General features: G+C 37.3%; 1 long non-coding RNA gene across 5 annotated transcripts; it reads right to left on the reverse strand.

Moving 5' to 3' along the window:
* Positions 1–21,269: 21,269 nt before the first annotated feature.
* On the reverse strand, positions 21,270–58,594 carry LOC134484364 (uncharacterized). 5 transcript variants are annotated; one of them, XR_010061778.1, is made up of 3 exons: positions 58,415–58,594; positions 24,138–24,195; positions 21,270–21,694 (listed from the first exon to the last, which is right to left on the reverse strand). It is a non-coding gene; the product is annotated as an uncharacterized LOC134484364 (long non-coding RNA). The 5 variants fall into 5 exon arrangements; XR_010061780.1 differs by lacking the exon at positions 58,415–58,594 and adding an exon at positions 56,162–57,040; XR_010061782.1 differs by lacking the exons at positions 24,138–24,195; positions 58,415–58,594 and adding an exon at positions 22,212–22,363.
* Positions 58,595–72,089: the final 13,495 nt, after the last annotated feature.

The following is a 72,089-nucleotide window of genomic DNA, read 5'->3' on the forward strand; positions in this document are numbered from 1 at the left end:
ATATATATATTCCTGAATGTGTATTCAAAAATTCTGTTTTGCAATTCCAGTGTTTGCAATGAATTAGCAACAAAGCGTGCCCTGCTATAGAATGAATATAAAAGTGTAAATATTGTGACCTAATTCAAATGATAAACTCCCAAATCCTTAATTTATCCAAAATTTATGAGACATCAATAAAGCAAAGAACATCATGGAGTATAGAATGCGGATCTCTAGTCGTATTAGATATCAGTTCTATAATATTTACCTTCTGGTGTTCCCAAGGCCATATTTAAGGGTTTTGTAGGTTTTACCATGATTCTTTCTTCTGGCCAAACACAAGAATCAGGAGGATGGGCAGGAAGAGGACTGGGTTGATGTACAGAGAGACTTAAACTTCAATAGATTCACAATAACGGGAGCGAGTCTGATTGGCATTTGCCTTTGGTGATTTTACATTTTTGACCTAGTTGCACAGAATCCATCCTAAAATTCCACATAACCACATAGCTGTAAATAGCCACTAAATATATACATATACATATATAGATATGCATATACATATACATATGCATATATAGATATAGATATACATATAGATATACATATAGATATAGACATAGGTAGATAGACATAGAGGTAGAAATAGATAGATAGATAGATAGATAGATAGATAGATAGATAGATAGATAGATAGATAGATAGATAGATAGATCTGCCACAAAACTACATAAGATTGATGATGCTAAGAAGTGCATGCTGCCAGGAAACGGATATGGATCTTTCCTGAGCGAACCAGGTAGAGCATGCCGATTACAGAAGTGAGATGTTTTTGGCAAACCACTGGAATGCAAACGAACCTCAGGTTAGTAAATTTGGAGAAAGGATTACCAGGATTGAATGGGCTTTCAAGCCCATAAGAACCACAATGCAAATGACCTATAGCTTTCTGGTACTAAACCAATATTCAAAGACTGTACATGGACACAACTATGGCTCCAACTGCATATGTAGCAGAGAATGGCCTTGTTGGACCTCAATGGGAGGAGATGCTCTTAGGCCTAGCAAAGGTGGAACCCCCAGTGTAGGGGAATGTCAAGGGGTTCTGGGAAAGGGAGTGGTTAGTGAGGGGGAATACCTATATAGAAGAACTGTTGGGGGAAGGGATAGGTGTCTTATGACTGGAAAGCTGGGAAAGGGAGTGGTTAGTGAGGGGGAATACCTATATAGAAGAACTGTTGGGGGAAGGGATAGGTGTCTTATGACTGGAAAGCTGGGAAAGTGAATAATATTTGAAATGTAAACAAAAATATCCAATTTTTATAAAAGGAAAATTAAAAGTTTAATAAGGTGATGTGCCAAAGTGAAGAACCTCAATTCCACTTGAGATCGAGAAGAAATGAACGACAGAAGTGAAAAGTGAGGGACCTGGGTAAGAAAGGAGACAGGAAGTGAAAGAGGGGAACATGGTCAGGTATTGGTGAGGAGTAGGACTGTAGCCCTGAGGGCCAGTAGAATGAATGGAAACAGGCAACCTCAGGAGCTAAAATGTTGGAGGTAGGGACTGGCTCTAGAATATTCCAGAGAACTGAGAGGTAAGAGACTATCAGGACATAGTGAAATGTCCAGGAGTGGGTAGACGGAACTTGTAGAGACTATCTCCATGAGGAAGAGAGAGCACCAAGTGAGGGATAAGGTTGCCATCCACAAATCAAAACTCTGAGCCATATTTGCTGCTGTCTATAAGAACTTCAGGGACAAGACAGGGGAAGAACCTGAGTAAAAGAAATTCCAGTGAGCCGCCATATCTGGGAACCTGATTAAGTAGAGGCCCCCAAGGTCTGACACTATTATTCATGCTTTGTCATGTTCACAAAATGGACCTGACATGACTGCCTTCTGAAAGACCCAACACCCAGCTTAAAGAGTCAGATGCAGACAATTACACTCAGGCAATGAACAGAAGCTTCTAAGCCCTGTGGTCGAACTAGGGGAAAGTGGAAGAAGTTGAGGAGGGGAGAAACCCTGCAGGAGGACCAGCAGTGTTAACTGAACAAGACGCCAGTGTTTTTTTAAGACACTAAGATATCAATGCGGCATCATGCACAAGCTAGTATGAGGCCTCTAAGCCTGGAGTGTTGGTTCTAGACACAACAAGAGAAAATGCACTTAACCATCAAGAGACTTGAGTCCCCAGAGAGTGGAGAGGTCTGGTAGACTAGGGGTGCAGTGGGAGACAGCTTCATTCAGATGGGCATGAGGGGAGTAGCTAAGGGATGTAGAACAGTAAGAGTATGGGCTTGGAGAGGGATGAAATCTGGATTGTAAAATTCTATTAAATAAAATTTAAAAAAAGAAAATATAAACTAAAATAAACACTTTCTTCCCCAACTTTCCTGTTTTCCCTTTTGGTCCTGGTATTTCACAACAGTAATAGAAACTCTGGCTATGACATGGTATTATGAACAAATGTGTGCAAATGATAATTAGAGAAGGAAAACATCTCTGTGGACTCAAGTTGCTTGATCTGATTCAAAATTCCTTATTCATAAGTAGCAACAAATAGGGAATTTCTAAGACTAAATTTATTATCATGACATAGTGAACACTTTTTAATCCAACCCTTATGGGATCTGTGATATCCAGAAACAAATCAAGAGACTGGGAATATTAAAAGGGAAGAATCTTGTTTAAACATTCATGGAAGAAATGAAATTCATATCTATATATCCATATTCTCTTTTATTCCTTCCAAAGTAATAATAGATTAATTAATAAGACTCTATATCTAGAGAGAAAGTTTGAATTTAATGTGAACTTAACTCCAAAGATATTACTATTTGTATAGGAGTATTTTGTTTACTACATTTATTATAAAAAGTATTTGTGTAAGAGTGTCAATTGGAATTGCTTGGAAAAGTTTCTATAGCTTGCAGATGTGGTTTATATCATTGTTTCTTCTACATCTACTGATCGAAATGACAATACTTAGATTAATTTTGAAACACATGGTTAAAATTCCAATAACCAAAGGAAACGATTATTGAAGAACCGCAACAATTATCTTTCTCACTACCTATGCATTTTGTACATTGGTATTGGCATTTGGAAAAAGAAGGAAAATTCATTTTTGAATATCACAAATTAACATAAGTACTTTAGGAAAAAGTCATTCTACTCTTTTTTTCTCTCATTTTTTATCCCCCTCCCCCCTCCCCTAAATAAGGGTGTTCCGGTCCCAATCCTCCCCCCATTTCTGCCCTCCCACCAACAATCATGTTCACTGGGGGTTTAGTCTGAGCAGGACCCGGGGCTTCCCCTTCCACTGGTGCTCTTACTAGGATATTCATTTTTACCTATGAGGTCAGAGTCCAGGGTCTTTAGGTAGTGGATTAGTCCCTGGAAGCTCTGGTTGCTTGGCATTGTTGTACATATGGGGTCTCGAGCCCCTTCAAGCTCTTCCAGTTCTTTCTCTAGTTCCTTCAACGGGGGTCCTATTCTCATTTCAGTGATTTGCTGCTGGCATTCACATCTGTATTTGATGTATTCTGGCTGTATCTCTCAGGAGAGATCTACATCCGGCTCCTGTCAGCCTGCACTTCTTTGCTTCATCCATCTTGTCTAATTGGATGGCTGAATATGTATGGCCACATGTGGGGCAGATTCTAAATGGGTGTTCCTTCAGTCTCTGTTTTAATCTTTGCCTCTCTATTTCCTGAAAAGTGTATTCTTGTTCCACTTTTAAAGAAGAAGTGAAGCATTCACATTTTGATCATCCGTCTTCTGTTTCATTTGTCTAGGCATCTAGGGTAATTCAAGTATTTGGGCTAATAGCCACTTATCAATCAGTGCATACTATGTGTGTTTTTTTGTGATTAGGTTACCTCACTCAGGATGATATTTTCTAATTCCAACCATTTGATTCGAATTTCATAAAGAAATTGTTTTTCATAGCGGAGTAATATTTCATTGTGTAGATGTACCATATTTTCTGTATCCTTTCCTCTGTTGAAGGGTATCAGGGTTCTTTCCACCTTCTGGCTATTATAAATAAGGCTGTGATGAACATAGTGGAGCACGTGTCTTTTTTATATGTTGGGGCATCTTTTAGGCATATGCCCAAGAGAGGTATAGGTGGATCCTCAGGCAGTCCAATTTCCTGAGGAACCCCCAGACGGATTTTCAGAATGGTTGTACCAGTCTGCAATCCCACCAACAATGAAGGAGTTTTCCTCTTTCTCCGCATCCTTGCCAGCATCTGCTGTCACCTGTGTTTTTGATCTTAGCCTTTCTCACTGGTCTGAGGTGAAATATCAGTTGTTTTGATTTGCATTTCCCTTATGACTTAAGATGTTGAACATTTCTTTAGGTGTTTCTCACCCATTCGGCATTCCTCAGCTGTGAATTATTTGTTTAGCTCTGAACCCATTTTTTAATAGGGTTATTTGTCTCCCTGAAGTCTAACTTCTTGAGTTCTTTGTATATTTTGGATATAAGACCTCTTTCTGTTGTAGGAATGGTAAAGATCTTTTCCCAATCAGTTGGTTGCCATTTTGTCATAACCACAGTGTCCTTTCCCTTACAGAAGCTTTGCAGTTTTATGATATCCCATTTGTCGATTCTTGATCTTAGAGCATAAGCCACTGGTGTTTTGTTCAGGAATTTTGTTCCAGTGCCCATGTGTTCCAGATGCTTCCCTAGTTTTTTTCTTTTAGTTTGAGTGTATCTGGTTTGAAGTGGAGGTCCTTGATCCGCTTGGACTTATCCTTTGTACAGGGTGATAAACATGGATAGATATGCATTCTTCTACATGTTGACCTTCAGGTGAACCAGCACCATTTGCTGAAAATGCTATCTTTTTTGCATTTGATGGTTTTGTCTCCTTTTTCAAAAATCAAGTGCCCAGAGGTGTGTAGGTTCATTTCTGGGTCATCAATTCTGTTCCATTGGTCTATTTTTCTGTCTCTGTACCAATACCATGCAGTTTTTATCACTATTACTCTGTAATACTGCTTGAGTTCAGGGATCGTGATTCCCCCTGAAGTCCTTTTATTGTTGAGAATAGTTTTAGCTATCCTGGGTTTTTTGTTATTCCAGATGAATTTGCAAATTGTTCTGTCTAACTCTTTGAAGAATTGGATTGGAATTTTGATGGGGATTGCATTGAATCTGTAGATTGCTTTTGGTAGAATGGCCATTTTTACTATATTAATCCTGCCAATCCATGAGCATGGAAGATCTTTCCATCTTCTGAGGTCTTCTTCAATTTCTTTCTTCAGAGTCTTGAAGTTCTTATTGTACAAATCTTTTACTTGCTTGGTTAAAGTCACACCGAGGTACCTTATATTATTTGGGTCTATTATGAAGGGTGTCGTTTCCCTAATTTCTTTCTCAGCTTTTTTCTCTTTTGTGTAGAGGAAGGCTACTGATTTATTTGAGTAAATTTCATACCCAGCCACTTTGCTGAAGTTGTCTATCAGCTTTAGTAGTTCTCTGGTGAAATTTTGGGATCACTTAAATATACTATCATATCTTCTGCAAATAGTTATATTTTGACTTCTTTTTTCCAAACTGTATCCCCTTGACCTCCTTTTGTTGTCTGATTGCTCTGGCTAGAACTTCGAGAACTATATTGAATAAGTAGGGAGAGAGTGGGCAGCCTTGTCTAGTCCCTGATTTTAGTGGGATTGCTTCAAGTTTCTCTCCATTTAGTTTAATTTTAGCAACTGGTTTGCTGTATATGACTTTTACCATGTTTAGGTATGGGCCTTGAATTCCTATTCTTTCCAGGACTTTTATCATGAAGGGGTGTTGAATTGTGTCAAATGCGTTCTCAGCACCTAATGAAATGATCATGTGGTTTTGTTCTGTCAGTTTCTTTATATAATGGTCACGTCGATGGTTTTCCGTATATTAAACCATCCCTGCATGCCTGGGATGAAACCTACTTGATCATGGTGGATGATTGTTTTTATGTGCTCTTGGATTCGGTTTGCCAGAATTTTATTGAGTATTTTTGCGTCGATATTCATAAGGGAATTTGGTCTGAAGTTCTCTTTCTTTGTTGGGTCCTTGTGTGGTTTAGGTATAAGAGTAATTGTGGCTTCATAGAAGGAATTCGGTAGTGCTCCATCTTTTTCAATTTTGTGGAATAGTTTGGATAATATTGGTATGAGGTCTTCTATGAAGGTTTGATAGAATTCTGCACTAAACCTCTCTGGACCTGGAATCTTTTTGGTTGGAAGACGTTTAATGACTGCTTCTATTTCCTTAGGAGTTATGGGGTTGTTTAACTAGTTTATCTGTTCCTGATCTACCTTCGTTACCTGATATCTGTCTAGTAAATTGTCCATTTCCTGCAGATTTTCAAGTTTTGTTGAGTATAGACTTTTATAGAAAGATCTTATGATTTTTTGAATTTCCTCTGAATCTGTAGTTATGTCTCCCTTTTCATTTCTGATTTTGTTAATTTGGACACACACTCTGTGTCCTCTCATTCGTCTGGCTAATGGTTTATCTATGTTATTGATTTTCTCAAAGAATCAACTTTTGGTTCTTTTGATTCTTTCTATGGTCCTTTTTGTTTCTATTTGGTTGATTTCAGCTCTGACTTTTATTATTTCCTGCCTTCTACTCCTCCTGGTTGTATTTGGTTCTTTTTGTTCTAGAGTTTTAAGTGTGTTGTCAAGCAGGTGACATATGCTCTTTCCTCTTTCGTTCTGCAGGCACTTAGCGCTATGAGTCATTCTACTCTTACTGAAGGATGTATTTATTAAATACAAAATTAGTTTTAACAGAACTTAAAAGGACAGTTTTGTTTTATTTTTTTAACTGTCCTATAAGAAATAAACTGTAGTTTGGTCATTTTGCTTATTAATGTACCAAGGAGTAATAATGTAAGGATATAATTCTGTGACATAGAAATTTTGCATACACAATAGCCATCCCATCAAATCATTCTTGTTATATTTGATTTTGCATTCCATTGCAATTCAAAATAAGTATCTTATATTTTCTGGCACTTTAGCAATAGGGTATTCTCATTTCTCAAATAACATGCTTTTACATTTTTATCTCAAAATATTTAGAAACAAATTAGGAAAAATAAATGTACTACAGAGTTTCCTTTATGCCTGTACTTAATATCAAAATATATCCTGTAAATTTTAGCTATTTTTGCAATTCCATTCACCATGATACATTAGATTTATTCTGGCTCTACATGTTTGACAGATTCAGCCGCACAAAAATGGTTGTCGTTATCACAGAACAGACAAAAATGTTGGCAACTAAGAAGGTTGCAATAAAAAACAGTCAATTAGAATTAAAGGGGTAAATAATGAAGAAGATTAATGCATGCTGGCTGGAAAACAGTACCGACCAACAAAACTGCACACGTATGAGCTTTAAATTTTAAGTAAAATATATTGTATGGAAATATGAACCCGTTCTAAAATGATAATCCTTATATCCTATTAGAATATCTAAAATATTTATATTATTCTTTTGAATGTATAAGGTTATTTTAAGTTTTATAGTGAGTCTTTTCTTAGAGGCACTTGTCTCTTTACATTCTTGTTTGCTTTACGATTAGAGAGTGGAGAGCCTGGATTCCATCCCTCCACTATACCACAGCACTTTTAACAATTTTTAAATGAATTCATTTCCTAATTTTATACTAAGTGTGAAAGTCATACACACAGATAGTACTGCTTCATATAAAGAATTATATTCATAGTATTGCATTCAATCAATTAATAACTTTATATTTTCACAGTTTAAAAGGATGTTTGTATGTGTCTGAAAATACATGGAAGATACCTGTATCCCAACACTGACCCAATACTCTCTATTGCTGTCTTATCCCATAAAAACCTTTTTGAGAGTATATCAAGCTATGTTGAAAAATATGCCAATGATTCTTCAACCAATAAATCTAATAAAAACAGCTGTCTATTTTTCTTTCCAATGATTCTGTGTGTTCATATAAGAAAATGGAACTATTATTTCAATTGCATTTCTCTAAAAACATGAAATACTACAGTCTGCTGACCCTTGCCTTTCATATATAACCAAGATTCTTGAATCTTTTAAGTTAAACCAGCATCTAGAAGCTCTCTCATTTCTTTGAGGTAAGTCTCCTGCTCCTTTCTCACTCATTTCCTTCTTTTCTTATTGGATATTGTCTGTATTTACATTTCAAATGTTATACCCTTTCCTGTTTCCCCTCTCTCCCATCGACCCTTTCCATGTTTCTGTGAGTTTTCTACGATTACTGCCTGCCCACTCACACCTCAACACTCTGGCATTCCCTACACTAGAGAAACCAGACTTCATAGGACCAAGTCCTTTCATCCTATTCATTCCAGAAAATGCCATGCTCTTCTATATATGAGGCTGAAGCCATGGATACCTCCATGTGTACTCCTTGATTGGTATTTAATCCCTCACTTCCTTCTTCATTCACTGGACAAAAGCTTATTATGATTCACTGCTGTCAGTGCTGTCCTTGCAGTAGGGAAAACAATGGTCAGTGATCCTGGACCTCAGTAAGCTGAAAGTTCAGACAAATGCATGAACACATGTAACCAGAGCTTGGTTCCCACTAAAAAAAAGCATGCAAATATTTTCCAAATGTTGTGTAATGAACACTTGCCGTGGGGTTCAATGCTGTTTCAAAATACTATTGCCAGTATTACTTGGTGGCCATCTCCATGAGTGAGTGGGTCATCATTTATTTGAGATTATTTATTTAGTGTTGACTATTGAGAGCCTCAGACAAATTTCTTCCAGCAGATCTTTACACACACGCATGGTTCCTTATTTGTTTTTTGTTTTCTTTGGTTTGGTTTTGTATCAATATATATAGAGCACAAAACTTAGCACTCTATCATTTTTGTACAGTACTCAGCATCTCTGGTGTGTGCCTGTCACACCCTCTCTGACCCAGATCTTTTTGAATTTATGGAGCTGAGATGCCATGCATTTTACACATAGTAACCATCTTCCTTCTCTCTCCTCCCAGACCCCAAATCTCCTGCTTCTTACCACTGTTGATAAATACTTTATATACACTGATATATGCAGGACCAGAAAATACCTGTCTTTTTTGCTATTAACTTGGCATCCTCAGGCTCCTTCCATGCAGCATATGTCAAATGCCTGAGTGATATTACACCCCAAGGAGAGCCTAAAGCTGATAACTCTACAAACTAAAACTTTATTTTTTTTCCAAATATCACTATTTGTTGATGACTCTTAAAATCTTTAACCTCCCTGTAGCCCTCCAGGCACCAGCGTAAAAGAAAGGATGGGGGCATTGTGGAGTGGGGGTGGTGTCCCTCTTTAGAAAGGTTCATTGGAGCAACTCCCATCTGTGTTCTCTGGAAACCAGAATTTCAGTTCTCAAGTTGGAATAGGCAGCTTGTTCCATTAGCAAACATTTCATGAATACACTAGTAGTTCTGGTCTGTAGACTTGTCATAACAAACAGGAAAGAGCAGCAGTGGCACAATCTAGTATAACAGCCAGGCTTCTGTCAGTAACCTGGACAGAGAGACATTCTATGTTGTGGTTCTCTCAGGGAATTGAAGATCAACAGAGACTCAAGATGCAAAAACATTGTTCCTGCTGCTTTATTTGTTTGTCATAGTCTGTATTGCCAGATTTCCCTTGGAAATATATAAGGTGTTTGAAACGTTTGCTGCTACAAATATATTACTGTTGCTGAATAATCCTGTACATCATTTTCTCCTCAGAGGGATAGAGACTATTCCAATCCTTTATAGCTATTGCCACTAATGGTGAAATGGGTAATCCAATATGTGATCAGAGGAGATGCTTTGACCATGTTTCCAAAATAAGAAGTTTAAAAACCTGTGAGCTTTAATGGTACTGCAAACTCTTAAAACCACCTCAATAGCAGTTACTTATTCTTACTCTTGTATGTAATAAAATAAAGTTAGTTAAAAAAAGGTGAAAACAAGGTGTTTTTGAAAGTGTAAGCCTGATGGTGCCTTTGATCAAAATGATAATTATCAAAACTCTGATTTCAAGCAAGTTTATAAACTAATGTTTGCAAGATGTGAAGCGCCTATTTTATTATTCCTATTATGTTTGGCTAAAGGCACATGGCATCTAGTTGTAGGGATAAGGAATCACTTATTTTTGGAGAAAGTGTATGAGTGAGTTAGAGAAGTAAAGGACATCATTTCAATCCCCAAGTACATAGAAGTCGGATTGGTAGAACCATCATCATGTTAAACAAGCAGAAATGAGTACTAAGACAGAGCCATTTAGCAATAACATCATTTTTCTCTTATTTGGCTAAACCATATACATCATGCCTAGGGAAATTCTTTTAAAGCAAGGATTTTGCTTTTTAAAAGCATGTATGTATGTATGTATGTATGTATGTATGTATGTATGTATGTATGTGTATGTCTATATGTGTATGAGTACATAAGGACATATGTTTATATCTTGTACATATATTTATATTTGTATATGTATATATGTATATATTTGTATATATGTGTATGTGGCCATATGTATATATGTGTGTGTGTGTCTGTGTGTATGTATATATATATGTTTATATATGTGTGTACATATATATATGTGTCTGTACGTGTATATATGTAACATACAAATGCACTCTATTTTCTAATTTTATGAAACAATTCTGATGTATACATTAGTACTCAAGAATTTTAAAAGCTGCTTTATAAATTTTGATTCAGGTTAAATTTCAGTTCAGAAAACAGATTCAATAAAGATAATTAATTTTTATGCTATCAAATTTCTCAACTATTTCATAAAAACACAAATATTTACTTTAGTTATGTGACTGTATACGTTTTAGCATGAAACATAACTAATTAGCTTTTCCAGCATGTGATATAATTAGAGGATAATACTAGACCTATGTGAGGGAGAAAATATATCAAAGTACTGCAATATGTGATAGATCAGAGTGATAGATAGATAGATACATACATACATAAATACATTCATACATACATTCATACATACATACATACATGCATATTTACACTGATTAAAGATCACAGATGATATTGTCTACTTTCCTGTCCATCTCCGCTAACCTCTACCCCTCACCTTTTATAGTGATTGTCCCCTCCACATTGATATCCCCTTACTTAATGTCCCAGACAAATAAATATCCAAACTTTTAAAATTGGTTAGAGTGCTAAACCAAGAATTCTCAACTGAGGTACCTCAATAGCTGAGAAAAACATCAAGAAATGTTCAACATCCATACTTATCTGAAAAAGGCAAATCAAAATGAACCAGAGATTCTACATTACACCAATCTCAATGACTAAGATAAAAAACTGATGCAGTAGCAGAGTAAGCTAGGATGTAGACAAATGGAACACTCCCTCACTGCTGGTGTTATTAGTACCTGTAGAGCCACTTTGGATATCAATATGGACGTTCAGAGAAAATTGCAAATAGCTTTACCTGAAGACACAGCTTTACCACTCACTTCAACACATATACTCAACCTTGATCCACATACAAAAAGGACATGAGGTTGAACAGGTTCACAACAGCCTTACTTACAATAGTCGAATGCTGGGCGCAAGCGTGATTTACCTCAACTCCACTGAGGAATAAATAGAGAAAGTGTGCTATATTTAAACAAAGGAACACTACTAAGGTATTAAAAATGAGGACACCAAGAACTTTGTAGGCAAAGGGATGGTGCTGGAAATTAGTGAAGTAACAGAGATCAAAAAGGACATAACATGGGATGAACTTAGTGACAAATGGATGTTAGCCTTAAAGCTCAGAACTCCCATTATTGAGAGCATTTATCACATGAAAGGTAACATGTTACGAGGCCAGATTGCGAATCCTTGCAAACAACTTAGAATGGAGAACAAAATAATCATGGAAGGCAGAGGGACGGAGGGACTTATTTAGAGGTAGAGAATGATGGACAAAGTGGGGGGAGTTGCAACAATGAAAAGAGACAGGAGAGAATTCCAGAGGAAAAGTGTAATAAATGACAACAAACATCAGTGGTTGGTGGTGAACTTGGGTTTCCCCAGGAAAGTCCCAGGTGCCAGGGATGCAAGAGGTTCTGATAAACCTAATGGGATGATGGTAGTTGAAATACCAAGCAGCAAAGAGATAGAACCATTAGAGACTGCCTCCTGTAGCTAGACATGCCCACCAGTGAAGGAATGGTGCTTCCCACACAATTCAAAATCTTTATCCTATATACATCCAAGGTCTAAAAAAAGACAAATACAAAAACAGAGCAAAAACTGAAGGAAAGGCCCTTCAGAGACACACCACCATAAGAAACATTTCTTCCACAGACTCTAAATCCTTGCCCTATTCCTGATTTCAAATGTGCTTACAGATAAGACCCTAATATGTTTGCCCTCTGAGGGGCTCTGCCATCACCTGACTGTGACAGATGCAGAAACACCTAAGCATTTGACAGCACCTGACAGCCACAAAAGAAGAGTTAGGGGAATGCCTTAAGTATCTGGAGGGGATTGCAACCCAATTTGAAGAATAACAGTATCAACTAAATATAACCTTCAGACCCTCAGGAAATTTTCCACATCCTAGAGTATGCTTTGCCCAGTCGAAGACTTCTGCTACACAAATAGCAGAGTACATGGTGAAGACAACTGCCTCATCTGCCATATGTGTGAAGGGAGGCAATTGGTCCTGTGGAGACTTCATATCCCAGAGAAGGGGATGTTAGAGGACTAAAGCGGAAGTGCGCATGTAGATGGGGAGCACCATATTAGAAAAATGAGGAACAGAATAGCTTAGGGGATTCAAGAAAGAAAGACCAGTTTGGGAAATGACATTTGAAATGTAAGCAAATAAATAGATTATTTTACATATATAATTTATATAATTAATATTTTTTAACAGCAGAGATATTCCCATCTGTCTCCTTAAGGACTGTATATTTCACTATCTGTACTATAGCTTTATTGAAAGTTGAAATCCATAAGTACTGTGAGTTTCTTATTATTAAATTTCACATAGAAACACCCAATCAATGTTTTATCTTCTGTCCTTATAGCTTTAAATCTTTAGTTTGACAAAAAACATAATTAAATAAAAAAATAGTTTTTATTTCTGTTGCATATGGTTTTCATTCAATGCCTCAAACGTCTCCCAATTTAACTGTACATCTCTACATTCCATCCATTGTCATACTCTTCCCACTCTCTTCACATTTGACATTCCTGTTCCTGACAGTGTTCCTCTGCAATCCATAAGTACATTTGTACATCACAAAGTGAGGATAGTCTGGACCACATCCCTTGATTTTTACACTAAACTAATCAAACTGATACAGTGTGGAGAATTAATATTCAGATTAAAGTGAAAATGTATCCCATTTTTCTCTTAGGTCCAGATTATCTCATCTATGATGACTTTCACATGATCCATTCATTATCCTGAAAATTACATGCTTTCCTTTTCCAATCTGTAAAAGCACCACATTTTCTTTATGCATTCATTTGTTAAAAAACAACGTGAATATTTCTAAATATTCAAGAGTCTCTATACTAGCATGAATCAACATTTGGATATATTTTCCTCGCGTTATATCTTTAGGTGCATACATTTCCATGTTTCTGAAGAAACATCATACTGATTTCCAAAGTTGCTGTTGAAGTTTGCATTCCCACCAGAAGAATATCAATGTTCCCCTCTCCCCATAACACAGCAAACATAAGTTGACTCATGTGTTATAAAACTAAAATTTCTGAAAGGGAGGAAAAAAATCTCAGAATAATTTTGATTTGCATTTCTGTATTGTATAAGGATGATAAATATTTCACTTTCGATTCTTAGTCACTTGAGTTTCTTCACTTTTGAATATTTTGCTTAGACATGTAGCCAAATTTAATTATGTTTTCTTGATATATAGTGTTTTAGTTTTTTCTATTATTATTATTTATAGAAGCCTGCTTTTGAACATGTACATGGAAATAATGCTTACTATTTTTCAAAATAGCCACTTTAAACTTATTAAGATCAAATTACATAATGCACATATTCAACTCACAGAATTGGCAGATCTGTTTTAACCAAGCGAAATCATAAGGTCGCTTCATGAAGTATCCCTATATAATAAAATATTTTCTATGTACATAACATTGAGGAATAGAGTTCATATATTTTATTCTTTGAGATTTTCCGCCAATGAATTTTGATGATAATCTTTCCATTTATTTTACCCACTCACTCTATTTCTTTGAATCCTAAATTTGTATATCTTCTACATTAAAGTACTGTTTAATAACTCTATTATAAACCCTTACAAATAATTTTTCAACCCTCCAACTGAAGATACTTACTGTCCATAGTATGTCAGTTATGTACAGCAGTTTTTAGGCCTTTTCACTGCATTCTTGACTGTTGACTGGCTTGAAGCTTTGCAGGAAACCACAGCTGCTATGTGACATGAGGGCAGCACCTCTTGTATCAAGAAGACGCTTTATGTCTGATCCCATCCACAATTTTGGGGACCTATAGTCTCTTTGCATCTTGTTTCAGGATGGCTTTTTAGCCTTGGGGAAGGGGTATAGCATGTATATCCAACTCATCATGGCTGAAATCAATAAAATGTAGACAAATGTAGACAATATAATGAATGAAAGGAAGGGGTCACTCTTGGAAAGTATTAACAGGATCGTCATAACCTCTGGCCATGTTAGGTAATGAAAGGTTTGAATTAATAAAATGAAAGAGAAAATCGGAAACATGGAGAAAACACAGATTATTTATATTTACAGTCCAAAATCTAGAATTTTTTTAAAGCATTCGGATTTACTGTGGGGAGCGGGTATAGCGGCAATCCCAAAATGGAGCCCGGGACTGCTGCCGCGTCTCATTAATAGAACCTGAAATTAAGCCATTCCCCATCGTGAGAGCTGCGCAGGCACACCATGACGATATATCAGGCCATGTGACGTGGACCTAGGAATGGAGGTCACGCAGACTGGACGGTTGAAGTGGTTGAGGGAGGATATAAGGGAGTGGGCTCGGGGGCTGGATGGAGGCATTGTTCCTGCTTGCAGACAAAAGGGTTCCTGAAAAAACTGCTTTGAGAAGAATGTGTGGTGTCTCTCCTTTCCTGCTGGTCGGGATTGGAAGTGACAGTAAATACTAGATGTATTTATATACCAATATTAAATCAGCTCATTTTGCATAATTTAAAAAGCTCTATACTAAACAATTACAAAGAATCAGGTTTTTAATTTCTCCCACCTGAAATATCATAGGACCACATGTATTCAGTTGAAAAGAAATGAATATACATTTAAATAGCATTTAAAGTGTCTAAGACTATTCAATAAAGTAGACAAAAGGATTGAATACATTAAAATTGTATTTTGAATCTGGTATTATCTAACAATGACAGACAAAATAAGGAGAGAGAATGAGACATGGGGACAATGAGGCAAAAGGGAAGGTAATGAGAGATGGAGAAAGAGTTACAAACGACTGACACAAAGAGAGGAAGAGAGAGAATTACACACTAATTTACACATATACACACATATTCTCAATAAAATACTTGTGAACAGATTCAAGTCAACATTAAAAATAATCTTCTACCAGATAAGCTTTCTTCAAATCCCAACATAAAAGTTTGATTCGTCCTGGGGAAGCTGTAGATATGGAGGATATAGTTCAACATAATAAAGGCAAGGTACAAGAAGCCCAGCACAAGCATCGTGCTAAAGAGAGAAAAATTCAAAGCAGTTCCACTACAAGCAGGAAGAAGACAAGAATATACACTGGTTTCACAACTATGTATTACAGTATGTGTAATTTTAGCTAGAGCAATATGACAACCGAAGAAGATCCAGGGAATACAAATGAAAAATGAAGAAATGAAAATGTTCTCATTTGCAGATGTCATGATACCATTTTAAAAACTCTAAAAATGTGTCAGTCTCTTAAGACTGAAAAATACGGTCATAAAAGCAGAAAATCATACGAACACACAACATTCCTTAGCCTCCTTTATGCCAATCCAAACCATACTGTGAGGAAATATGGGTGAAATTCCCCTCACAATACTCTGAAAATATAAAACAAAATATTGTGGATGAAAGTATTTAAAATGCAAAGACCACTATGAATTAGCTAGACGTGATCCTGAATAGAGACAATTTTTCTTTAAAAGATTAAGTTTCTTAAAGCTGAAAATGCATTCATGAAATAGTAGAATTCAAAGTGAACACTCAAAACACGTTATCTTTTTGTTTTCCAATTTCAAACTATGGGCGAGTCATCAGGGAAATATTCCACTTAAACACTCTTAAAATATATATCAAATACCATGAATTCGCATTGTTAGAAAGAACACTGTGAGTTAGAAGACATATGAAGTAACCATGATACATCCAGATTATACATAAGAACGTTCTAGCTGATGTTCTGAAGGACCTTAAAGCCTTGAATGAACCAAATCTTTTATAGTTTTAAGGATAACTAGATAGTATAATAATGTCAATTTTTGATTCATTAATAAAGTTAATGAAATAAATATTGATTAGAATATTTTACTACAACAAATCACCCACTTTTATGAAAATCAAAAATTTGACTATACTATTTCTATGGGACATAAGATAACTTAAAAGGACAAAGTGCTAACATGTTTAGGGAGATAATTTTAAAGAGAAAAAATGTGGGAGGAAAAATATGAGATTAAAAGTAAGTTACATACACAGTGTGATTTTGTTGGCAGAGTGAATATGTCAAAAGTTTGGAGTGACTTGGATTTATTTATTAATTTAAAAGGGTAGGTTACATGCCAGCAGGAGGATGGACTATCGGATCAGATCTCAAGAAAATGCCAAATGTTCCAGTTAGTACGACAATGTTATAGTAAACATAAAAATGCCAGTGTGGGAAATTGAAGGTTTAATTCACCCCACAAGTTCCAGTTCATAATCAATGGAATCCAAGAAAAGAACACAAGGCAGCAGCATGAAAATAAAGAGGAACTCTGCTTACTAATCTGCTCAGCTACCTTTTCTCTGTAACCTCCTCAGCTTACTAGTGCTGTTACCATCCACAGTGGGCTAAGTCACCTTACATAAACTAACCATCAAGAAAATGCAAAATACTGATGCCCGCAAGCCATTCTTATGGAGTCAGTTGCTCAATAATGCATCATTTAGACAGTCACAATAAGCAATCACAGCAAGCCATAAAAGCAAAATAGAAAACTTAGCCAATGAAAGATAAGAGTACCCCCTCATGAATGGAATTTGAGGTCAAAAGTGAAGTTCTATGTGAGGAAGAACTTAGAAGGAATTATGCCAGAAATCACACTTTATTTAAAATAAAAAGTGAAAAAAAGACAAAGCCACAATTAAAATATTGTTATGTTTGACACTTTGAAACCTCTTCTGGATTGCAGGGTAGAGTCAGGACTTGGTTTTTGGCTGGCAGCACAATTGATAGTCCAGTATTTTGGTGGAGGATTTTCCATCAGAGGCCTTAGCTTTACCACAGAGGCTAGATCCAAGTTAAAAATCATAGTCAGTCAACAGTTTGCCAGATCTTGTGCTCCAAAGAAAGGAGCAGTTCATTTAGTGATGATTTGGTGATGACTCTAATTCATTTCAGAGTCATAGATATTGCCAGCATATAGAAAACCACAAGACCCATTGTCAAACACCAATATTCTCTGCATTGCCCACAGTCACCATAGTAATATCAGTGTTGAGCTCTACAGTATGATTTTTTTTTCTCTTTCCTGTTGTTGCAGCTTATAAACCTTGTTTCTTTGACCCACAGAGAAGTTTCAAATAAAATAATGACAAACTTTTGCATTGAAAGCTATTGGTGACTTGTAGTTGTAGTTAAAAATGAGGACCTCAAGCAATCTTCACTCGGTCCTCTTCTTTTAGGATTGGGTTGATTAGCTATTTCTTTTGCTTTTGGTTTCATTTTGGTGATTTTTTGTTTTATTTTGTTTTCTTTTTCTTTTTGTTCTTTTCTACATGCAGAGATCAAGAGTGGTTAGAAGAATTTCAAGTACAAATTCAGATGGCTGGAAAGAGACCAGTCTTTCTAACAGGTCCACATTGTTTGCTGTACTAGGGATTTTTCTCTTGCCTTTAATGTTGCCCATTTCCACTTTTTGGATCCTTTTATCCTGGCATAATTAATACTACATATATATTATAATTATTTAAATTTCAACTCTGAATCAAAGTGCTCTATCTCCCTCCCAAAACCAGAGACATGGATTGAGTCTTGTTTGCTATCATTTTGATTCTTAGATCGGGAATCATCCTGCGAACACTGAAGGTCCTGTTCCCAAATTGATTCTGTATAGTTCAATAAAGATGCTCTTGGCCAATCAGTTGTGTGGATTTCTACCAACAGGCTAGTATACACAAGGGTGGAGAAAGGATTTAGGGTGGAGCAAGAGTTACCAGTCATGTGAGATCTAGTATGGAGTGGCCATTGGTGTAGCAGGCAGGATGTTAGAAACACAGTAAGATGAGTGCATATTTGGGGTGCTGAGCTATGACTAATGTCAATTGACAAATTGAGTTAGGGCAGATTTAGAGGTGTTGAGAAGGGGGTAAAAAGTACAGCTTGCTATTTGGTAGAGGCTTAAAAATACCTGACAATAGAGCTAAAGCACATCAAAAGTTCCTAAGCATATGTGGCTTTCAAGTGCATTGTAAGGGAACTTGAACAGCTCTGGTAGCTTGGAATTCCTGGAGCTTAAAGTGAGGCAGTAGGAACAACCTTCTGCAGAGTATTATGAGAGCAATCCATGACCATAAGGAGCATGTGCAAAGTCATCTTGACCATGAGAGTTAGACTGTCCCACATGTATCTTTTGATTATAACCATTTCTTCTTTGTGATCTTTTAGTGTTCCATTTGCTTAAAACTATTACTGAAAAGGGTAAAATGATTCTAAAGGCTACTCTTCATTGTCAACTATTCATTGGAGATTAATTAAACCCCAACGATAGAGGGAATATGTGAAGAATTTCTGCATAACATAAGGTCAATGTCAAATGAACTTCTTATATGTATCTTTGTGGTAGGATGTTTCAACTTTAACCTAGATCTTTATCAAGAAATATTCTTTCTATTATTTTTTCAGGCATCTGCAGATACATCCTTTTGAGGAATGAATTCTTCTTACTGGAGACTATAGAGGGGACCTGCATTTCAGTGATAATTAAACGTCACTTCAAGACATCAAAGCAAAATATCAAAGTGAGAATGGAATAAATTTATTAAGACAGTGTTTTGCAAACAACTTCTTTCACAAACATCTTTGGCAGGAGAATTCTGAAATTTTGCATTTCCTATTTGACTTTGCTGGTACTCTGACAGAATCAACTCTCAATTGTTTGGGACTTTACGGGGAATTAAACACTACAAACAGAGATGAATGCATCATATGCTCTGCCGTCTGTGTTAATATGGCTTCAGTGAAGAACAACTATGCTACAGCTATTCTTCTGTTTTTTCAAATATTATCCTCATACAAAGTGTGGAATCTAAGGGTTGCTGGATGGATAGGTCGAGAACACTGGCTGAGAGCTACAAATGCAGAAGTGGGATGGTACATGCTTGGGGCGTAAAAAGCCTGTGTGTAGATCATAAACAACTTCAAAATATTCATTGCTTTAATAATTACTTGGAAGTGGACTTCTGTAAAATGACTTCAGCAGACCAGCATGGTAGAGAAACAGTAACTGATTCCCTGGAGATTTAAATGCACTGGATTGTGAAACATGGACTTAGAGGTAGAGACAAGTCAGTGAATGAAGACTGGATTATCAAACCTCTGTTGTCTCTTAAGTTTCCCTGCCCCATGGTTTGAGGCCTACAGCAACAGATTTTTTGGAATGAGGAACAGAATGAAAGCCAATTTGTTGAAAATCCCAGTCATAAGAAAATACTGACATCATCTGTGACAAACATCAAGTCTCAGCATGGCTTCAGCATGTCTGAATGTCTGCTGTCAGCATGGGCTTTTACTGCCATCCCTTTAATAAATGCAGAGCTCCAATCTGCTTCAGCCACATCATCATCTCTTCATTCTGTTGCAGGTAGATTAGATCACTGTGTCTGCCTATGCAGTCTTTCTCTACATATAAGGACCCAAGGAACAATTCTCACTCCAGGGAGCTGTTGAAAGTAATCTTGAATTGCATTGGTGTTGTTAGTAGATGTAATGTCTTCAAATCCCAGAAGACCATGTTTGCAAAGGAGTTGATTGAGGAAGTCTTGGGTATTTCAGTATTAGGGGCAGGTTGGATCGATGAACAGGACCGCCTTCCCAGACTAGATCTTGCAGTTCACATACACGTGAGCCATGCTGACAGGGTGCAGCTTCCAAGAAAAGAATGTTCAGTTGAAGATATTGGTCTGTTTGAGAATGGCAATGTATTTTCCAATATATTCTAAACCATGCATTCTATTTGAATCCCCGTAGAAAACATGGAAGAAAGAAGCCTTTACTTTTTCATTTTTGCACTCACAGTGATACCAAATCCTCATAGACATTAGAACCTGCATACTGAATATTTATCCATATGTCAATGACCAGATAAGACATCTTGCCTTTTGGACTAATAAACTAATGGATTCTAGGACTTTAAAAATAGTCAGTCATTGTTAAATTATGTGTTCCATAGTCTGTGATCATTGTGACTAGTCCAATTTCTCTGTACAGAGAGATTCATCCTTTACTGTCTGTTGGGGAACACCAACTACTACACCAGATATCTAGAGAAGACCTTTTATGGCATTTTGTCTCTAGTAAGAGTTTCAGGTCAGTTACAAATTTCCAATGGCCACATTACCTTAGTCGGATTTTCATATGATGCTTTGATACAGTCCTTCTTTTTTTCTATAGTTCTTGGCAACATAATTAAAATAGCAATTCTAACCTATTAAAGAAATGCACAGTAATCAATTTGCATGAATGCAGCAGAGAGGATTATAGGATAAACAAGAATTGGAAAGCAAGATATCCTTCCTTCCTAGGACCAAGACCAGGAAATCTTAACTACATAAAAATCTGAGACAAGTTGTCTGAAGTTTGTTCTTTTCTTCAATCATGGGGATCCTAGTGAAGGAGCTCAAGTCTGAAGAGTTGGCAAAAATTACCCTCATTGCTGATCCAGGTCAACTGCTGAATACCTCATTCATGGACCTGAAGAAACTCTGTATCCATCCTTCTATAATGTGTATATATCAATGTATCATTCATAGAATGGACACTTTACTGTTGGTTTGAAAGCAACAATTTGTCCCTGGAGAGACACAGATTTCTTCTTTCGCACATTATTTGACAGGCTGATGGTGGGTCTCATAAGTTCATTCCGGGATTTGCTTTACAATAATCATTCAGTTATCTGGAAGAAACACTTTTTAATGTAGTGAGATCTACTAGAACAATATCAACCATCATCTTCCATTCCCAGTTTAATGCTGAATCATTCTCCACTAATTGTCTGTGGTCTCTGATGACAGCAGCATCTCCACAGACTAGTCTGAATATTGCTCTTAGCACTGCATTTAGGATACATCAATGTGATTTCCTTACCACTTTCATTCCCAGGAGAGTTTTTCAATTCATTTCATCTGATGCGTCTAATCTACATTGTCAGCCAGGATGAGTTTTGAGAGTTTTTCTAAAAAAATAAAGAAAAAATGGAAGAAATGAAAGAAAGGAATCCGGCAAGTATATCTCACCAATTGACTCAGAAATCTAAAGTGTTAGTCAGTGGAAATACTAGTGGAAAGTCTGAGATCATGAAGTCTCAACTAGAAGCACTTCTCTCTCCAAGATATTAGTGTAAGAGAGAAACTGCACTATTGGTATCCAAAGCATGGAGAAGTTTACTCTGAGCAGAGGACACAATACTTGCCTTTTATTTCTTACTTAGGACCTTTTTATAATTGACAAAAAGAATAAATGCAATGAGCTCTCAGTAAAACATCTGTTACCTTCAAAATTCTTGGCATTTGGAATAAAGAAATGAATGATATAAAAACTCTGACTTCCAGGAGCCATAAGAACTGCGAAGTCCAGATGTTTCTGAGAGGCTCGCAGCTCTAGATTCCCATATGCAGAAGGCTCAGAACAAGTCTATCTCTTCAGTGATCCAACTCAACTCCTACAAGGACTCACTGAGCTTTCCGAAGTACCATGTATTTCATCCTTTTTTTATAACAAGACAGAAGACCACCTTCCTTCTTCCCATCTCTGATCTCATCATCCTCTTCCTTCTCACTCCACAATGACTGTTTACTCTCGATTAGAGTTAAATTAGTAAACACTAGAGATACTGAAGGGATATCTGAAGGGAGTTGCAGTCACGACAACACTTGTGACATCACAGAAGAAGCTAGTCCTCTCCAGGTTTCAATAGATGTTTCAGGGAGGGCCTACTGTTTATGTCATTGTGATGTGCCATGGCTTACCTGTTAAACATCTTTCCTTACATTGACCAGATTCAAGGGTGCCCATTCCACGTATGTCTCATGTGACACAGTAGAAACCTTTATGTACTCCATCTCTCTAAAGCTAGAGACTTCTCCTTGCTTTATTAGCAGTTACAAACATGGGATGGAGAAAGGTAGTCAGTGGCTTGGCATGGGTAGAAAAGATTTTGGAACATCTAGTGTAGAAGATTCTTCTAGATAATATTATTTTTCTCAGGTTCATTCCTGAGATATAGAGTTCAATTTTCTTGGTTATCTATGTATCACAAAGGCCAGTATTTTCCCTACAGACCTTTAATTAAATGAATATTGTATATCACTTTCTTATTGTACTTTCATTGACAGGGGACTTCATAAATATTCCTGAATGTGTACTGAAAAATTCTTTTTTCCTATTCCATTATCTGCAACAAAGTGATTTTGGCAACAAAGTGTGCCCAGCTATAGAGTGAGCATAACAGTGTGAGTACTGTGTACTCACTTCAATTAATAAACTCCTAAAAGCTTCTTTTATGTAAAAATTACCAGGCATCAGAAAAGCAAAGGGCAACATGGACTACAGAATTCGGTTCTCTAGTCCCATTTGATATCAAACCTGCACTACCTATCTTCCTGTGTTCCCATGGCCAGAATTAAGGGTTTTGGATGTTTTATCATTATTCATCCTTAAGTAGCAACCTTAGATACAGGAGGATAGGCTGGGAGAAGAATGACATGTTTATCAGTCAAACCTCAAACTCAATATGTTCATAATACAGGAGGGAGTCTATTTGACATTGTCATTTCTGAATTCTACATTCTTGACCTAGTTTGGCAGATTCTATGTTAATATTCCACTGAACCACCTAGCTGTAGGAGCCACCAAAAGTGTGTATATATATATACACACAAACACACACATCTGGCACCAAAATGATATAAAATTGATGAACCTAAGAACTGCAATCGGCCAGGAATCATATATAGACATTTCCTGAGAGACACTGCTAGAGTATGTGAAATACAGAGGTAAATGATAGTGGCAAACCCATGAACTGAAAATGGACTTCTTGTTGGTAAATGTTGAGAAAGGATTACAAGATCTGAATGGGGCTTTAATCCCCACAAGGACAATGCCAATACACGAAACCATTCTGGTACTAAATCAATATTCAAAGACTGCTCATGGGCAGACCAATGTCTCCAACTGCAAATGTAGCAGAAGATGGCCTTCGTGACACCAATGAAAAAAGAGGCCCTTGGTCCTCCCTAGATTTGATTCCCAGTTCAATGGACTGTCAAGAGGCAGTAAGGGGGGTTATTGAAAAAGGGGAGGGGGGCAGGTTAGGGCTCTTATGGACAGGAAACTGAGAAAGGAAATTACATTTGAAATGTAAATATAGAAGTATCCAATTAGAAACGCAATAAAAATTCCTAAAGAAATGATAGAGTTAAAAGAAAAGAAAACTGTCAATGAATCACACATATTGACACAGAAATCTAAAGGGTAACTGTCAGGGAATGGTAATCAGAGAAATACTAGTGGAAAGACTGAGATGATGATGTCTGAACTAGATGCACATCTCTGTCCCAGATATCTGTGTCAGAAACAAAGTGCACTATAGGAATCCAAATCAAGGAGGAGTTTACCTTGAGATGACATGACGATACAATACTTGTTGTCCCTCCTTCCTCAGGACTATTTTTCCTGGGGAAAAAGAATGAAAGCCATTAGCTCTCAGAAAAACAACTGTAAACTTCCGAATACCTGACTTTTGGAATAAAGAAATTAATGATAAACAACCTCTGACTTCCAGGAACCATAACAAGCAATGAAATCCAGATGCTACCGAGAGGCTCCCACCTCCTGATTCCCATATGGGGAAGGCTCAGATAAAGGCTATGTGTTCAGTGAACCCTCACAACCCCTACACAGCACTCCTTGTGCTTTCCCATGTACCACATATTTCTTTCTTTTTTAAACTAAAACTTCATAGGCCAACTTCCTTCTCCCCATCTCTGATATCTACATCTTCTTTGATCTTCCTCACAAATAGCTGTTTACACTGAAATAAAGGCCAATTAATAAACCCTAGAGGTACTGAATGAATGTCTGAGAGGCAGTTGCAGTCTGGAAAACACTGTGACATCACAGGAGAAGCTAGGGATCTCCAGTATACAAGAGATTTTTCAGAGCCAGCCTAATGATGATGTCACTGAGAACTGCCATGGCCTACCTGCTAAAGAGCTTTCTTTATATTGACCAGATTCTAAGGTGACCTTTCCAGGTGTGTCTCCTTTGACACAGTGGACACATTTATGTAGAACATCACTCTAAAGCTAGACAGTTCTCTTTGCTTTATTAGTGGTTACATGCTCTAAATGGAGAAAGTTATTACGGGTTTCGCATATGTAGAAAAGATCTAGGAACATGGGATGTAGGACAATCTTCTGGATTATAATTTTATTCCCAGTTCCATTCCTGTGACAAACAGTTCAATTTCCTAAGTTCTATCTGTTTCCCAAAGGCCATTGTTTCCCTACAGATATTTAATTGAGTGGATTTTGTATTTCATTTTCTAATTGTTCATTCCTTGATAGGGCACATTATAGATATTCCTGAATATGTACTCAAAAATTCTGTTTTGCAATTCTAGTTTTTTGCAATGATTTTCGCAACAAAGCTGCTCAAGCTAAAGAGTGAATGTAATAGTGTAAATATTGTGTTCCTACTTCAAGTGATAAACTCCCAAATTTTTATTTTATGCAAAAATTACCTGACATCAGTAAATCAAAGGACAGCATGGACTCTAGCATGCGGTTCTGTAGTCCCATTAGGTATCATTTCTGGAATATCTACCTTCCTGTGTTCCAAGGGTGAGACTTCAGGCTTCTGGATATTTTACCATGATTCTTTATTCAGGCCATACAAAAGATACAGGATGATGGGAAGGGAGAGGAATGCCTTGAGGCCCAGTAAAAGCTCAACTTCGATAGGCGCATAAGAACAGGAGGGAGTATATTTGGTATTGGCATTTGTGGATTCTCCATTCTTGACCTAGGACCTCAGAATCCATGTTAAAATTTCAACTAACTTCATAGATGTATAAGCCATCAAATATATGTACATATATATAAAAATAGATATAGATAAATAGATATAGATATATGGAGATAGAGAAGAGATAGAGCTAGAGACAGAGGCAGAGATAGATAGATAAATATATGCATAGATAGATAGATAGATAGATAGATAGATAGATAGATAGATAGATAGATAGATGGATAGATGGATAGATAGATAAATAGATCAGACACCAAAACTAGATACGATTCAGATTAATAAAGCTAAGAAGTGCATGCTGCCAGTAACAGGTTATAGATCTTCCCTGAGAGACACAATTAGAGCATGTCAGTTACCGAATTGAATGCTAGTGGCAAACCAGAGAATTGTAAAGGGACCTCTTGTTGATAAATTTTCAGAAAAGATTACAAGAGCTGAAGAGGCTATCAACCCCATCAGAACAATGAACAAGAACTTTTGGTACTATACAGATAATCAAAGACTGTACATGGACAGACCTATTGCTCCAACTGCATATGTAGCAGAGGATGGCATTGGTGGACACCAAAGGAAGGAGAGGACCTTGGTCCTCCCTAGGTTTGACTCCCAGTTCAAGGATATGTCAAGGGAGAGTAAGGGTGGTTTAAATGTCAAGGAATGGAAACATTTAGGTCTCTTATGGAGAGGAAACTGGGAAAGGAAATAACATTTAAATGTAGATATAGAAATATCCAAAAAATATTAAAATTAGCTTAAATTAAAAAAAATTATGAAAGAGATAAAAGTAAATAAAACTGCAAGGTAATCAGACATATTGATTCAGAAATCTAGAGGGACACTGTTAGGGAATGGTAGTCAGCATAACAGTAGTGGAAAGACTGATATGATTAAGTCTGAACTAGAAGCATTTCTCCCTCCCAGATATCAGTGTCAGACACAAACTACAGTGTAGAAATCATGTACACGAAGGAGTTTACTCTGAGCTGAGGATACAATACTTGTCTTTCCCTTCCTCCTCAGGACTTTTTCCTTCTGGAAGAAAAAATAGAAGCCATGTGCTCTCAAAAAAAAAAAAAAAAAAAAAAAAAAAGCTGTGCCCATCCCAACACCTGACTTTTGGAATAATGAAATTGATGATAAAAAAAAACCTCTGACTTTCAGGAACCATAACAAGCAAGGAAATCCAGTTGCTACTAAGAGGCTCCCACTTCCTGAATCCCATATGTGGAAGGCTCATGTGTTCAGTGAACCCTCAAAAACCCTACACGGCACTCACTGCACTTTCCCATGTACCACATATTTTTTTCATTTTTTTCAAACTAAAACAGAGAGCCAACTTTCTTCTACTCATTTTTGTTATATACATCCTCTTTGTTCTCTTTCCCAAATGGCTGTTTGCACTGAAATAGAGGCCACTTAGTAATCCCTAGAGGTACTGCAGGAATATATGTGATGCAGTTTTTTGTGACAATACAAAATTAGGGCTCTCCAGGGTACAAGAAATTTTTCAGGGAGGGTCAAATGATGATGTCAGTGAGAACTGCCATGGCCTACCTCCTAAATAGCTTTCCTTACATTGACCAGATTCGAGTTTGCCTTTTCCAGGAATGTCTACTGTGACACATTGGTAACATTTATGTACTACATCTCTCTACAGCTGGAAACTTCTCTTTGCTTCATCAATGGTTACAGGCTCTACATGGAGAAACTCAGTTAGGGGCTTGTATTGAGTAGAAAAGATCTAGGAACATGGGATGTAGGAGATTCTTTTGGATAATAATTCTATTCCCAGTTCCATTCCTCTGACAAACAGATCAATTTCCTATTTTTTCCCTGTTTCCCACAGGCCATTTTTTCTTTACAGATGTTTAATTGAGTGAATATTGTATTTCATTTTCTAATTGTTCATTCCTTGAAAGGGGTCTTTATAGATATTCCTGAATGTGTACTCAAGTATTCTGTTTTCAAATTCCAGTTTTTTGGCAATGATTTTGTCAACAAACGTGGCTAAGCTATGAAGTGAATTTAACAGTGTAAATATTGTGTACCTACTTAAAATGATAAACTCCCAAATTTTTATTTTATGCAAAGAAATAACTGCCTGAGTAAATCAAAGGACAGCGTGGACTATGTAGTCCCATTAGATATGATCTCTGTAATATCAACCTTGTCGTGTTCCAAGGGTGAGATTTCAGGGTTTTGGATGTTTTAAAATGATTCTTTCTTCACGCCAAAGATAAGATACAGGAGGATTGACAGGGAGGGAAGAACTAGAGGTCCAATGAAACCTCAACTTCATTAGGGTCATAAGAATAGGAGTGAGTCTATTTGGCATTGCCGTTTGTGGATTCTACCTTCTTGACATACCTGCTCAGAATCCATGTTAAAATTGCACGTAATCTCATAGTTGTAGGAACCACCGATATATATATATATATATATATATATATATATATATATATATATATATATATATATATAATCAGCCACCAAAAATAGATAACTAGATAAGATTGATGAACCTAAGAAGCACATTCTGTCAGGAACCAGATATAGATCTTCCCTAAGTGACACAAAAAGAGCATGTCAAATACAGAAGTGAATGTGTTGTTGCAAAAATATAAAAATAAAAAAGTTGTCTTATATCCCGCTATCTCTGGCACTGTAGTTTCCCAAGTCTCTGCTAGATATCTTGGTTGAATACATCACCACTCCTCAGCTGCCCAGTGTCTCTTATTGCCACACATGTTTTTACACTCAAAACCTCACATGAAAGAACACACAACACAATAATCTTTGACCCAATTGATAAGATATAGTAGCCCACATAAGCATACAAAGCCTGGTACGATCCATACCTTAGGGACAATAATAACAACCAGTAAATACACAGAGCAGTATCTTAAATTCACCTGCCATGGCTTCTCACCCTCTCCTCTTCCTGTCTCTCCTTTTTCCTCTAGTCTCTTCTACTTCCTTCAAACTTCATTCCTGCCCATACTTCCTTCTCTTCCAATGATAGGCCTGCTTCTATCCTGTACCTGCCCCTCACCTGTACTTCACAAATTTAATGTGAAAGCTGTTCTGTAGAATTCACCTGAGTTCTGAGTACAGGACAAGGCAGCTGTCCTTGGAGCAGTGGATTAGCATCAAAATACAGATAACTTTAGTGTAAACAACGTTTCCCCCTTTTTGTCCAGTTAAACAGACTTTTCATTTATATATATCAATTGAGTAAGATTATTACTATTCTACAATTTATAAAGCATTTGATATACTCAAAACCCAGTATGTCACTATATCAGTTAGAAAGAGCATTTAGTTCTTCATTCCAGCTTCAGAAAGGCTTAAAATCTATATTATGTCTTGGCTAGCTTGTATACTATCTGATAACTATCCAGTAAAATATGTATATTCAGAGTTATACAGCCTGATAAGCAATGAGGCTATAGTCAGTCTCCTACCCCGTCAGAAATCTGAGAGTGACCAAATATCTATACACATAGGATGTCTTAGAGGGCTTCTAGAACTGAGAGGTTGTAGAGACAAATCTCCAATAGCACAATCCCCTGTTAGCAACATGTGAGCTTAAGTCTTCAGCCTTCTGACACAAGATCAACTGACAGCCTATTGAAAGGCAGACTTGGAAGGGCTGATTACCCTGTATTGGCAGGGTTTATCCCTCAAATCCTCTGCATAATTTGTCCTTTTCTGGATAGTATTAATCTGCATATGAAACAGGCATTTTTTTCCAGTGACTGCCTAGCCACAAAGTATTGCCTCATTTGGAGGTAGAGATGTTCAAATTCTTCATTAAATATGCCAAAGGGGAACAGTTAGGAGAAGATAGGACTCAACAAAAGATACATAATAACTTTAAATCTCAAATTTTGTGGATTTCTTACATTTTTGAAAAGCATCTATCTATCTAAGACAATCTGGACTGTTGTCTTTATATCTTAATTTTTTCTTGATAGTACTCTTACAAAGTCAGATGCATGACTTTAATATTTCAATCTTAACTCACAGGTTTAATCAACTCAGAAGTGTGTAATGACAAAAATAATAGAACTGGCTCTTGTAATTTTAATTTTTTTTCCAATTATTTCTATACCCAAACAAAGATAAGATTAAGCTTAGTTACCAAATACGATTATGACTGTATAACTAAATCTAGCTTATTCCTCCCTGCTAAATTTCAACCAATTTTCAATTCTTTATAAAAACATCTTTAGAATAACCACTTCCAGCCCCACCCCACAAATTCCAGGTAATTGAGACAACGGATCCACCAGAACTTCTTCAAGTTGTACATGGGCGTTGAGATATCCTTAGGTGTAGGGGGTAGGAAAAATGAAACAAATGCGATAGCCGATATGTCCTGACTGGACCCAGCTGAAATTCACTGAAACCAGGATTCCAAGTAGGTACACTCTACAAAATACAACTCTCAGGAAAAAGGTTAAGAATCGATATATCTTTTGTTTGATTCTCCTGAATATATATTTGATAGCCGTCTACTGATATCAAACCTGATCAGTATGACTCTGTGAGGTTTCCAGAATCCTAATCACAATTTTTAAAAACACAAGGACAAAATCTTTCTTCCAAAATACTCTGTTTCTTAATCTGAAACCAGAGAAGCTTGTATCTTGCACTCTCTCCCAGAGTAATAATATAAGCATAAAACTCAAAGTCGCACCCATCCTGAAGATTAAACAATTTTTAAAAAAGGAATTCAAGTATAAAATGAGCCTGATATAACTCAGTACTTGGTGATATCAGGAAATAAACCCAAAGTTCCCGTGGAGCCCATGTTAAGAGAATTTGAACTTGCTATTGTCGTAAATATCAAAAGTAACCACAAATCATCGCTAAGCGTCATCAACGAGCCATATAGTGGGATAATTCATAAAACTAATCGAATACCTTCTATCAATTCTAATATCAATAAGAAAACTTCAAACCAGGACTTTTGCCCAAAATAGCTCAGTCTGTTAAGCTCTCTACCTGAAGCCACAGATTTTTCTTTATCGTTAATAACTTCTACAATATATGTCTGCATTCACTTTCCCTGTTGTTACAGACATTTCATCAAAACTCTCTACTTGGTAGTGCCTAACTTTTCCCTAAGTTCTGAGCAGTAGATGAAAATCCCCACCTGATTCAGGTAATCTCTCTACTCTCTTCTTTCTTAAATAAAACTTAATCACTTGTTAATAATACCTTAATAGAAGAAGTATCTTGTGTAACTAGGATTTCCACACAAAATTCCCCTGTGGAGCCTATGTTAAAAAGAAAATGTGTATCCTGAAAGACTTACTAAACAACTCTCATTAAAAAGCAGCTTTAATCTCTTAACTCTCTGAACTGCCATTACTTATCACACAGCAGGGGACCAACAGCCTGTCAGCCCTTGCTGCTTCCCCATTTTTGTTTTATATTCTGCTCTTAAGTTATCAAGAATTAATATGGCACAGGTGTCCTCTTACTTAGAAAATAAAAAGGTTCTCTCAACTTTTTGATGACTAGTGGATTCTTGCCCATCACCTTGTTTTGCCATCTGTTGCTGTAAAAAAAAAAAGAAAACTTGTCTTTTACCATGCTATCACTAGCACCGTAGTGTCCTAATATAATAGGTAGATATCTTGGTGAAAACACATCCCTACTCCCTGTCAGCCCAGTGTCCCTTGCCGCCACACACTTTCCTATACTCAATCCCTCACATAGAAAACACACATCACAAAAATTTTGACCCAATTGCTAAGATATAATTGCGCACTCAAATATACAAAGCCCTTTACCATCCATCCCTTAGGAACATTAATAATAACCTGTAAATACACAGACCATAATTGTAACCTCACCTGCCATGACTTCTCACCCTCTCCTCTTCCTATCTCCCCTTTTTCCTCCAGTCTCCTCCTTTTTCTTCAAACATCTCTCTCACCCATTCTTCCTTCTCCTCCAATGACCTCCTTCTTTACATGGTAAAGAAAAGTTCTTTACATAGTACAAGTAAAGAAAAAAAATTACTCCCAAAGCATCCTTCTATCATGTACCTGCCCCACACCTGTACTTTACAAATTCAATGGGGAGGTGGTTTTGGTGAAGTCACCTGAGTTCTGAGTACATGAGTAGGCAGCTGTCCTTGGGGCAGTGGAATTAGCATCAAAATACAGATAACTTCAGGGCAAACCACAGCAAATAGCTTTGATATCCTAGTGAAATCTTTCAAGCCAAGTAAAACTGCAAATGTGATAATGTTCTAGTTTCTTCTCATGCTTGATGCTGAAAAGAGTGATAGTGTATGAGAAGAAATATTACATAGTACACATAAAATAAACAAATTACTCCCAAGGCCAACAAGGCTCATAAGTAAGCAATTTGTTATAGAGTAACAAAGAGTAAGCAAAGTAGTTTTCTCATTCGGTTTCCCTTCACTGTAGGCAGCATTTTGAATTTACAGAGAAATGATTGATATTGTATCATTTATCTTTAAAAGTACTCTAATAAGAATCTTTTAAAAAGCACAAATCTAAATATGTGTATAAAAATGTCATATCTACTTTAAATGATCAGAATGCACGCCTGTGATTGTCAATCCTTATTAAATCCTATCAGGAACTGAGGCTGAACCTGGGACAGAAATCAGTCCTCAACATCCAGCATGTGTGACAGTCACACCATTAGCCTGTGCCACCATTGTTCTTGATCCCTGGCCTTAAAAAGTCCCAGCCTTCCAAACCTCAAATTGTTCCCTAATTTTTTTTTTTTTACATCAGAGGCAGTAGTTAAAACATGTTAGCCAGCCTAACAAACAATTTTATTTTTCCAAATGCTTTTTAAGGGTGCTGGTCGTCACTAATTATTCTACATTTCCTTTGGTGATGGTGGAAGCATTGGTCTTCCGCAGAGGAAATTCCTAAAAGACCTCGACCACTATTATTGCAAATGCCAATGATGTTGCTCCCTGAGTGGTGGTAAGCTCCAGGAGGATTTTTTTGTACTTCTTAGAATTAGAGAGATATGAGGGGAACAACCGAGCGAAATGCTGCATGAAGTTCTCAGTACAGTTGGTCCTTGGGGCTATGACTCACCAAAGAGCAATGAGGCTGTTCTAAAGAGTGGGCCATACCCCAGGATTTTTAAAATGTTGTGCCATTCCTCCTTCACAGCACTTGGCAATACTCCATGTCAGAACCAAATTTGAACCATGCTTTTACCCTGGATAGAATTTCAAATACTATACTGAATAGGGAGAGTGGGCAGCCTTACCTTGTCCTTCACTTTAATGAATTGTTTTAAGTTTCTTTATATTTAGCTTGATGGTCATTACAGGTTTCCTCTCCCTTGCTTTTACTATGTTTCTCCATAGGACTTGTATCCCTTATCACTCACACTCTTTTATCATGAAGTGGGGCTGGAATTGCTTTTTCTGCATCTAATGAGATTATCATGTAATTTTTCCTTCAGTTTCACTTATAGTGGATTATACTGATGGATTTTCAGAATTTGAACCATCCCAACCTCCGACTAGAAATTAAAAATTACACAGCATAACCTACGGAAGTACTCGCCTGCATACTCTAACAATCCCCCCCCCGAAAAAAACAAAAACAACATGCAAACAAAAAAAAATCATTCACCCTACAGAACAGATTTTATACTAACATACACACTCAAACATCCCACCCAAAAAAAAAACAAAAAAAAAACAAAAAACCAAAATACATGCAAGCAAGAAAACCCTGCACCCACAACATCAAAATAGCATGAAGTTAATATCACTGGTCATTAATACCGTTAAGCATTAGTGGCCTCTATTCAACAACAAAAGGACAGAGGTTAAAATAATGGATGTAAAAACAGGATGTGTCATTCTGTTGCATTCAAGAAGCACACTCCAGCAATTGAGATAGACATAACCTTAGACTAAGGTGTTGGAACATGTTTTCCAAGAAATAAAACAAGAAACAAGATGGTGTAGCCATTCTAACATCCAGCAATCAGACTTCCAAACAAAAGTAATCAAAAGAGAAGGGGAAGGACACTTCATATTTATTAGAGGAAAAACCCGCCAAAATGGCATCTCAATTCTGGATGTCTATATCCCAAAGACAAAAGTAGCAACATTGGTGAGAGAAATATTGCTGAAGCTTAAATATCACATCGAACCTCACACATTAATAGTGGGGGATATCAATGTCCCATCTCACCAAGGGCAGGTCATTGAGACAGAAACTAAAAATAAAACAATAAAAATAGAATATATAACTGCCAATGGTTTCAATTAATCTGACCTCATTCATATCTACAGAATATTTCACATGAACACAAAAGTACACACTTTCTTTTCTGTACCTCATGGAACATTATCCTGAACTGATCATGTTCACCCTCAATAAACAAGTCACAACAGACACAGAAAGACTGTGCTAACCATTGGATCTTCTCAGATCACCATGGATTTAAACTGGACTTCAACAATAACAAAAAGTCTATAAACTCATGGATATTCAATAGCTTGCAACTGAAGAACCACAAGTTCAGAGAAGACTTGAAAAAAAAAGTTCCTAGAATTCAATGATAATGATGGCATATCGTCTCCAAACTTAAGGTACATAAGGAAAGCAGTGTAAGAGGAACGTGCACATGCAGCACAGAGCAATTTTATAAAGAAACTGGAGAGACCCCATACTAGCAGTTTCCCAGCACACATGAAATCTCTAGAATAAAAAGAAGCAAACACATATTAAAGGAGGGGACAGAAAGAAATGATCAGACTCAGGGTGAGAGTTATCCACCAGAAACAAAAAGAATACAAATATTAACAAAAACAAGAGCTAGTTCCTTGGGAAAATCAACCAGACAGACAAACCCTTAAATAGATAATGTAATACGAGGTAAGACAGCATCCAAATAACAAAATCAGAAATGAACAGGGAGACACATCGATAGACAAAGATGAAAGTCACAGAATCCTTAGGTCTCACTTCAAAAACCTGCTTTCTACAAAATTAGATTCTCTGAATTAAATGGATGTTTGTGTAGATGGATAACACTGACCACAGGTAAACTAAAGTAAGATAAACTATTTAAATAGCTGTACAACCCCTAAAAAGACACAAACAGTAATTGAAAGTTTAACCACTGAAAAATTCTCAGGGCCAGTTTCATTGAGCGCAGACTTCTACCAGATTTTCAAAGAATTCTCAACCTACTCCAAAACACAGAAACAGAAGGAAAATCACCAAACAGATTCCACGACACCACTGTCGCCCTGACACCGAAATCACAAAATGACTCAACAAAGAAAGAATTTCAGACGAATTTTCTTTACAGACAATGGTGGAAAAAATACTAGGTAAAATGCTCAAAAACAAAATGAAAAGCATTTCAAACTGCCATTCAGTGCAATCATGAAAGCTTTCTCCTGAGGATGCAGGAGTGGATCAATCTATGAAAACCCATTAAAGTGATCCACCATATTAACAAACTTAATTGAAAAAAAAATTGTGCCCTCTGCACTTCAAATTAACGTGGGAGCTCCCCTTGGATTTAACTTTTTGGTAGTTGCATATAATAATATATATTTTTTTAATAAAATACATATATATTTTAATAAAGTAACATTAAATTGTTATATCCTAACATCATAATATATAACTAGTATTAATATACTATGTTAATATTAACATGTATTTATACATTAAATTATTATATTAATAAGGTAAATATAATTAATATTAATATATTATGTTACTATATTAAATTAATATATATTGATATAATAATGTAACTGATATATTACATTAATATATCAAAAATAATATATTAATTATTAACATATTTAATATGATTTATTAATATTCACTATTACTCAATGGTGTGAAGGAGCAGAATTAAAGAAAGAAGGAAAAAATGCAAGATTATCTCTTAAATGCTGAAAATGCTTTTGACAAAATCCATCGTCGTTCCATATTTAAGGTCTCAGGGAGACCAGGGATGTCAGGCACATACCTAATGTAATAAAATACTAAAATAAATACAAAAAAATATTACATAAAATGCAATATAGCAAGCCAACAGTTAATATCTAAATAAGGGGTAGGGAAGCAAAAGGCAATTCTACTAAATTGGAGAATGAGAACAGACTGCACACCTCGCAGCATCCTTTCAGTAAAGTCCTTAAATTCCTGCTAGAGCAATAAGACAACCAAAGGAGGTCAAGGGGGTGATATCGCAAAAGGAGAACTCAGTGTATCACCATTCACACATCATATAATAGTGAACATATGTGATGCAAAAGTTTTACCAGAAATGACCTACATATGAAAAACACCTTCAGCCAAGTGGATGGATGAAAAATTAAATGAAAATAATATGCCATGCAAATGACAGAGAGGCTGAGAAGAAATTATGGAAGACATGCCAATCACAATGGATATATATATATATATATATATATATATATATATATATATATATATATTATGAAATATAAATTAACTCTTACCTAGCACATCAGAAGCATATCTGGTGTGAACTCCAAGTCTCTGAAAAGAGACACTGAGGAAGGTAGCAGAAGACAGAAAGACCTCCCATACTCACAGACGGGTAGGATTAAGAGAGTTAAAGAGGCCATCTTAATTTTGGGTGTAGATTCAAAGTTCCTATCTTGCAGTCAGGATGACATGGTTGCCAAGGTGCATGCAGGAGAAGAGGCAATCTTGCAGTCACATGTGGAGTCAAAGATGACATCATCTTGCTGTTTGGGTGTCACATGGTTGCTCATTGTGCACATGTGACATCATTGGCTGTGGAAGCAGGGTCAACCTGAAACATCTCTGGCTTTCTACCATGCAGATGGTGTTACAATTTCTAAATCACATCAATCACCAAAAATAACCAGGGTAAAAACCTGTGACAGAGGGATGGCAGCCATTACTGGAGAAGGAAATGGCTTTGATGTCCCTAAGAAAAAACTGCTCATGCCATGGCCATTCAGGCAAAGCAAGCATAATGGGATGAGGAGATCTAGATTTAGAGACTGAATGTTTAATGTTTTCTTGGGAAATTTTAGCCTACTCACGACGGTTCACTGTTATCAGAAAATTTTTAAAGTGGAATAATATGCAGGTATGAGCAATAAGGACATTGTGAAGCTGCGGTTAACTAAGTGGAACAAGTTGAGAAACCTGAAACTCCTCTGGGTGAGATCATTGAAAACCTTGAGAAAAAGGAACACTGGGCATGGATCACTGAAGAAACAGATATCCACAGAAAATACAAGAGACATGACTGAGGAAGAAACAGCTGTATCTACTGGACTATGGAGCAATGGTTAGAGCCCCTACAAGGGGTGATCTCTATTAACAGAAAATTTGATTCAGAAATACTGATGAGGAAAGCTTGTTGGAATTTCCAAACCCAATGACCCATAAAGAAAACACACAACTTGGTTATTATAATTATAATCTATAAACGTGTATTGGGTAGATCTAACGTTATCATAACTTATACTCCAACCATAAAACCCCTGCTACATGTGCATTCTTCAGGCCACATGGATTGTTTCCATCATTACTTCCTCCTCTTTTTCTTCAGTCCTCTCCCTTCCCCTCTTACCCTCTTCTGCCTCTCTACCTAACCCCACTGTCATACCTCCGGTACCAACTTTCCCCTCCGGCTATCAGTAATAGGCTCTAGCATTTACTGACCGGTTAAAATGGGAAGAAGTTTCATATGTGATCACCAGTGTCCATGATAGAGGGCTAGTTGGTGGGGGGAGACCTCCTTTGAGGAAGCAAATAAATATCAGGATACAAATTGCATTTGCTTGGGAAGAGCAAATCTGTATAATGCTATCAATATCTGTCCAGTGGATTGTGAGAAAATGGGGAATATTCTTCCTAAAGACCCAGCTATACTACACCTGGTCTTATATCTGAAAAGACCTCTGCCATGCAGAGAGTACATGTGCTCCATCATATTCCTAGTGGATTTCTTCATAATGAACAGAAAATAGAAATAAGCCAGATGCCCCTCAACCAAACAGTGGCTACAGATAATTTAGTTCATTTACACTATGAAATACTATACACATATGAAAAATAAGGACCCCAGCTCTGAAAAAAAGAAAAAAAAAGAAAGAAAAATAAGGACATTGAGAAGCTGTGGTCAAGAAGATGGAGTGAGAAAGTATTGTCCTGAATGAAGTAATTGAGACCCAAAATAACATGTATATATTCACTTAAAAGAGGGTATTAGCCATTAAGTACAGAATTCACACACTAAGTTCTATGGAACCAAAGAGGATAAACAATAAGAATGGGCCAAGAAAAATGTTTGAATTTCACTCAGAAGGAGGAACAAAGTAATGAGAAGAGGCAGTTGGAAGGAAAGGATTTGGTGACTGAGGGGATGGGAAGGTAAATAGGGTTTGAGAATCATTTCTTGGGAGAGACGAGCAAGAGGGACAGAGCGCCAAGAGAATAAACTGAAATCAGTGACTGTCCAGGGTTGGTACTATCTCTATGATTTGCCAGCAATCTGGGATGGGTGAGGATACCCTGGCGTCCATGAGGGTGACTTTAGCTGAGACTCGTAACAGTGGGGATACGGACACCGAAATGGTCAATTTCTGTAGCCACAGAGGAGCCAAGGTGGAAGGATAAGGAACCAAACACATCCCCAAAATTTTGACCCAGAAATTGCCCCCTCTATAAGAGACACACGGAGAGAGATGGAAGAGGAAATGAGGAAATGGCCAAAGGAAAAGTGGCCGGATGTGAGACTTATCCTATGGGTAGACGGCAAACACTGACATTATTAATGTTCCTTTCTTATGTTTGCAGACGGCAGTGTAGCATTATTGTCCTCTGCAAGGCTCCAACGAGCAGCCGACTGATACAGATGCACAGGCACAGGGCTTGATATCAGACAGTGCTCAGTGAGTCTCTCTAAAGAGCTGAGGGAAGGACTGAGAGAGGTAGAGGAGCACAATGGTTCTCACATGAGTTCAGTAAACCCGTCGCCTGTCTGTGGATCCTGTTCTCCTACCCGGGCTGCGTTTTCAGGACCTAGTGGGAGACGATGAGTCTAGTCCTGCAGAGACTTTATGTGCCAGGAGACGGGGTGTACCCAGAAGGGTCCTCTACTCAATAAGAGTAGAAGGGGAGAGGATAGGAGGAAGAACTGTAAATGGTGGGTGCCTGGAGGAGTCTGGTGACAGGGCAGAATTCAGAATGTTACCTGGTGAATATATACAACCATTCTAACAAGGGGCCAAGGCATGACATCATGGGGGTGGGGCATGACATCATAGGGGTGGGGGAATGACATCATAGTGGTCGAGGCATGATATCCTGAAGCCAAAGAGAAAATAGATGAAACTAGAAAAAAAAATCAGCCCAAGAGGGAAATGAGACCTAGAGACAAAAACATGGCAGGCGTTTACCTATGCATGGTATCGGCTGTGAGATAAATCATATTCCATCTACAATCCACAAATGCAGAGAGGACAAAGGGAAGGAGAAGGCACCTTGAGAAGAAAAGCATCGACCTATCTGAAAGGAAAAACTGGAACAGATTCTGTGAGTGAGTGAGTGCGACTGAGGACAGGAGCAGAAGTTCAGAGGGGAAGATGGAGGGATAGCGGGGTGTAGAGAGAACCGGCCAGAAATAGAGGACATACGGGTTAATGCAGAAACTCGATGGAAGCACTGGTTAATTCATGATGTCTAGAGGGCCACGTTCCTGAGGATTTATTCTGACAGAGAATGCATAACATGAACCTGCAATCCTTTGAAATCGAGCAAGTAGGACCTCAGGGTTGGGTATGGGGCACATTCAGTGGAGTCGATTTCTGAGTAGGTAAAATGGAGATCACTGAACAACAGACCGATGCTGGGTCAGAGATTATAAAGATATAGCAATAGAGGACTTCCTGGTACCTTAAGCCTGCAACTGATGTAAGTGCACACAACAACCCCTTCCTGCTCTCCAAGGTTCGTTTAGCCCTTTTGACCCTGAGTAAATTATATGCACACAACCATAGCGTGTCCCTGAATACCTTCTAACAGAGCTGTGACACTGAAATCCTTGGAAGACACCAAAATTCACTTGCACGCAGACCAATATTCTGCTGACTAACTGTTTCCTGGGTCCACTTCATCCTTTCACACGTTTTATGCACCTGGACACTCTAGGTAGGAGACAAGAGATGAGTGTGTGTGTGTGTGTGTGTGTGTGTGTGTGTGTGTGTGTGTATGTGTGTGTGTGTGTACATAAGTGTGTTTGTGTGTGTGTGTGTGTGTCTGTCTGTGTCTGTGTGTGTATCTGTATATTGGTTATCGTCTCTGTGTCTGTGCTTCTGTATATTTGTGTGTATACGTGTGTGTGTCTGTGTGTTTGTGTCTGTGTATGTGTGTCTGTGTCTGTGTGTTTGTCTGTGACTGTCAGTCTCTCTGTGTGAATGTCTGTTTGTCTAACTGTCTATGTCTCTTTCTGTGTGTCTCTGTGTATCTGTGTGTGTGTACATGCATATGTGTCTGTGTGTGTGTTTGTGTGTTTGTGTATATGTTGTGTGTGTTAGCCATGCATAAGCTAACTATCCTCACACAGAATGTCTGGATTGCTTTTCTTTATAGAATGTTGGCGAATCTTTCTCTTGTCCTAAAAGACCACTCTGGTTCTCAACTCTCTCTGTGAAGCCATGAAAGTTTGAGTGATTTTCATGTGAGAGGAGTCTGTCCTATTGAAAATTGCTTTCCTGGATACAATATCACTTAAAAAAAAAACACATCTCAATATTTATTTTCCTTATAACGTGATCCCTCGAGGGGATTTTTCCATCATCATCATCATCATCATCATCATCATCCTCCTCCTCCTCCTCATCATCATCATCATCATCATCATCATCATCATCACTAATATTATTATTACAGGACTATTCCATTATATTGTTATCTGTGTTGTTACCAGTGTGCTAAAGTTCATTGATGGCAGAAAGAAAGATTTTGTTTCATGTGGGTCATGGACAGCCACGATTTTGTTCTTGGAACTGAAAGATTTATTTGCATGCTCCCATGAGTAAATACATGCAAGTACAGAAAGTTCCTTGGTCTTCTACATGAGAGTGACATCCTCACATAGTCCTCAGATCTACATGAGAAACAGAGAATTTAGATGGGCAATGAAAAGTATGGTGATCAAAAACCAAGTTGGGGAGAAATAAGACAGTTTTCCACAATGTTTCAGGCTTTGGGGATTGGTAGACATTACACAACCATCTTATTATTCATAGCAGAAATAGTCAAAATTAATAAAGGCAGAAATTTTAACAACATATTTATGCTGGCTAATTTAAATTCCCATATTTCATCTGTGGAACATTATATATTCTCTTTCAGGTTCTTCTTGAAATTATTTGAAGAAGTGAAAACTGGTATGTGTTTATCTGTTCACATTCATAAAGCATCACCGTTGCTCTAGTGATGAACAGACTGCACAACTGTCAAGAGACAGACTGACTTTCTTGCCAAAGAAAAAAATCTTCACCTTCATGGAGGCAGTTTCCTTCTTAGGTGCAGAAGTTTAAAATCCCCTGAGAATGCTTCCTACAGGTACCATTTCCTGTATATTGTAATATCCTAGAAAATGGGTTTCTTTTTGCATTTTATTTCAAGTGTTAAGATCTACAAACAAGTTTTGAGTGCATGTACTATTTGTAGATGTTGTCTTTTTTCTTTCCTATAGATGGATTCTGGTTTGTGGACTTTCAGGCATTTTCTGATCCATCTCTCACAGCAGGGGCTGCAAATGAGATGAGTCTTCATCAGGATTAAAGGAAAGAAGAAAGGTAAGGTAATAGATGATGCCCTTATGTATTTAACCCCTCTGAGTCTGAGATGGCTGTTGTCATCAACCTGTATATCTAAACTTTAACTTTGAAACAAAGTACACTCACATGAGTTTAAGCCTTTGTACTTTTCATTGTGTAAATATATGCAATAAAGAGAGCTTTCAAAGTAATAAAGTTGTGTGATGTGTGTTACTCATTTAACAGATGCCCTTGTATAACTTAAAAGAATATATAAATGCTTTTCCTTCATGTTGAAGGTAATGAAGACAGTGTCTCTTCTAAAAGTATATGTAGGAATTTTGACAACTATTAAATTAAATATGTTCATATCTTGACAAAACATCAACCACAATTGCTTATGGGATACTTCCTATACTTTCTCAGTGTTTTTTCCTAAATATTGACTTTAAAATGCAGTTAGCAGAATTGATATTGAGGAAGATGGAGGGAGAGAGGAAACTGAATGAGAGGGGAGGTTGGGAAGGGAGTGGCCTTTGCAGGAATTAGGTATAGGGAAAGCAGGGAAATGAGAATGGAAGATAACCTCATACTAATACTGTCCAAACTCTTCCACAAAATTGAAACAGATGGAGCACAACCACATTCCTTATATGAATCCACAATTACTCTTATACCTAGCCCACACAAAGACTCAGCACAGAAAGAGGACTTCAGACCAATTTCCCTTAGGGATATTGATGAAAAAATTCTCAATAAAATTCTTGCAATCCGAATATTACAACACATCAAAAAAATCATCCATCATGATCAAGTAGACTTGAACCAAGGGATGGAAGGATGGTTTAATATAGGAAAATTCATAAATGTAATCCATCATGTAAACAAACTCAAAGATAAGGAGCACAAGGTCATTTCATTAGATGGTGAGAAAGCATTTGACAAAATTCAACAACCCATGCGAATAAAAGTCCTGGCAAAATCACGAACTGAAGGCTCATATCAAAATAGAGTGTAAGAAATATACAGGAAACCTGTAGCTAACATCAAACTAAATGGAAAGAAACTTGAAGCAATCCCACTAAAATCAGGGACTAGACAAGGCTGCCCACTCTCTCCCTACTCATTCAAAACAGGACTCCATGTTATAGTCAGAGAAACCAGGCCACAAGGGGGTCAAACTGACACAAATTGGAAGGGAAGATATCAAAATATCACCATTTGCAGATGATATGATAGTATATACTTAAGTGACCCAAAAGTACCACCAGAGAACTTCTTAACCTATTAAATAACTTCATCAAAGTGTCAGGGTATAAAATTAACTCAATCATACCAGTAGCCTTCCTCTCCTCAATGGATAAACAGGCTGAGAAAGAAAATATTGAAATCACACACTTCACAATAGTCCCAAATAATATAAAATATCTTGGTTTAAGTTTATTCAAGCAAGTGAATGATCTGTATGACAAAAGATCAAGCATCTGAAGAAAGAAATTGAGTACTATCTCAGAAGATAGAAAGAGCTTACATGCTCATGGATTGACAGGATTAATATAGTAAAGATGACCATTTTGCCATTCAATTTAATTTTACACATTCAATGCAATCTCCATCAAAATTCCTACTCACTTCTTTAATAGAGATAAAAAGAGAAATTTCCAAATTTATTTAGAATAAGAAAAAACTAGAAGAGATTAAACTATCCTCCACAAGAAAAGAACTTCTGGGGGAATCATCACCCCTGAACTCAAGCAGTATTACAGAGCAATAGTGATAAATACTGCATGGTATTGGTAAAGACACAGATGGATAGACCAGTGGAATAGAAGTGAAGACACAGAAATGAACCCACACACCTATCATTTGATATTTGGAAATATTTGATATTTGATATTTGATATTTAAAAACCATTCAAAGGCAGAAACATAGCATTTTCCAAAAATAATTCTGGTTCAACTGGAAATCAGCATGAAGAAGAATGCAAATTATCTCATTTTTATAACCATGTACAAAGCCTAAGTCAAAGTGAATCAAGGACCTACACATCAAACCAGAGGGAGAGGAGAAGGAGAAGAAGAAGAAGAAGAAGAAGAAGAAGAAGAAGAAGAAGAAGAAGAAGAAGAAGAAGAAGAAGAAGAAGAAGAAGAAGAAGAAGAAGAAGAAGAAGAAGAGAAAGAAGGAATTTAAACAGAAAGAGAACTAAACTTCCATTCTTCCCCATTCCCTCTCTTCCTCAGCTGTTGTTTAGGCAGTTGTGTTAGTGAGACGTTAACAGTGTAATTTCTGGTGTTACTTTGAGACACCAACTCATAGTAAATTTTAGTCTCTTAAAATCTTCTTGCATGAAGTAAGACACCCATGGCTACATCATTCTCTATTCTCCAGCACTTCACTTAGTTCCTTTGAATAGGCAGTGTCAATATTATATAGGGTCTTTTCAGATAGATGTAAGTATTTTGAGTTCTGGAGGGCCACAATTGTATCATGCTCAGTGGACAGCACCTCACAGATCTCCTTACCTATTAATAAGCCCTTGAAAGTACCCAAGGCCTGCATATCACCTTATCTCTAATTTGGAAGTTATCTCCATTGGATAATCATGTGAAAATGAAAACTTAGTTTTCTCCAAGGGAATATCACTGGGTACACAAACTAATTTTAAGGGTAGACTGCGTATAAAGCACTAAGGGAACTGAACATCATCTTTGGAGGATCCTTGTCTCATTATGGGTCAGGACTTTTTCTTCAGAATGTCTTTTTCATTTTGTTTTATGTTTATTTATCTATTAATTTTTGCTCTGTATGTTTTGTGTATATATTTTTCCTGGTTTTATGTTTCCATGGAATTCCAGAGTGTGTGAATGGAAGTCTGGGTCAGCGTGTCTGTATCTGATTCTTGAACCTTGTTTTGGCTCTTTTCTATATGCTTGTTTTGTTCTACTCCTATTCATTAACTTTAATTTTATTTTTATCCCTTAGATGATGGTTTGTTTTGAGAGTCAGAAGGATGTAGATACAGATGACAGGAGAGGAATAGAAGGGGGGAATAGAGGGTAGAGTAATCATAATTCAAATATATTGCATGAAAAAGTCTAATTTTAAGAAAAGAATTTTAAAAACATACTTTCTGGGGCCTGTCTGCCCCCTTTTCTCAAAATCCTTACTAGTTTCATATAAAAAGTTAATGAAAATATTTTAAATCTTTTCCAAGGCAAAGAAAATTGTTTGTTTACATCTGATCTGGAACTGCCACTATGGGAGTGAAGCTTCTGTAGAGTTGCAATAATGCAGTAGGAGAGTCTATAAATGCTTTCAGAGAAATCAATCCACTGAGGTTCAGCGGGAGTTTCACATGAATGATGTTACAAATTTTCAATGGGAAGATATACATTTTCGATACTTCAGTTTTCATGAAATTCTTCAAGATCAAATTACAAGTAGTATGGAATACAATCATAATAGGTTGGTTCCTTTGAAAATTTCAAAATTACCCCAAATAATACTTAAATATCATTAATAAATCAGAACATATTGTATCCTAAACCCATATAAACATGACAATTATGAAATAGAAGTAGATGCGTATTAGTGGATAAAAGCTGTTTCTGGAGAGGCACTATTTTATGTCTGTGATAATTTCACTTCATTGGTAGATGGGTTAAATCAAAGTCTGATAATGAAGACCTTGCTGTAAAAGACCATTCTCTCACTAAGGGACTCTAAAACCCTGTTGTATAGAGTGCTAGCATTTCAATGTATCTCTTAATGACACTCCATTGGTTAGATGTGCCATATTTCCTGTATTCATTCCTCTGTGGAAGATCATCTGGGTTCTTTCAGCTTCTGGCTATTATAAATAAGGCTACTATGAACATAGTGGTGCTCATGTCTTTGTTATATATTGGGGCATCTTTTGGGTATATGCCCAAGATAGGTGTAGCTGTGTCTTCAGATAACTCAATGTCCAATTTTCTGAGGAACCTCTACACTGATTTCCAGAATGGTTATATCAGTCTGCAATCCCACCAACAATGGAGGAGTGTTCCTCTTTCTCCACATCCTCTCCAGCATTTGCTCTCACCTGAGTTTTTGATCTTAGACATTCTCATTGGTGTGAGGTGGAATATCAGGGTTGTTTTGATTTGCATTTCCCTTATGACTATAGTTGTTGAATATTTCTTTAGGTATTTCTCTGCCAATTGATATTCTTCAGCTGTGAATTCTCTGTTTTGCTTTGAACCCCATTTTTCAAATGGTTATTTGTCTCCCTGTAGTCTCACTTCATGTGTTCTTTGTATATTTTGGATATAAGCTGTCTATCAGTTGTAGGATTGGTAAAGATCTTTTTCAAATCTATTGGTTTCCATTTTGTCCTAACAACAGTGTCCTGTACCTTACAGAATTTTTTCAGTTTTTTTAAGATCACATTTGTTGATTCTTCATCTTAGAACATGAGCCTTTGGTGTTTTGTTCAGAAAATTTTCTCCAGTGCCCATGTGTTTGAGATGTTTCCACACTTTGTCTTCTATTTGTTGGAGAGTATCTGGTTTGAAGTGGAGGTCCTTGATCCAGTTGTACTTATGCTTTCTACAGGGCAGTAAGAATGGATCGATCTGCATTCTTTTACATACTGACCCACAGTTGAACCAGAACCACATGCTGAAAATGCTGTCTTTTTTTCCATTGGATGGTTTTGACTTCTTTCTCAAAAATTAAGTGACCATGGTTGTAGGCGTCCATTTCTGGGTCTTCAATTCTATTCGACTGGTTTATTTGCCTGCCTCTGTCACAACGCCATACAGTTTTTTTTTTTTTTTTATCACTGTTGCCCTGTAATACTGCTTGAGTTTAGGGATAGTGATTCCCATGGAAGTCCTTTTATTGTTGAGGACAGTTTTAGTTATTCTGTGTTTTTTTTTTATTCCAGATGAATTAATGAATGTTCTGTCTAAATCTTTGACGAATTGGATTGGAATTTTGATGGGGATTGGAATGAATATGTAGGTTGCGTTTGATATAATGGCCATTTTTACTGTATTAATCCTGCCAGTCCATGAACATGGGAGATCTTTCCATCTTCTGAAATCTCCTTCACTTTCTTCAGAGACTTGAGGTTCTGCTCATATGCTCATATTTTTTACTTACTTGGATAATGTCACCCCAAGACATTTTATATTATTTGGTGCTATTGTGAAGGGTGTCATATCCCTACTTTCTTTCTCTGCTTGTTTAGCTTTGTGCAGAGTTATTTTTATACTCAGCCACTTTGCTGAAATTGTTCATCAGGCTTAGTAATTCTCTTGTGGAATGTTTGAGGTCACTAAGTATACAATCATATCAACTACAAACAGTACTATTTTAACTTCTTCTTTTCCAATCTATATCCCGTTGACCTCCTTCAGTGTCTGCTTGCTCTGACTAAGATGTCTAGAACTATATTGAATAAGTTGTGAGAGAGTGGGCACCCTTGTTCAGTCCCTGATTTCAGTGTGATTGCTTTAAGTTTCTCTCCACTTAGTTTAATGTTAGTTACGGATTTGCTGTATATGTTTAGGTGTGGGCCTTAAATTCCTGTGCTTTCCAGGACTTTTTTCATGAAGTGATGTTGAATTTTGTCAAAATCTTTCTCAGCATCTAATGAAAGGATCATGTGGTTTTTATCTTGGAGTTTATATAGTGAATTATGTTGTTTGTTTTCTGTATATTAAAGTATCCCTGCAAGCCTGGGATGAATCCTACTTAAACATAGTAGATGATTGTTTAAAGTGTTGTATGAATATGTTTGCAATAATTTCATTGAGTATTTTTGTGTTGATATTGATAAGAGAAATTGGTCTGAGTTATCTTTCTTTGTTGAGTCTTTCTTTGTTTTTGTTATAAGAGTAATTGTGACTTCATGAAAGCAATTTGGTAGTACTCCATCTGTTTTAATTTTATGGAATAGTTTGGACACTATTGTTATGAATTTTTCAATGAATTTGGATGGATTTCTGCACTAAACCCATCTGATCCTGGACTCTTTTTGGGTGGGAGAGTTTTGATGATTGCTTGTATTCCTTTGGGAGTTATGGGTTGTTTAAATGGTTTATCTTTTCCTGATTTAGGTTTGGTATCTTGTATTTGTCTGGAAAATTGTCTTTTTTTTCCAGATTTTCAAGTTTTTTGAACCTAGGCTTTTGTAGTACAGTAATTTTTTTTAATTTCCTCTGATTCTGCTGTTCTGTCTCCCTTTTTAATATTTGATTTTGTTAATTTGGACACACTCTCTGTATCCTCTGCTTAGTCTAGCTATGGGTTCATATTTCCTGTTGATTTTTTCAGAGAATCAGGTATTGGTTCTGTTGATTCTTTGTGTGGTCCCTTTTTTTCTACTTGGTTGATTACAGCCCTGAGTTTGATTATTTTCTGCCTTCTACTACTCCTGCATGTATTTGCTTCTTTTTGTTCTAGAGCTTTTAGGTGTGCTGTCAAGCTGCTGATGTATGCTCTCTCCTGTTTCTTTCTGCAGGCACTCAGAGCTATGAGTTTTCCTCTTAGCACAGCTTTCATTGTGTTCCAAGAGTTTGGGTGTGTTGTACCTTCATTTTCATTGAATTCTAAGAAGTCTTTAATTTCTTCCTTTATTTCTTCCTTGACCAAGTTATCATTGAGTAAAAAAAATTGTTCAACTTCCATGTATATGTGGGCGTTCTTTCCTAATTTTTATTGAAGAACAGCCTTAGCCCATGGTGGTCTGATAGGATGCGTTGGATTATTTCTATCTTTCTGTATGCTTTGAGGCCTGCTTTTTGACTGATTATATGATTAATGTTGGAGAAAGTGCCAGGAGGCTGTGAGAAGAAGGTTTATCTTTCTGTTTTAGGATAGAATGTTCTGTAAATATCTGTTAAGTTCATTTTGTTTATACCTTCTGCTAGTCTGTCTATATCTCTGTTTAATTTCTGATTCTGTGATCTGTCCAGTGATGAGAATGGGGTGTTGTAATCTTATACTATTATTTTTTTGCGGTGCAATATGTGCTTTGATCTTTAGTAAGGTTTCTTATGTGTATGTAGGAGCCCTCGTAATTGGAGCATAGACATTTATGATTTTGAGTTCATCTTGGTGGATTTTTCCCTTGACGAATATGAAGTGTCCTTCCTTATGCTTTTTGATGACTTTTGGTTGAAAGTCGATTTTATATATTCTTCAGACCATTTGCTTGGAAAATTGTTTTCCAGCCTTTTACTCTGAGGTAGTGTCTGTCTTTGTCTCTGAAGTGTGTTTCCTGTAGTGCAAAATGCTGGGTCCTCATTACATATTGTGTGTCAATCTGTGTATTTTTAGTGAGGAATGAGTCTATTGATGTTGGAGATATTAAGGAATAGTGATGGTCACATTCTGTTATTTTCATAATTGGAGGTTAGTTTATGTTTGTGTGCTTCTCTTCTCTATGTGTTGTTGTGAAAAGATTAATTTCTTGCTTTATCTATGGTTTTACTTGAATCCTTGAGTTCGGTCTTGCCAGTTAGTGTCCTTTGTAAGACTAGATATGTAGAAAGGTATTGTGTAAATTTCGTTTAGTCATGGGATATCTTGGATTCTCCGTCTTTGTTAATTGAGAGTTTTGATGGATACAGTACCCTGGGATGGTGTTTTTATTCTCTTAGTGTCTGTACGACATCTGTCTATGATCTTCTGACTTTCATAGTATCTGGAAAGAATTCTGATTTAATTATGATAGCTTTGTCTTTATATATTACTTGACCTTTTTCCTTACAGTTTTTAACATTTTTATTTGTTTTGTGCATTTGGTGTTTTGACTATTATGTGATGGGAGGATATCCTTTTCTGGTCCAATCTATTTGGAGTTCTGTAGGCTTTGTGTATGTTTATGGGCATCTCTTTCTTTAGATTAGGGAAGTTTTACTCTATAATTTTGTTGAAGATATTACTGTCCCTTGACGTTGACAGTCTTCACTTTCTTCTATACCTGTTAAGACTAGGTTTGATCTTCTCACTGTGTCCTGGATATCCTTTATGTTTTGAGCTAGGTCTTTTCTGTTTTACATTATGTTTGACAGTTGTGTGATTCTTCTGCTCCTTAGATTATGTCTTCTATGTCTTTTATCCTGTGGGTGATTCTCACTTCTATGACTCCTGGTCTCTGTCCTAGGTTTTCCATTTCCAGGGTTATCTTCCTTGTGCTTACTTTATTGTTTCTATTTCCATTTTTAACTCCTGGGTGGTTTTGTTTATTTCCTTCTCCTGTTATGCTGTTTTTCAAGTAGTTCTTTAAGGTAGTTTTGTGTTCCCTCTTTCTTGCATTATATTTGTTTACTTCAGTTTTTTCTATTGTCCTGCATTTTCTTAAGGGAGTTATTATTCTTAACATCCTCCATCGTCATGATAAATGTGAAATTAAATTTAGATCTTCCTTTTCTGGTGTGTTTAGATATCCAGTGTTTGTTTTGATGGGAGAATTGGGTTCTGTTGAGCCCAAGTAGTCTTGGTTTCTGTTGTTTGTGTTCCTGTGCTTTCTTGTGGCCATCAGGTGGTCTCTGGAATTGGCTTGTCTTGCTCTTTCTGACAGTGGCTTGACCGTCCTGTAGGCTCGTGTGTCAGGGCTGCTGTAGACCTGTTTTCCTGTTTTCTTTTACCCAGTTAAGGGAACAGAGTATTCTGCTCTCAGGCACGTAGTTGCTCCTGTCCACTTACTTTCAGCTGTCCCTGTGGGCGGGAACAAGAAGGAACTTCCCATACTTCTCCTAGGTCCCTCTGTGGGGGGAGGGGGCACAGATGGTACAAGGTGTTTTCCTCTTGAGTCAGGAATCTGGGCAGAGAGTAGTCTCCTCTGATTTCCCAGGAGTGTCTGCTTCTCTGAGGCTCTAGTTACCCCACCATCATGATTTGGGTACAGGGAGCTGTTTGACAAGATCAGTTCCGATCCAGGCACAGTCTGGAACATGGTGCTCCAGTAGATTTACTCCTCCTCTATTCCAGAGTCACTATGCAATTTTGTCTTGGGCCAGAGATGTGGGCAATTGTGGGCAGAAGTGGTAGTCTGTGTGCATTGTATGCTCAGTATTGCCCACAGTCCTGGGTGATCAGCTCTCTCTCCCACAGTTTCTAGGAGAAGGGAGCTTTGTGCTGGAATCAGCAAGGTTCAGGAGCCAGCTAGAAACTGGAAATGCCTGATCCCAGAGGAGTTCTGCCTTTGCATGTCCTGAGTCAACCAGTGAGCTCGCTTCAAGCAGAAAAGTTGGAATCACCTCTTCTCTCAGGCCTGAACTCACTTGTTGGGCTGACTTTCAGCTTTCCATAAGGGCTGCAACCAGAAGTGTCTTGACCCTACTGCTCCTACGTTCCTATGCACAGGAGGCCCAGATGGAGCTGTGTGTTTTTTTTCTTGAGTCAGGAATTTGAGCAGAGTTCTCATGGGTTTCTGCCCCTCTGACAGTGTAATACTTCCCCACCCCTCATGACATTTGGGTGTAGAATACTGTTTGGACAAGTTCAGATTCAGCTGCAGTTTGGACTGCAGGGCTCCTGCAGATTGACTGCTCCTATATTCATGTGTCCAGTGGCACTATGCAGTTTCCTCTTGGGCTAGGGATCTGAGCACATGTGGGAAGAAGTAGCAGGGTCTCCTCGCTGAGGTCTCAGTATTGCACACTCTTCTGGGTGTTCAGCTCTTGTCCCACAGACTTTCCAAAGGATTTCAAATGTTCACTCCCTATCTTACAGGTCCTCAGTCTTTCCAGTTCTCCTCCAAATTTTGTTGGAGAAGACGCCTCTGGTTAAGGGGAGGTACAACAGGCCCAATCAGAAAAAAAAAAAGGGGCTGGAAATCTTCTTCTCTTAAAGGTAATCTCAGTGATTTCTCATATTCCACAAGTGGAATAAGTCCTGCCCCTTCTCCAGAAGAGACTTTAATACCTTTGCCAGCTGCCAAAGCAGGGCAGAGAGCTCTGTCCATTCACAAAGACAGTCAAAGATGTGCCCTATCTCCACCAACGTGCTTATGAAATCTGCTTCGGGTAAAATGAGTTTGAAACCTGATTCTGCTGACAAAGCGGATTGCAGAACTACCCTGTTAAGCCAAGAGGACATTCAAAGTCCTCCACTATTAAAAATGCGCTTAAATCATCACTTATGATCCAAGGCGTACAAAATACAGTTACAAATACCCAAGTGAACCTCATAACACACATACCAGCCCAAGAAGAGACAAAATTTTCTGCATGTACACCATTAGATCAAGGACCATTGACAGTTTCAGAAGGGGCTCTTGAGAGTTCCACACCCACGCAAGATGTGGTAGAAATTTCTGAATCCACCGATGGAACTCCTGTGCCTTCTGCACATAAAAAATATGTTCTAGCAGCCTCACCATATCCCCCAGTACTTCAAATGTCCCTATATAATAGAGAATTATTCAAATATCCTCTACCACTGAAGGGACCCTCCTGACATCCCATTAGGCCCAAAAAAGCCAAGTTTATCAAAACACACTGTCAATGAGCTATGCAGACTCCATATTTATACAATGTGCAGAGAAGATAAAATATCCCCTACCTCCTCAGGGGACTCTAAGTCGTTCTGTACTGAAAGCAGAGGCTCCAAAATTTTCCAAATATACATCAGAGATGCTAGAACTTCCCAAAACTGAGCAGTATTCTCTGAGTATTACTCTATCTCAAAAAGAGACTGTGGGACAAGAAACTTCTACAAAAGGAGGTCTACCCATAGCCACATCTTTAGAAATGTCTTGTGGATGTGACACATATACAAAAGATATTCTAGGACAGATTCCATCTGTAGAGAAGGTTATGGACCCAACCATATGTGAACCATGAAATGCGAACACCAGAGTCTGTAGCATCCTCGACAACTGAGGAAAGGGATTCCTTGTATTCCATTAGTGTAAAAGAATGAATACGACCTCCACAAATTCCACAGTAGGCTATAGGAACTTCCTTATCTCCTCAAAATCAGCCATCTTCCCCAACTACAGAAGATGCTACACACTCTTCCAAATATTCAGAAAAGATTGCCATTCCTTCTTTATACCCACAAGCAGACCCAGAACATCTGCCAAATACCTCAAAAGCTCTGGATTTTACCTCATCTTCTGAAGGGGCTTTAGAGCCTGTTTTGCCTCTCAAGCAGGCTAGGGAACCTGACACTTCTACAGGAAAGTCGGTTTCCACTTCTCCAGCAGAAGAAATTTCTCTTGGAACTTCCACAGTTACAAAACAATATCTAGAATATGTCTATGATGCTCAGGGAGAGGTCACATTTTCATAGGTAGCTCTAATACATACCCTCCATTCTGATATCACAGTAAGGATTCTACACGTATACACGGTACATTAAGACCTTCCTCATCTGAGAAGGATGTCTTAGGATCTACTGCATCTGAACAGCATGTTATAGAACTATCCCCATATACCTAAGTAGATTTATTTAACATGTCCACTCTGGGGATAAAGAGGCGACATTCTCCCTCTACCAAAGTGGACCACAGGCATCCAGTTTCTATAAAAAAAAAAGGTTAAGATTTGATCCTTCTGATGTAGTCTTGAGAAATTTCCTCTAAAGAAGATAGTTTCAAACATCCCCCTTCTGCCAAAAGGGATCTTGTGCCATCTTCTGCAGCCAAAGAGACAGCAAAAGCTACATCTTCTCCTCAGGTGAGTCCTAACCTTCTCCATCTGTCCAAAGGGCCATGGAATTTCCAAAAAATATGAAGGAAGTTTGCAAAGATGCCATTCCTTGAAAGGTCTTGCTGGACATTCCATATTGTCCCAAGATGCTCAAGTAACTCCTCCTTCTACAAAAAAGGCATGTTCACCGTCTACCCTAGAGTTTAAGAGAATTTCTTCACCCCTCTCTATGGCTCCAGAAAGTGTTCTCCATGCTCAAAGTGGTTTGTCATTGTGCAAATTAGACTTAAAACATATAAAACCTTTTTTTTTATATTACCAAAGGTCTGAGGGAAAGTCCACATCGAAAAAAAATCATTTAGACCTTGTGCCATTAGTCCAAGTATATCAGAAAAATTCCATGTCTTTTAAAGCACCTAAAAATCTATCTTGCTCTAGCACTCGTCCTAGAAAACAATTACCTTTAGTCATACAATCCCTAGGATCATTGAAATACAAAAAGGGGTGTCTAGAAACTTTACCATCTGCCAAAAGGTCTTTAGGATGTTCACCAACTTCTCCAAGAGCTCGGTTAACCCATAGAAGAACAAGAGAACTAAAGGCATCTGCTCAGGGTGTTTTCCAAAAACCACTTATTTCTTCTTTACTTTTATACCAAGACAAGAGGCCAGCTTCCTCATCCCCATCTCTGATCCCTTCTTCCTATTTGTTCTCTCTCCCAAATCGCTCTTTACTCTGAATTAGATGCCAATTACTAAACCATAGACATATGGAAGGAGGTAGTTGCTGTCAAAACAAAACTTGTGATATCACAGAAGAAGCTACGGCTCTCCAGGACACAATTGAATTTTCAAGGAGGGCCTAATGATGATGGAACTGCCATAGCCTACCTGCTCAAGAGCTTCCTTGCATTGACCAGATTTGGTTGTGCACTTTCCAGTAGTGTCTCCTGTGACACAGTAGAAATATTTACATGCTACATCTCTGTACAGCTAGAGACTTCTCTCTGCTTTATTAGTGATTACATGCTCTGAATGAAGAAAGTTAGTCAGGGGCTTGTCATGGGTAGAAAAGATCTAGGAACACAGAAGGAAAGATATTCTTCTCGAGATTAATTTTATTCTCCGGTCAAATCCTGTGACATAAAGTTCAATCCCCTAGGTTTTCCCTGTTTCGCTGGTGCCAGTATTTTCCCTACAGAACTTTAATTGAGTGAATATTGTTTTATATTTTCTGATTGTAAATTCATTTACAGGGGACATTATATATGTTCCTGCATGTGTACTCAAAATTTCATTTTTCAAATTCCATTTTTTGCAATGAATTTGGTATCAAACGTGGCTCAGCTATAGAGTGAATATAAGAGTGGAAATATTGTGTACCTACTTCTAATGATCAACTCCCAAATCCATATTTTATCCATTAATTACAAGACATCAGTAAAGCAAAGGACAACATGGAGTATAGAATGTGGTTCTGAAGTTCTATTAGATATCAGTCCTCTAATATCTACCTTCTTGTGTTCCCAGGGATAGGCTTGAGGGTTTTGGATGTTTTACCATGATTCTTTCTTCAGGCCACACATCAGTTTCTGAGTGATGGGCAGTGATAGGAATGGCTTGTGGTCCAATGAAACCTCAAATTCAATAGGTTATAAAAAACAGGAGGGAGTCTATTAGCAATTGTCACTTGTGGATCCTATAGTCTTCACCTTGTTATGCAGAATCCATCCAAATATTAAACCAAAATTCCTAGTTGTAGGATCCACCAAAATTGTATATATATATATATATATATATATATATATATATATATATATATATATATATATATGTGTGTATATATATATATATGTATGTATATAAATGTATATATGTATATATGTATATATGTATATATATGTATATATGTGTGTATGTATTCACTTATATATATGTATGTATGTATTCACTTATATATATATGTATGTATGTATATATATATGTGTATATATATACATATACATACATACATACATATATATATATATATATATATATATATCAGGCACAAAAACTAGGTAAGATTGATGAAGATAAAATTGCATTCTGCCAATAAATGGTTTTAGATCTTTCATGAGAGACACAGCTAGAGCATGTCAAATACAGAAGTGATTGCTAGTGGCAAACCAGAGAACTGAATACAGACCCCTTGTTTGTAGATGTTGAGAAAGGATTACAAGAGCTGAATGGGCTTTCAACCCCCATAAGAACAAGTTCAATTAACAAGGGCTTTCTGGTATTAAACCAATATTCCATGACTGTTTATGTACAGACCTGTGGCTCCAACTGCATATGTGGCATAGTATGGCGATGTTGATCATCAATGGAAGGAGAAGCCCTTGGTTCTCCCTAGTTAAAGGGAATGTCAAAGCACAGTAAAGGTTATAGATAAGGATAAGGGGACCAGCTAGGAATATTAAGGACAGGAAACTGGGAAAGGAAATAACATTTGAAATGTAAATATAGAAATATCCAATTAAAAAAGGTATATACGGGGCTGGGGATTTAGCTCAGTGGTAGAGTGCTTACCTAGGAAGCGGAAGGCCCTGGGTTCGGTCCCCAGCTCCGAAAAAAAGAACCAAAAAAAAAAAGGTATAAAATTTGCTAAAAAAAAAAAAGGAAAAAAAAAAACAAAAGATAATTAGCAGCTAATCAGACCTATTGAGTCAGTAATCTAAAGGGTTCCTGTCAGGGATTTATAGTCAGAATAATACTAGTGGAAAGATTGAGATGATGAATATTAAATTTGGAGCACTTCTCTCTCCCAAATACCAGTATCAGACACTTACTGCTCTATAAGTATCCAAATAATTGAGGAGTTTACTCTGAGCTGAGGAAAGTATACTTATTTTTCACTTCTTCCTTAGGACCATTTTCTTCTGGGCAATAAGAACAAAAACCCATGAGCTCTAAGGAAAAGAACAGTGTCCTTCCAAACACCTGGCTTTTGGGAGAAAGAAATTAATGATATAAACTCTCTGACTTCCAGGAACCATTAGAAGCAGGGAAGTCCAGATTCTTCTGAGAGGCTCCCAGCTCCTGATCCCATGTGTGGAAGGATCAGATCAATTCTATCTCTTCAACTTACATATTCCACTCCTACCAAGGCTTCAGTGAGATTTCTCAGGGATGATGTATTTCTTCCTTCTTTTATACCAAGACAGAAGACCAGCTTCGTTCTCCCCATCTCTGATTTCTTCATCGTCTTTGTTCTCCCTCCCTAATGACTGTTTCCCCTGAATTTGAGGCCAATTAGTAAAACCTATAGGTACTGAAGTAATATCTGAGAGGCATTTGCAGTCAGGACAACACTTATTACATCACAGAAGAAGCTAGTGCTCTCAAGGATACAAGAGATTTTTCAGGGAGAGCCTAATGATATTGTCACTGAGAACTGCCATGGCCTGACTCTAAACAGCTTTCCTTACATTAACCAGGTTTGAGGGTGCCAATTTAGGTATGTCTCCTGTGACACAGTGGAAACTTTCGTTCTCCATCTCTCTAAAGCTAGTGACTTCTGAATGGAGAAAATGAGTCAGGGGCATGGCATGGATAGAAATTATTTAGGAACTTGGAGTGGAGGAGATTCTTCTGGATAATATTTTTATTCCCAGGTCAATTCCTGTGACATACAGTTCAATTTTCTAGGTTTTCTTAATTTTATAAAGGCCAGTACTTTACCTACACACCTTTCGTTGAATGAATATTGTATTTCACTTTCCTATTGTACATTCCTTCATAGGGGACATTATAAATATTCCTGAATATGTACTCAAAAATTCTGTTTTCAAATTCCATTCTCTGCTATGATTTTGGAAACAAAGTGGGCCCATCTATAGACTGAGAATAACAGTGTAAATATGGTGTACCTACTTCAATTATAAATTCCCAAATCCTTATGTTATTCAAAAATTACCAACATCAATAAAGCAAAGGACCACATGGAGTATACAATTCTTTTCTCTATTCACATTTGATATCTGTACTACATTATCTACTTCCTGTGTTCCCATGGCCAGACTTGAAGGTTTTAGATGTGTTGCCATGATTCTTCCTTAATGTCATATATAAGAAACAGGAGCATGGGCAGGGGGAAGAAAGACTTGAGGAACAGTGAAACCTCAACTCAACACCTTCATAAGTACAGGAGGGAGTCTCTTTGATATACTCATTTGCAAACTCTACATTCTTGACCTAGTTGTGCAGAATCCATGTAATCATTCCACCTAACCTAATAGGTGTAGGAAGCACCTAATGTATATATATATATATATATATATATATATATATATATATATATATATATATATATATATATATATATTCAACCACCAAAACTGGATAACATTGATGAAGCTAAGAAATGCATTCTGCCAGGAAACAGATATAGATATTTCCTGAGATACAAAGCTAGAGCATGTCAAATACAAATGTGAATGTCAATGGCAAACCAGTAAACTGGAAATGGAGTTCCAGTTGTAAATTCTGAGAAAGGATAATAAGAGCTGAAAAGGCTTTCAACCCTTAAGAACAAAAATGCCAATGAACCAGATCTTTCTGGTACGAGACCAATATTCAAAGGTGGAAAATGGAAAGACCTAAGGCTCCAACTGCATTTGTAGTAGAGGATGGCCTTGTTGGGCACCAAAGGAAGGTTAAGCCCTTGGTCCTCCCTTGGTTTGACTTGCATTTAAAGGGAATGTGAAGGGACAGTAATGGGATGGTTTATAGAAGAAGTGGAGAGGGACCTGTTAGGGATCGTACGGGAGGAAATTCTAAAAGGAAACAGTATTTTAAATATAAATATATAAATATACATTTTAAAAAAAGAAATAAAATTTGTAAAAAATAAAAGATATAAGAAATAAAAGAAAAGAAAACTACCAGCTAGTTACAGCTATTGACTCAGAAATCTAATGAGTCACTATCAGGTAATGACAGTCATAGAAATAATAGTTGAAGGACTGAGATGATGATGTTTAAAATAGAAGCTCTTCTCTATCCCAGATATCAGGGTCAGGCACAAACTGCACTATAGGAATCTAAAGCATGGAGGAGTTTACACAGAGCTAGGGTTATAAAACTTGTCCTTCCCGTGTTCTTTAAGTCCCTTTTCTTCTTGTCAAAAAGAATAAAGGCCATGCACTCTCAGGAAAACAACTGTGCCCTTTCCATCCCTTGGCTTTTGGAATAAAGAAATGAATGATATAAACTCTCTGACTTCCAGGAACCATAAGAACAGGTAAGTCCAGATGATTTTGAGAGGCTCCCATGTCCTCATTCCCATATGTGGAAAGCTGAGATGAAGGCTGTCTCTTCAGGGAACCCACTAAACACCTACCCCGGACTCACTGAGCTCTCAAATGGACCAGGTAATTCTTCCTTTTTGATACCAAAACAGAAGGGAAGCTTTCTTTGAACATCTCTGATTTCTTCATCCTCTTTGTTCTCCCTTCAAAAATGTCTGTTTATTCTGAATTAAAGGCCAATTAGTAAGCTCTAGGGGTACTGAAGAAATATCTGAGAGGCAGATGCTAACAGGACAACACTTGTGACCTCACAAAAGTAGCTAGGGCTCTCTAGGTTACAAGAGATTTTTCAGAGAGGGCCTAATGATAATGTCTCTTAGAACGCCCATGGCCTACATGCTGAACAGCTTTCCTTACATTGACCAGTTTCAAGAGTGCCTTTTCCAGGAGAGTCTCTTGTGTCACAGTGGAAACATTTACGTACTCCATCTCTCTATAAAGTTAGATACTTCTCTTTTCTTCATTAGTGGTTACATGCTCTGAATGGTGAAAGTTAGTCAGGGGCATGTCACGGGTAGAAAAGATTTAGGAAGATGGAGTGGAGGTGATTCTTCTAGATAATATTTATACTCCCAGGATTATTCCTGTGACATACAGTACAATTTTCTAGGTTTTCTCTGTTTCGCAACGGGCAGTATTTTCCCTATAGACCTTTAATTTATTGAATATTGTATTACAATTGTGATCATATTCTAGTTTTCTTCTCTTGCTTAGTGATGAAAAAAGTGATACCCAGTACTGTATTAGAACAAACATTATATAGTACACCTAAAGAAAACAAATTGCTCCCAAGGTCAACGTAACTTCATAAGTAAGCAATTTGAATTCACAGAGAAATGGTAAAGTATTGTATTATTTATCCTTAAAAGGATACTTGTAAGAATCTTTTAGAAACAGAAATCTAAACATCTGTATAAAAATGTTATATCTGCTTTAAATGATCAGAATGCACATCTGTGATTGGCAAACCTTATTAAATCCTATCAGGAAGCTGAGGGTAAAACTGGTTCAGAAAGCAGTCATCAACAGTCCAGCATTTGTGACAGTCACACCATTAGCCTGTGCCGCCATAGTTCTTGATCCCTGACCTTAAAAGATCCCAGCCTTTCCGAACTACAAATTGTTCCATACATTGTTTTTTATATCAGAGTCAGTAGGGAAAAGATCTTAGCCAGCTTCACAAACAATTTTATTTTTCCAAAAGCTTTTAATGGGTTGTGGTCCTCGCTAATCATTCTACATTTCCTCGGGCAATGATAGAAGCAATGATCTACCCCAGAGGCAATTGCTAAAAGACCTGTATCACTCTTATTGCAAATGCCAATGGCACTGCCCTCTGAGTGGTAGAAAGCTCCATGAGGATTTTCATGCACTTCTTAGATTAAGAGAGGATGAGTGCAATAACTGAGCACCATTCTGCCTGAAATCCTCGTGGGGTTCATGACTCACCAAGGTCCAACGAGACTGTGCTGAAGAGTGGGCCATACCCCAGGATTTCTACAGCTCTGTGCCATTCCTCCTTCACAGGCCTTGGCAATACTCCATTTCAGAACCAAATTTGAACTATGCTTTTACCCTAGATATAATTTCAAATACTATACTAATTAGGGAGAGTGTGCAGCCTTACATTGTCCTTGACTTTAATGGAATTGCTTTACATTTCTTTCCATTTAGGTTGATGCTGGGTACCGGCCTGCTGTCCATTGCCTCTATTATGTTTCTGCATAGGACTCGTATCCCTGATTGCTCTCACCCTTTTAACATGAAGGTGGGTTGGAATATTTTTGCAAGCTTTTTAAATATCTAATGAGATTATCATGTGATTTTTCTCTTTCAGTTTCATTATATAGTGAATTATATTGATGGATTTTCAGAAATTGAAACATCTCTGCCTCCCCCTAGAAATTAATAATTACACAGCATAACCTACAGAAAGGATCTCACATTCACAAGCATACTCCAATAGCTCCCCAAAAACACAAAAAAATACAAACAAAAAAAAATCATGCACCCTACTGAACAGATGTAATACTCACATACATACTCAAACATCCTAATCGAAAACACAAAAACCAAAAAAACATGCAAGCAAAAAAAAAAAAAAAAAAAAAAAAAAAAAAAAAAAAAACCCTGCTCCCGCAACATCTCATTAATACCTTTAAGCATTAATGTCCTCTACTCAACAGTAAAAGGACACAGGCTAACACAATGGATTTAAAATCAGGATCTATCCTTCTGTTGCACTCAAGAAACACAATCCAGCAACCAAGATAGACACAACCTCAGACCAAGGGGTTGGAAAAGATTTCCAACCTAATGGACACAAGAAACAAGATGGTGTAGCCATTCTAACATCCAGCAAATCAGACTTTCTACCAAAAGTAATCAAAAGAGACGGGGAAGGATACTTCATATGCATCAGAGGAAAAATCCACCAAAATGACATCTCAATTCTGGATGTCTATAGGCCAAAGACAAAAAGCAGAAATATTGGTGAGAGAAATATTGCTAAAGCGTAAATATCACATCGAACCTCACACATTAATAGTGGGTGACATCAATGTCCCATCTCACCAAAGGCAGGCCATTGAGACAGAAATTAAAAAAATAAATAAATAAATGATTTAACAAACACGGGGTTCAATAAAATTGACCTCACTGATATCTACAGAATAGTTCACACAAACACAAAAGTACACACTCTCTTTTCAGTACCTCATGGAACCTTATCCTAAAATGAACATGTTCTCCCACTCTAAAGAAGCCACAAGGATACAGAAATACTGCACTAACCATTGGATCTTCTCAGATCACCATGGATTAAAACTGGACTTCAACAATAAGAAAAAGTGTATAAACTCATTGAAATTCAATAGCTGGCAACTTAAGATCCACCAGTTCACGGAAGAGATGAAAAACAAAAAGTGCTCCTAGAATTTAATGAAAATGAAGGCACAACTTCTCCAAACTTACCTGCATATGCAGCACAGGGTGCTTTTATAAAGAAACCGGAGAGACCCCACACTAGCAACTTCCCAGCACACCCTAGATCTCTAAAATAAAAAGAAGCAAATACATATTAAAGGAGGAGACAGCAAGAAATGATCAGACTCAGGGTGAGAGTGATCCATCAGAAACAAAGAGAATACAAAGATCAAAAAAACAAAAAAAAAAAAAAAAACAAAAAAAACAAAAAAACAAGAGCTGGTTCCTTGGGAACATCAATCCGACAGACAAATCCTCAGACAGATAATGTAATAGGAGGAGAGAGCATCCAAATAACAAATTCAGAAATGAACAGGGAGCCGTATCAATGTACAATGATGAAAGTCACATAATCATTAGTTCTCACTTTAAAGTGGATGATTGTGTAGACTGATTGCACTGACCACAGGTAAATTTAGGTAAGATAAACTCTGTAAATAGCTCTACAACACCTAATGAGACACAAACAGTAATTAAGTTTCCCTACTGAAAGAGCCCAAGGGCCAGATTGTTTGAGTGCAGACCCCTACCAGGTTTTCAAAGAATTCTCAACCTACCAAAAAAACAGAAACAGGAGGAAAACGCCAAAATGATTCCATGACACCAGTGTCGCCCTGACACATAAATCACAAACGACACAACAAAGAAAGAATTTCAGAAGAATTTCCCTTACCAACATTGGTGGAAAAAATACTAGGTAAAATGCTCGAAAATAAAATCCAAGGGCATATCAAAACCGCCATTCAGTGCCATCATGTAGGCTACCTCCTGAGGCTGCAGGAGTGGATCAATCTATGAAAACCCATCAAAGTGATCCACTATATAAGCAAACTGAACTGAAAAAAAATATTCTGCCCTCAGCATTTCACATTAACGTGCGAGCTCCACCTGGAGTTAACTTTGTGGATGTTGCATACCATGCAGTATATATATATACACATATATATTTATATTGTATATAAATACATATATATATACACATATGTAAAATATTATTATAATAAATTAATATATTAAAGTGATATGTACAATCATTATAATAATATAATTAATAATATACTATATTAACATATTAAAGAATATTATTATTAAAATAAATAATATAGTCATATTTTATTAATACATTATATTATTATATATTTATATCATAATAAAATATAATTGATACTAATATATTATGTTAGTATATTAAATTATTATATAGTAATAAACTATACCTCTCTTACCCTCTTCTGACTCTCTACCTAACCACACCCTCAGTACTCCAGTATCAACTTTCCCCTCTGGCTCACTGTCATAGGCTTTAACATTTAAAGAACAGTTAAAAGGGACAGAAGGTTCATATGCGATCTCCTTAATCCATGAAAGAGGACTAGTCAGGGGCAACCTCCTTTGAGGAAGCAGATAAATATCAGGATACAAATAACATTTGCTGGGGGAAGATCAAATTCGAATAATGACTTTGCATATCTATCCAGTGTATTCTGAGAAAATGGGGAATATTCTTCCTAAAGACCCAGCTATACTACTCCTGGCCTTATATCTGAAAAAACCTCTGCCATACCGCAAGGACATGTGCTCCATAACATTCTAACTGCTTTCTTCATAATGAGCAGAAAATAGAAATAACCCAGAAGCCCCTCAACCAAAGAATGGCTACAGAAAATGTGGCTCATTTACACTATGGAATACTACACAGTTATGAAAAATAAGGACATTGTGAAGATGCAGTGGAGTAGATGGAATGAGAAAGTATTGTTCTGAATGAGGTAACTGAGTCCCAAAATAACATGTACATACTCACTTAAAAGAGGGTATTAGCCATAAAGTACAGAATTCAAACACTAAGATCTAAGGAACCAAAGAGGCTAAACAAGAAGAAAGACCCAAAAAAAATTATTGAATTTCACTCAGAAGGAGGAATAAAATAATGAGAGGAGGCAGATGGAAGGAAAGGAATGGGTGGCTGAGGGGATGGGACGGGAAATGGGGTTTGAGAATCATTTCTTGAGAGAGACGAGCAAGAGGGACAGAGGGCCAAGAGAATAAAGAGAAATCAGTGACTGTCCAGGGTGGGTGCTATCTCTAAGATTTGCTTGCAATCTGGGATTGGTGAGGCTACCCTAGCGTGTATGAGGGTGACTTTAGTTGAGACTCGGAGCAGTGGGGATACAAATACTGAAATGGTCACTTTCCATAGCCACAGAGGACCAAAAGTGGAAGGATAAGGACACAAAGCCACCCCCAAAATTTTGACACAGAAATTGCCCTCTCTATAAAAGACACAGGTACAGAGATGGAAGAGAAATGAGGGAATGGACAAAGGATAAGTAGCCGGATGTGAGACTTATCCTACGGGCAAACCTCAAACACTGACATGTTTGCAGACGGGAGGATAGCATTATTGTTCTCTGCAAGGCTCCACCGAGCAGCCGACTGACACAGAAGCAGAGGTGCACGGCCAAAGATCGGATAGAGCTCAAAGAGTCTAACCAAAGAGCTGAGGAAAGGACTGAAAGAGGCAGAGGAGCACAGTGGTCTTCACGAGGGTTCACTAAACCCGTCGCCTGTCTTTGGATCCTGTTCTCCAACTCGAGCTTCGTTTTCAGGACCTGGTGGGAGATGATGAATCTAACCCTGCAAAGACTTGATGTGCCAGGGGAGAGGGTGCACCCATTAGGGCACTCCACTCGCTCAGAGAAGATGGGGAGAGGATAGAAAGAGGGACTGTAAATGGTGGGAGCCTGGAGGAGTGTGGTGACAGTGCAGCATTCAGAATGTTACCTGGTGAATATATACAACCATTCTTGCAAGGGGCACAGGCATGACATCACGGGGATGGTGGCGTGACATCATGGGTGTGGCTCATGACATCGTGTAGGTGGGGCATGACATCATGGGAGTGGGGCATATCCTCATGGGGATGGGGTCATGATATCATGAAGCTTCATGGAAAATAGTTGAAACTAGAAAAAAAAAACAAAAACAAAAACAAAAACAAAAAAAAAAAAAACAGCCCGAGAGCGAGCTGAGACCTAGAGACACAAACATGGCGCGTGTTTACCTATTGATGGTATCAGGTGTGAGGCAAATCATATTCTATCTACAATCCACAAATGGAGAGAGGACAAAGGAAAGGAGAAGGCCGGTGAGAGGGAAAGCATCAACCTCTCTGAAAGGAAAACTGTAACAGATTCTGTGATTGAAGTGCGGACGAGTGAGACAGGAGCTGAAGGTTGGTGGGGAAGATGGAGGAATAGCGCTGTGCAGAGAGAACCGGCCAGAATTAGGGGACATATGGGTTAATGCAGAAACTCAATGGATGCACTTGTTAGTTCATGGCGTCTAGAGAACAACCTCCCGAGTATTTAATCTGATAGAGAACGCAGAGTCCGAACCTTCAATCTTTTGAAATCAAGCAAGTGGAACCTCAGGTTTTGGGATGGGGCACATTCAGTGGAGTCGGTTTCTGAGGAGGTCAAATGGAGATCCCTGAATAACAGACCGATGCTGGGACAGAGATTATAAAAGCTCAAGCAAATGAGCCCTTCTGGTACCTTAAGCCTCCATCGATGTAAATCCACCCGAAAACCCCTTCCCGCTCTTCAAGGTTTGTGTAGCCCTTGTTCAACCTGAGTAAAATATATGCACACAGCGCGTCCCTGAATACCTTCTAACAGAGTTGTGACACTGAATACCTTGGAGCAACCCCCAACTCACTTGCAGGCAGACCAAGATTCTGTTGACCGACTAGTTCCTGGGGCCACTTCATCCTTTTGCACCTGGACAGTCTAAGAAGCATACATCAGAGATGTCTGTGTGTGTGTGTGTGTGTGTGTGTGTGTGTCTATTTGTCTGTGTGTGTGTCTGTGTATCTGTGTGTCTGTCTGTGTATCTATGTGTCTGTCTGTGTGTCTGTGTGTGTGTATTTTTATGTGTGTGAGTGTTTGTGTGTGTTTGCATCTGTGTGTGTTTATCTTTGTGTACGTGTGTGTATGTGTGTTTATGTGTGTGTATGTGTGTTCCTGTGTTGTGTCTCTCTGTGTGTATTTTTATGCGTGTGAGTGTTTGTATGTGTGTATGTCTCTGTGTGTGTATGTGTGTGTATGTGTGTTTATGTGTGTGTATGTGTGTGTATCTGTGTGTGTGTATCTGTCTGTTTGTCTGTCTGTGTCTCTCTTGGTGTGTCTGTGTGTATGTGTGTGTGTCTGTGTGTCTGTGTGTGTGTGGATATGTGTGTTTATGTGTGTGTGTGTGTATGTGTGTGTGTGTGTGTTAGTCATGCACAAGCTAACCATCCTCACACAGACTGTCTGGTTTGCTTTTCTTTTTGGAAAGTTGGCAAATCTTTCTCCTGTCCTAAGAAAAGTCCACCCTGATTCTCAAATCTCTCTGTGAAGTCATGACAGGTTGAGTGATTTTCAAGTATGAGGAGTCTGTCCTAGTGAAAATAGCTTTCATGGGTAAAATAACCCTTGAAAAATATGTCTCAAAATTTACTTTACTTAGTCTGTGATCCCTTGAGGGGATTATTCTATTATTATTATTATTATTATTATTATTATTATTATTATTATTAAAATAATCATATTATTATTATTATTATTATTACTATTCCAGGATTATTACATTATTTTATTGTCTGTGCTGTTACCAGTGTGCTAATGTTCACTGATGGCAGGAAGATTATTTTCCATGTGTGTCCCATTCGACGGCCATGTTTTAGTTCTTGAAACTGAAAGTTTCATTTACATGTTCCCAAGAGCAAATACATGCAAGTACAGAAAGTTCCTTGGTCTTCTACATGAGAGTGACACCCTCACATAGTCTTCTGATCTATTTGAGGAACAGAATTTAGATAGGCAATGAGAAGGTTGGTGACCAAAGACCCAAGTTATGGAGAAATAAGACAGTTTTCACAATATTACAGGTTTTGGGGGTTGGTAGACATTACATAACCATCTTTTCATTCATAGCAGGAAGAGTCAAAATTATTAAAATATTGTAGGCAGAAAATTTTAACAACATATTAATGCTGGCTAATTTAAATTCCTGTATTTTTTTCTCTGGAACATTATATATTCTCTTTCAGGTTCTTCTTGAAATTATTTGAAGATGTGAAAACCGGTATGTGTTTATCTGTACACATTCATAGAGCATGGCCGTCACTCTAGTGAAGGACAGACTGCACGACTGTCAAGAGACAGACTGACTTTCTTGCCAAAGGAATAAATCTTCATGTTCACGGAGGCAGTTTCGATCTTAGGTGCAGATGTTTAAAATCCCCTGAATGCTTCCTACAGCTACCGTTTCCAATATGTGGTTATAACCTCGGATGTGGTTTGTACTTTGAATTTTTTTTTAAAAACTACAAGAAAGTTTCGATTGCATATACTATTTGGAGATGTTGTCTTTTATCTTTTCTATCGATGTACTCTGGGTTGTAGAACGTTAGGCATTTTATGATCTATCTCTCACAGCAGGGGCTGCCGATGAGTTGAGTCTTCATCAGGAATAAAGGAAAGAAGACAGGTAAGGTAATAGAGAACTCCCTGATGTATTTATCCCCTGTGAATCTGAGATGGCTGTTGTCATCAACCCGTATATATAAACTTTAACTTTACAACAAAGTACACTCACATGAGTTTAAACCTTTGTACTTTTCATTGTGTAAATATTTGCAATAAAGAGAGTTTTCAAAGTAATAAAGTTGTGTGATGTGTGTAACACTTTTAATAGATTCTCTTGTATAACTTAAAAGAATATATAAATGGTTTTCCTTCATGTTGAATATAATGTAGACAGTGTCTCTTCTAACAATATATGTTGTAATTTTGGCCTCTATAAAATTAAATATGTTCATGTCTTGCCTAAACTTCCACCACAAGTACTTATGGAATACTTCCTATACTTGCTTAGTGTTTTTTCCTAAATATTGACTTTAAAATGCATTCAGCAGAATAGATATTGAGGCGGATCGAGGGAGGGAGGAAACTGAATAGAAGGGGAGGTAGAGAAGGGAGTATGTTGGAGGAATTAAGTATAGTGAGTTTGGAAGAATTAGGTATAGTGATTGCAGGGAAAAGGGAATGGAAATCACAAGTGTGGGGTGCACATCTCTAGAAATTGCCAGAGAATGGTAAAAGGCAAATCCCCAGGGTGTCTATTGGGGTGACTCTAGCAATAGAGATACAGAACCTTAATTTGCCATTTCTGTAGCCAGGCATGACTCCCAATGATGTGACACGGAAGAAAACACACCCACAAAACGTTCAAACCAAAATGAACACAGCCTACAAGATCTTCTGAGACAAATATAGATACAACAGACATGGAAGGAACGTCCAACCAATGGTTAGCATAGATTGAGAACTACCTCGTGGTCAAGCAACGATCCCTGACACTATTAAAGATACTCTATCGTGATTGTAGACAGATTCCTAGCATAACTGTCCTCTGAGAGACTCCACCCAACAGCTGAGAGAAACAAGTGTAAAGATTCATGACCAAACACTAGCTGGAGCTTGGGGAATCTTAAAAAAAAAAACAAAGAAAAACAGGTGAAGAATTGAGGCCCAGATGATATGAGGGACTCCACAGGAAGAACAATAGAGTCAACTCACAGTGATTCTTGTGATCTGCCAAAGACTGAACCACCAATCAGAGAGTGAAAGTGGACAGAACCTGAGCCCCCAGGACATAGGTAGCAAGTGTGTAGCTTTGTCTTTTTACAGGTGCCATCGAAAATGAGTGTTGCCATCCCATGAAGACGGAGCACCGATTTTTGGATGTAAAGTGAGTAAGTAAATAAATGAATTTTAAAAAACAGATATCCCATCAACAGACAATATGTTTTGGGAAATTCCAATTCTAGTTGTTAGGTATCCGCATGAAGACAAAGACTGTGGAGTGCCTATGTCCTTAGAGGCCATAATCCTTTTCATTCTATTCTTCCATCAGAATCCCCAAGCTCCAACTGTGGTTTGACTAATGGGTTTTTGCATCTGTCTGAGTGAGCAGATTTGTGGAGTCTCTGAGACTAGACTCCTGTCTGCAAGCAGAGCAGAGTGTCATTAACAGTGTCAGGGATCGGTGCTCATCCATGGGGGACTTCTCAATCTGTACTAACCATTGGATGACCATTCCTCACTCTCTGCTCTATGCACGGACCCTGCATTTCCTGTGGTCAGAATACATTTTGGGTCAAAAGTTAGTGTCTCTATCACTCCATTTTGGTTGCTCTCTGGCTACAGGAGGAGGGCTCTTCAGGTGGATATCACTGAGGCTGTGAGTCTCAAGTAAGGAAAAACCCATTGATTCATGGGCAACATTCTTACCCCAGGTCTAGGCCTCTTTCTGTATATGACCTCAACCTCCCCACCCCTATCCATCTAGACTGATGTGTCTGGACTCAGTGGCAGAGAATGTGACTAGCATCACAGAGACTGGACATGCATCATGAAAGAATAACCCTGTGGGGTCTGAAACTCCTTAGAGGAGAAAGGGCTGGGAGAAAGATTGTGAGAAGTGTGAACTAGAGGGGGGCAGAGTGCAGTATGTAAAGTGCATAAATAAACAAATAACTATATAAATAACTAGGTCTACTTGAAGGAAGGATGCAGTTGTGTGTGTGTGTGTGTGTGTGTGTGAATGTGTTGTCTGTGTGAGAATATATATATATATATATATATATGAAGGTAAGAAGCAATTCTGTGAATTTAATATTAAATTATCACATTTGAGACAACAGTGGTCTATGCAGAAGACAGGCAGCTTAGCACTATATTTACAAAAAAATGGCGTTTGCTGAATATGAAGAAATGATTCGGTGATTAATAGCACTATCTGTACTTGCAGAGGACCCAGGGCCAATCCCCAGCTCCCATGTTACAGCTTACAGGTGGCTCTAATTTCAGTATCACGGAATCTCACATGCTCTTCAACCTCCTGGGCAGAAGGCATGCATGTGTCTCACATGTAGACAAGCAGGTAATACAATTACATAAGTACAACAAAAATACTAAGCTGTTCCTTGTTGAAATCATTTGATTTACGTGAATATTCAAAGTGATAATCACAGTCAAATAAACATTGTATTGATCCATAATAATCAAAGCCAGAAAAAGTTAGCAATCACCTGAGTCACTTTAAATCTATTTTTTTAAAAAATTGTAATAAAAATTTGCAGTAATAAAATTTAAGTTTTATTAATATACATATAATATACCTTAGTATACACATACATAGCTGAAAAATTATACTTTCCACATATTTGTTTAACTTTTATAAAGTTTACAGTTTGTGGTTAGTTTTTGTTGGATATTGTAGGTGTTTATTTTCAGGTATTAGCTCATAGACTTTCTAAACTCATGCAGAATATATTACAGGAACTGAGGTCCTCTTCTGTTGAATCCAGGAATGCTGCTATCTGTTTTTCTTGTTGTCTGATCATTTTTCTCTATGTATATATGAACAAGGATATTCATGTTCTGGATTTCTTCCAGTTTTGTCAAGCTGATACCTGATAGCTGATAGCTGATAACTGGAGAATATATAATTTTTGAAGATCATTTTAGGAACTATTTCTGATATCTGCACTATCAATGTTGTAGACTTTCTAATACATGTTCAAATGAATGGCTATTCAGGGAGTAAACATGCCTTAGTTACTGTTGTTTTGTCTTTTTAAAAGAAGAAATGTGAAAGGGATGGGGGTTGAGGTAAGGGACTCTGAGGGGGAAAATAGGAAGGAGGGCAGCATTTGAGACATAAAGAAATTAATAAAATGAATAAATACAAAAAATAAGCAGAAGTCAAAATATACAGAAAAATATCAGATTTAATTGATAGGAAACAATACTCTTTTGTATCGTACCCCACTCCTGAATTTTATATTACATAATCCATCTAATAACTAATTCTCAAAAATTAGATAATTGAAAAAAAAATATTACAAGTACCACAGTAGGTTGACCAAATCATAAAAGCAATGTTTGTACTACTGTACACTTTCTATATTCTATGCCCATATCCAATCCAGAAATCCATTGACATTCAATTATTACATACTGTACGTTATTCTATTCTGTGATAATTCATTACTATTTTTATCTTCTATGACCAGACCTTTGAAGAGAAATAATTACTTTGGTAGAATGTCTCTGATTTTGGATTTGCCTAGCGTTTTTTTCTTTTTTAGGTTGAGATTGTATGTACTTGATGCAGATACCAAAAATTGTTTCCTGCTTTTTTTGTCTCAGTTCAGCACTAGGTGGACACCTGGCATCTTAATATCGCCCCATTAGGGAGCAATGAAATTATTTTAAATTATTTTCCTTTGATAGTTAAAAAATGTTTTAATGTATTTTTCTATTGGATTTCCTTTTAAAGTAATAGAAGTTTTAGAAGAATTACTTAAATACTATGAAAAGACTGTGTGTCTCTTCAAAATTTTAGGCTTTGTTTTCAGTTTCTCGGTCATTTTTTTTCCAAAACTTTGGCCTTAATGGTCCTTCCTACCTCTAAGTAGACTCAAAACAAGACTTCTGAGGAAAATATAATCAATGTCTTAATGTTTGGGTGACTCATGACTCAAACAATACTCTAGTTTTAGTATCACTGTAATTTATATTTTAAAATCTTCCATATTGTCTGCACACCAAAATGGAATTCTATTTTTCTTTCATTATACACATAAAGACCCAAGATTCTAATTTTATTTTATTGGGGAATAACAACCAGTATCTAATTTTCTAACACTAGCTGACCTTTTATATTAGTCTTCTGTCACTTGTAAACTCACTTATTTTCCTTTATAATGTGTGCATGCATGCAGATGTGTTTGTGTGTGTGTGTGTGTGTGTGTGTGTGTGTGTGTGTGTGTTTGTGTTTATCTGAAACTATGATGTTGATTTTGAGAATCACCTGGCTGAAATTCTTTTCCAACACCCTGTTAGAAATCATAAAAGGGAAGAATGATTACTCCTGTTCCAAAATCATAGGCGCTGGGTGCCCAAATCTGACATGTGGACTGACCAAATGGTACACAAAGCAGAGTCTAACAATTCACTCCCCTGAGAACTACTTAGGAGTTCCAGTCCAGTGAAATGAATTTACATGTACTGAGGAATATGGAATTGTAGCAAAATGAGCTGAGATCACTTGGAAGTATTTCTTGGAAGATCTCCAAATAGCTAAGAAAGGATACAGAGAACTTTCAAGGACCCTGAGACATTAGCATGTGGTTTAAACTCTGGACTAATCTACTAAACTTATTTAATAGTAATCGTACTTTACCACTGTTTGCAATTAAGAATGGTGGTGAATGTAGAGAACACTCTAAAACAAAGTTATGTTTCTAAAAGTTTGTTTCAAGACAGCCAGAAAGAGCACAGTGGTTTTGTTTTCTTTCTTTCACAGACTATGCACTTTTTTGAAAAAGCACTTTGTGATCCTCAATTACCTATTTGTTATCACAACTTTCTTCAGACCCAGAGTTTTTCTCAATGCAGCCTTGACTTCTTGTTTATTTAGGCTTTAGATGATGGTGTTCAGCATGAATGTCACTGCTGTATAGACCAAGAGATTATCAACTCCTGATGGGTGATTAGATTTGGGCCTCAAGTAGTTTTGTCCCAAACCTACAGGGCATCCCATTCTCCATGAAATAATTGCCAAATGGACACACAGACCACGACTCTATGGGTTGCATAGTGAAGCTGG

Source organism: Rattus norvegicus, chromosome Y, assembly GCF_036323735.1.
Source record: "Rattus norvegicus strain BN/NHsdMcwi chromosome Y, GRCr8, whole genome shotgun sequence".
NCBI lineage: Eukaryota > Metazoa > Chordata > Mammalia > Rodentia > Muridae > Rattus > Rattus norvegicus.